The sequence below is a fragment of the Lolium rigidum genome, chromosome 6, assembly GCF_022539505.1.
Source record: "Lolium rigidum isolate FL_2022 chromosome 6, APGP_CSIRO_Lrig_0.1, whole genome shotgun sequence".
Lineage (NCBI taxonomy): Eukaryota > Viridiplantae > Streptophyta > Magnoliopsida > Poales > Poaceae > Lolium > Lolium rigidum.
In genome coordinates this window covers 69,781,097-69,853,185 of record NC_061513.1, presented here as the reverse complement: position 1 = coordinate 69,853,185, position 72,089 = coordinate 69,781,097, and the positions used below count along the sequence as shown (strand labels likewise).

The 72,089-nt window shown below is 46.8% G+C and overlaps 1 protein-coding gene, 2 long non-coding RNA genes and 1 pseudogene across 4 annotated transcripts; 3 read left to right on the top strand and 1 right to left on the bottom strand.

The window, feature by feature from the left end:
- Positions 1–23,028: 23,028 nt before the first annotated feature.
- On the top strand, positions 23,029–23,838 carry LOC124668226. Its single transcript, XM_047205403.1, has one exon. The coding sequence runs from the start codon at positions 23,164–23,166 to the stop codon at positions 23,587–23,589; it is 426 nt and encodes a 141-aa protein (XP_047061359.1). The 5' UTR covers positions 23,029–23,163; the 3' UTR covers positions 23,590–23,838.
- Positions 23,839–25,881: 2,043 nt separating this feature from the next.
- Positions 25,882–26,798, top strand: LOC124659827. The gene is made up of 2 exons (XR_006989716.1): positions 25,882–26,039; positions 26,582–26,798. It is a non-coding gene; the product is annotated as an uncharacterized LOC124659827 (long non-coding RNA).
- A 7,097-nt stretch (positions 26,799–33,895) lies between these two features.
- On the top strand, positions 33,896–38,352 carry LOC124667040. Of its 2 annotated transcripts, none has more exons than XR_006991136.1 (6): positions 33,896–34,360; positions 34,467–34,848; positions 35,224–35,333; positions 35,467–35,747; positions 35,886–35,992; positions 36,985–38,352. It is a non-coding gene; the product is annotated as an uncharacterized LOC124667040 (long non-coding RNA). The 2 variants fall into 2 exon arrangements; XR_006991137.1 differs by having other exon boundaries at positions 35,467–35,793.
- Positions 38,353–41,301: 2,949 nt separating this feature from the next.
- On the bottom strand, positions 41,302–41,972 carry LOC124662769 (annotated as a pseudogene).
- Positions 41,973–72,089: the final 30,117 nt, after the last annotated feature.

Genomic DNA, 72,089 nt, shown 5'->3' with positions numbered 1-72,089 from the left:
GGGCATTAAGGTGGGATGCACCTAAAAATTAAATGAAAACATATTTTTTAATATTAATTATTTTAATTAATAGAAAGATACATATTATTTAATTCCCGCGATCTGAAACACATTTCGAATCACTCTGAACATCCTTCAAATCCGCACAGAATTTTTCGCTTCTCTCTGCTCTATTCTTCGATGTTTCCGATGATTCCAAACCTATCTATAATGCATCATCGAACCCTTAAGGATGTTACCCTATCATTCGGGAATACTTGATACGCGTAAAGCACACGCCCGTTGGGAACCCCAAGTGGAAGGTGTGATGCGTAAAGCAGCAAGTTTCCCTCAGTAAGAAACCAAGGTTTATCGAACCAGTAGGAGTCAAGGATCACGTGAAGGTCGTTGGTGACGGAGTGTAGTGCGGCGCAACACCAGGGATTCCGGCGCCAACGTGGAACCTGCACAACACAATCAAAGTACTTTGCCCCAACGTAACAGATGAGGTTGTCAATCTCACCGGCTTGTCTGTAAACAAATGATTAGATGTATAGTGTGGATGATGATATTTGTTTGCGAAGAACGAGTAAAGAACAATTGCAGTAGATTGTATTTCAGATGTAAAGAATGGACCGGGGTCCACAGTTCACTAGTGGTGTCTCTCCCATAAGATAAATAGCATGTTGGGTGAACAAATTACAGTTGGGCAATTGACAAATAAAGAAGGCATAACAATGCACATACATATATTATGATGAGTACTATGAGATTTAATCAGGGCATTACGACAAAGTACATAGACCGCTATCCAGCATGCATCTATGCCTAAAAAGTCCACCTTCGGGTTAGCATCTGCACCCCTTCCAGTATTAAGTTGCAAACAACGGACAATTGCATTAAGTATCGTGCGTAATGTAAACAATACAAATATCCTTAGACAAAGCATTGATGTTTTATCCCTAGTGGCAACAGAGACATCCATAACCTTAGAACTTTCGTCACTTGTCACAGCATTCAATGGAGGCATGAACCCACTATCGAGCATAAATACTCCCTCTTGGAGTTACAAGTATCAACTTGGCCGAGCCTCTACTAGCAACGGAGAGCATGCAAGATCATAAACAACACATATATGATAGATCGATAATCAACTTGACATAGTATTCCATATTCATTGGATCCCAACAAACACAACATATAGCATTACAAATAGATGATCTTGATCATGATAGGCAGCTCACAAGATCTAACATGATAGCACAATGACGAGAAGACAACCATCTAGCTACTGCTATGGACCCATAGTCCAGGGGTGAACTACTCACACATCGATCCGGAGGCGATCATGGTAATGAAGAGACCTCCGGGGATGATTCCCCTCTCCGGCGAGGGTGCCGGAGGTGATCTCCTGAATCCCCCGAGATGGGATTGGCGGTGGCGGCGTCTCTGGAAGGTTTTCTGTATCGTGGCTCTCGGTACTGGGGGTTTCGCGACGAAGGCTTTAAGTAGGCGGAAGGGCGTAGTCGGAGGCGTCACGAGGGGCCCACACACTAGGGCGGCGCGGGCCCCCCTTGGCCGCGCCACCTTATGGTGTCGGCGCCCCGTGGCCCCACTTCATTTCTCCCTCGGTCTTCTGGAAGCTTCGTGGAAAAATAAGACCCTGGGCGTTGATTTCATCCAATTCCGAGAATATTTCCTTTGTAGGATTTCTGAAACAAAAAACAGCAGAAAACAGCAACTGGCTCTTCGGCATCTCGTCAATAGTTTAGTGCCGGAAAATGCATAATAATGACATATAATGTGTATAAAACATGTGAGTATCATCATAAAAGTAGCATGGAACATAAGAAATTATAGATACGTTTGAGACGTATCAATACTGCAGACATGATTGAGACGTCTCTTCAACCAATGATCATCAGCGGGACCTGGATGCCACTAATGATCATGAGTGTGTTACCCTATCATTCGGGAACAGTGCAGATATGCTCTGTAGGTTCTATCTTGCATGCTCTTGTCGAGTCTAGAAGAACCGAGTGAGTACTTACAACTGACTAGAAGAATAATGTGTGTCGGGTGATCGCCGTTTTACAAAAGTGGTCTTGACAAGATGTGGCAGCCTTGGCAGACTTCATTTGTGGCGGTGCTCCTTGAGCTCCGTAGCTCAATTTTCGGGGTGGGGATCGTAGGTGTGGCCTTAGTTTGTTCTTTCTAGCAATGATGGCACTCTAGTCATTTTCTTGTTGAATACATTATCTGCAGATTCGACCTTCTTCAAGGTGAAAACCTAGGATCTGACCATCCAGACGACGATAGTGTTTGTGCACAGTTACCTTCATGTTGGCATCGTTTTGGAGAAGCTTGTTCGGAATTGAGGTTTTTACATAACCGGTGGCGCTCATACTATTGCAAGTCTCGGAGTGCATCGACGAGGCCTTTTTTTTTGCTATATGCATTGTTAATGTTTAGTCTCACTCTAATCATTATGGGTGTGGTTGGTTCCTCGCACCTTTTTTATGCATTTGGGGAGATCTTCTCCCTGGATCCATGAACCAGCCAAGCCCAAAGTCATGTTGTGCATCTAGTTTTCTTGTCAACAATTCATTTTCCGCTCATTTGTGAACATTTTTGGCTACCAATAAAGATGGATTTTTTTTGTAGGGGTCGAAATTCAGCTTGTTTGGTTGCATACGGTTTACTGTTGTGGTTACAACTTCACGCAAATAGTGATATTACCTCACACTACTATGAACTAACAGGTAACATATGGAATTAACAGTTAGAATATTGAACCATAGGAAGCACTAAATTATCATCACTTAGTCTTGGCTACTATTAGATAGCACTTCGTTGTGATGTTACACGCCAACATGGGAAAATCTTCTTCTTCTTCTTCATTTCTTCCTATTGGGATCCTTGTTTGGCCTCTGTTAGCCCACGTAGGGTCAGCCCACTTCTACCTCTTGTTCCCATAGGCATCATTATCAGTGGCATCAGCGCCATGGCCACCATTAATGTCGTCAGGCGTCACATCATTCTCATCTAGGAAGAACTCATCAAGACCCCACCCTTAATGTGCAGAACTAGTTTAACTTCGATGGGGAAAGCACAGAATGGCTTTTGATCAAGAATCGTAAATCTGTTCTTGAGAACAACAAGGCTTGAGTGTCATAGATTGAAATTTTTTAGGTAGAACCTTGCAGAGAACTCATTGAGATGGTACCTTGTTGATCTGGAGCATATCTAGCATAAGCTAAGTAGAACTTACCATAGGGGATTTTGGGATCATCAGGTCTGTTCAAGCTGTCAGTAAAAAGCGTTGCATCGTCGGTCGATCCTTCCCATCCATGTAACACATATGTGAACTTCAAATCAAAATCAAATCCGACAAGCACATTTTAGTTGGTGTAGTGCTTTCTGCCCGTGTATGCCTGAGACTGTCTTTTAGGCACTACCTGTGACATGAGTACCATCAATCACTCCAACACAATTCTAACATGAACATGAACAAATTATTAGGCCTCGGTGCAATACAATTGTGTTTTCTCACCTTGAAATATGGAAGCCATCAGTAGCTTTCTTTGATCTTTGGGGGAGTGAGAGCAGATGGCGCCTTGACCATCTCTCCTCTGAGATCTCCAACAACATACATGACTTGTTTGAAGTAACGAGATATCGTTTCAGTCAACCTCCGCTGCCCGCGAGGAAAAGTGAGGATGGAATTTGTTCTACACCGCTGGTGACCGACTAAGCGGGCGGTGAGGCTAGTTTTGCGTCTAAATGTGGAGCCAATTTTCCGGCTCCCGCCATCTCCATGTCTTCTGCCCCGCACACACCTTTTCCTCTATTTGCACCTGCCAATGCGTGTCCTAGCGACTAGATCAATACGATTTTTCTTCTCAGGGCATGCCCGATGGTGGTTTAAGGTTCGTGCTAACCAACAACGTGGAACCCGGTAATCAACCAAACTGCGAATTTTTGCATCCGTAGATTCAAGAAACGTGCTTGCAAGGAACTAATCACACCCCTATGTTGTTGCGTCATCTTGGTATAAAAATATTCCATTTATCAAAAAGAAGCTAAAAAACGGCTGAGACTGGGAGTAAAATCTTCGTCCAAGATCCTCTCAGGATACTGTACTCCGTGAAAATGATGTGAAACTTGTAACCACGGAGTCGATCTGCAACTCTCTGCAGAAATTAAACGACACCCGATGCATCCATGCACTGCCTCCTGCATGCACACATAATTCGCAGCACTTGAGATTCTTGCAGCGGTGCATGCAGATGCAGATGCAGTTTGTCGAGTCAAGTTAGCAGATATCTTCCTCCCGCCGCCTGACCCTGCCCTTTCTTGTTCGAGCGTATCTGCAACGAAAGCTGTGCTCATGATGCCAATTCGAGCTGTAGCGCAGCACACCTCCAACATAAAACCCCGTCGCTGTAGCCTCTGCCGGAGTATCTCCATGGCCGGAGACATGTTTGTAGCAGGAGCGTAAATGTGAGGAGAGGAAGAGAAAGGAGATCTCCAACACGATCTACGGCATTGATGTACGCGGCCGGGTGCGCATCTATCGATCGATCGATCGATCTCACGAGACTGTGTGCGCGCCTCGAGGGAAATTATGTGTCTTAGAACTGCACGCTGTAATAGTGCATGCAGGAGTGCGTGCTGCCCTAGCTTAGCTTGTCTAGCTAGCTATACATAGTACGCCCCTGGTAGCTAGGGTTGTTCCGGAAATGTGTGTACGCACGCGCCACCTCGCATTCATCCCTACACAGTGCGGTGGCCGGTGAAGTCACCTTTTTATTCCTCCTTTCCATGGCCGAGAAAGACGAAGCTGTGCTAGGTGCGCGAAGCAACCTTGGACAGTGCATCCAGCGATCTCAAATTCGCAGTCACACACCGCAGTGATCTCGGGCTGTTCGCTCCACCGCTTTCCTTCATGTGCGGTTCCGCTGAAAAGAATAAAACGGGATGAAACGAAGAGATACACACACACGTAGCAATGCTAGCATAATCACGGCCACATGCGCAGGGGAATCGCTAATCATTCCCAGATCCAGAAGAATTTGACAGCCGATCAACGAATCTGATACTGCCGCTCTGACCCTAATCAAGCCATAACAGCAGCTAGGAGTATTGGATTAACATATCGGGAGTGTGGGATTCGAGAGAAGTCAAAGGCGGAACGGATCGATCTTCCCGCGGAGGAGCTGCAGCTAGCCAGAGCACGGCCGGCCGTCTGAGGCAATGTGCATGCTTGGGAAGGTTCACAGACGGAGTATAAAATCACTCGTACAGAAGGAACAGAATAGGATAATGAGAATGGAAGCCTCCATTTGCCAGTGGTGCGTCGGCGGCCGTGCACGGCGGAGGCTTTGATTAATCGCCACCGGGCTGGTCTGGTTAATGAGCTGTCGGGGCTGCGGAGCTCGATGGCCGTTCAAACCGGGCGGCCGGGGAGCACGTACGGTGCCGGAGCAGCTTGGCATGGGGCTGAGCAAGGACCATCCGCCGATGCGCGTCGTCGTCGTCCTCATGTTGGAGTCTGACATCGATCGATCGATCGCGGGTCGTCAGGTTTAAAGACCCGTCTAGCCGATCCCGATGCAATGGGATGCCCAAACAAACAAAACACGGAATTCAATACTCCCTCTGCCCCTCAACCTTAATTGCCCATTGGGGGTTACTTAATTAAGGCGATCGTAATTAAGTGCTCCTAGTAGTTGATCGGTCCTAGAAGTAGTAGTACTACTACTAGTACCAGTCGTCTATCGAAGCTGAAATGCACTATACATGATTTTGAAATGACAAGTGTGTGTGTGTGTATCCAGCTCGAATCGATCGGCCCTGCGTTGCAGCGTGACCGCATTCAATCTGTGTCTATCTGCCTCTTGTGTGGACTGGAGCTGCTCTCTTCAAAGGCTCCGATGGTTTTGTAGGAGTAGCTTGTTTCCATCCATAGCTAGGCAGGCCAGCTAGCTTAGCAAAGCCATACGTACTGTACATCCAGCCTGAGTCGAGTTAATTTCCTTAATGGCTTCTTACTGGGTGGGTTTGGTAGCTGCGTAAGTAGGTACGCTCTAGTTCATCGGAAAACCTATTTACAACATCTAAACCTGATTGGTTCCTCGCAAGTTTGTTTCTCGTATCTTCTGTGTTAAATATCATGCATTTGGTTGTTCTGCTTGTTTGGATTTTTCGCATCGCATGAGTTTTAATTTTTAAAGCACCTCAAAAGTTGGCCTTGGAAGCATGCTCCATCCTTCCACCAAGCAAACTCTTCAAAGTCGAAAAGGGAAAAAGTTGTGCTACACACATGCCAGCTTAGAGATGGTGTGGGCTCAGCGTGTTCCAAAAAGTCCGCGGGAGAAATTTTGGTTACGTTCCTCCGGTTCGAACCTTTTGTATCACGGCTCGGCTCACCGTCAAAAGACGCGCCACCATTTTTCCCAATTCACCCTCTCCATCCTGGCGAGGAGCTTCACCGACGAGCAGGTAAGCGGCATCATCTACCTAGGTAGTTGTTGGACAACGGCGGCAAGAAGTGTTCCACATCTTCTCTAAGCTTGCCGTTGGCTTCTTCTCATATGGAAATTAGTATTTCAAACCCTAGGTAGCACGGGTCTTTGAGCATGTCGTAGATTTTACTAGAGGATTCGGTAGATGCGTGGCTGAATTGGTCACATTGCTTGTTGCCAGTGCTTGATCTCCTTAATGTAGCGATAGATTGAACATTTTTTTGGTTGCATAACAGTTGTAGCTTTGTTGGTAGCACTAGTTCTTTATAGCTTCGCAAATCTTGCAGACATGTACAATGGTAGTGTGGTAGATTCTTGTAGTGGACCAGGATGACAAGCTTTTTGCTGCCATGCTTTCTAAGCAGAGGGCGATCAAGACAGGTAAATCCCACAACACATGGGGATTGAAAGTGGTGAAGGCCACTATGAAGTGGCCTCCATTCCTTTTCACCTTTGTCAGATGTGTGAGTTCATCAACAGCGGCATGAGGACAGAAAAGAGGTTCAAGGAGGTGCACTTGAACAATGTTGTGAAGAAGGTCTTCGAGTATTGTGGCTCGAAAGTGTTCTGACAATAGGTGTACAACCATATGTGTAAGTGGAGAGCTGTAACATCCTAGATATATAGGACTAGGAAGGGTAGACTATAGAATTGTGCATTTGCGTAACATGCATTTGAAATATGTGGAAACTTTTCAAACTTTTGAATTGAACTTACAAAGGTGATTGAAATTTACCTCTAGTGTTGAATTGAGTTAACTCAACAATAGGAATTGGATTCAAACTTTGACATGACCTTTGTATTTTCAAATATGGGGTACAAATTTTAATCAAACACACCAAGGAGTCAAGAGCTAATATACCAATACACCTCACTATACACGACTTAAAATTTTGAATTCAAAATTGATGTTTGAATTATTCAAACTTGAGTTTAATTTCAAAAATTCATAATAAATAGAATAAAATTCATAAGAATAATATAAAATATGAAAATGCACATAATTGAAGTTCTCATTCATAAGAAAATCAGTACATAGTCATTTACAAGAGAAACCCAGAAATAAAATTACAGGAAGAAAAGAAACCTATATAAACTACAAAAAGGAAAATCCTATCTAGATTTCATATCTACTATCTATCTTCTTATCTTCTCATCTTGGTGTTCCGAAACCTGCAAAACAAACAACAAAGATAAAACCTTTGTTAAGGTTAAAATGTCGAATCTACCTTAAGGTGAATCCATTTGATGTACAACCCAAAGTGAATGTTCCCACGAAGAACTCATGGAAACCTAAGTAAATGACGGTTTAGGCAAATAAAAGTCAAGAGGAATAGAATAGCTTAATGCACAAGAGGAAAGGAATAAAAAACATAAGGGATTTGCATTTGGATCGAGTTCATAAGTGTAGCAGTAGCATTTCCAACTAGGAGGACATCCATTAGACATTGCTATCCAAAAGTAGAGAGAGAGAGAGGAAGAGAGAGCACACAAGAGAGATAGAGAGTACGATGCATGTTCAGTTCAAATGAACCAATTAGTGAGGTTTTTGGCCCACTAGTTTGTCACGTGGGACCGAGGTACATGGCATATTTTACTAATTCTACTAATAAAATTCCACTAACAAAAGGTAAATCAAACTAAGTCAAAAAACCTACAATATAGAAAAATATAAATAGTTCAAATCTTCTTTTAGGAATATTTTAATCTATTTAAAGTAGATAAAAATGGAAAGTGGAATTAATAAGTAAGGAAAATCATAAAAGGTATTTGAAATACCTTATAATCCTACGAAATAAAAAATGTAGAGTAAAAGGAATAATTATTTTCAATTTCATATTATTATTGTCTAAAATCACTTAAAAGTGCTACGAACATAATAATATGGATTTTAAATGAGTGAAATTCACATGGAACCCAGAAGGGGCAAAATGGTAATTCCACCTACGATAAGAAGAAATCCACATATAAGGGGTTAGTTGAAAAATCAACACATTCATCTCATTTATGCATAATATCATCAATTGGTTCTTTAAACATTGACCAGGGGTCAAGGGTCAAGTAGAACCTTCGGACTCTATTATCTCGCGGTTTCGAGGCAAGTTTAATCTTGCATGTCCTATTGATTATTTATTATCAAACTAGTTTTGCAAACTATTATAATACCATTGCATGAAAAAAATTTGATTTACAGAGTTGAGGCTTCGTGGTGGAGGTTATATTTTACCGGTGAAGGACACTTAGGATTAAATAACAACTATGGTAAGCCATTCTAAGCGTCGTATAGACAGTGTTGACCATAGAGTTTTTTATGGGGCGAGCGAGTTGGAAGTACCTTCATCATTTCCTATTTCCTTGGATATTTGGATTGTATTATGTGGTGGAATCAACGGGTGGGAGCCCATAACGTCCCCATCATGTGATGCAGGATGACAACTTCAGTATATTTGAAGGAAGGGCATTTGAGCATAGTTATTAAACCGAACCTCGCTACAACGGGTGGAATACGGGGTTGCGGAGGAGGACCTGGCATGACTTGGTTAAACTTAGTGTGTGCCTCATACTTAAGGAAGTGTGAAAAGAGCAACAAGGTCAAGGATGTTTGTGGGAAAAGTAGCGCACATCTACAAAGTATATGGAAATGAACTACGATCATGGAGGGAAAGTATCTCCATGAAGATCTCATGACCTTTAAAGACTAACGAACATAGTTTTTTTGATTAATACTTACCTTTTTCAAGAAACTGTTTCGAAAACTTGCATAAGTCTAGGATCATAGATCCATTACTATATAGTGCATCAAACACCCACATATATATAACTTGCTGAGTACACTTGTACTCAACCGTACCTTCTTAAGCCTTGCTTAGATTATAAGAAGACACAATGGAGGCTTCTGAAGGACTTGAAGACAGATGAAACAAACTACATGGAGATACTATACTAGTATAGGACCGACGAAATGGAAGACTAGTAGATAGAAATAAGTTAGATAGGCTATACTTGTGGACGAGCCTATATGGTACTATATTTCTCCAAGTACCACGACTCTTAGAGTTAGGACATTTGTATTTGGATTTATTTGCAAATCCTTTAAGACCAAAGCGGATCTTGGATCTTTGTACACTTCTGTAATGTAACAAGGAATGAAAGAGTTTAGATCCGCAGTATTTCTGGTGTACCACTCCGAGAGATGTAAATATTTACGAATGGTGTTCGGTGAGTGTTATGTCAATGACATGAACACTACAACATGCAGTGGTGTGCCGGGTCACCGAGCTGGTATCATATAAACTTCTTTGACCTTAGATTTGAAACCTAATAACTATATGAAACCTATAGGAGTCAGTAAAAAATATTAAAAAGTTCTTTAATCTTATGATAGGTATTCAAATGAGAATACTCTGGTCATTTTATTATTGTGACATTTCGAACTAGTTACTAATTTCGTTTATTTTCTGAATAGTCGGGAATGAAGAGTTCAAATATCAATAGAATTGTTAGAGCATAGGAAACAACTACCGATGAATATCATGGGAAATGGATGATGATTATGCACCAAATGTTAGTGGATATTGGTTGTCAGGCTAGAATCCCTGTTAAAGTCTTTGCATATCATGATGGAAACATTGCTTTCCAAGCCAACTACCATTTATGTTAGGAATGAGTTCCACGACGTCATATGGTATAAATGATATGGAGTTAAAGGTAATAAATAAAAATTATGATTATTGCCTCTAGGGCATAACTTCTTCAGACCTCGTCATCCTCATGCCAACTCTCCTCCTCTGATGACTCGAAGTCATCGAATTAATCATGGACAAGCAAGTCGATCCACCCAATTAAACACAAGGGATGAAGAAACACTTGCACCGATTTATAATTTACAAACATACAATATCGGGAGAAAATGAATTCTCGCCTTTGGGGAAATTTTCAAGCACTTGATCTGCACCGGGCACAACTGTAGCTGGCAGAGGGCAGGACAGTGAAACATGATCATGACAAGACATCGATGCAGGAGCTCAGCATAGGAGCTCGACGTGGCACAAGTTAGAGTCAATGAGCTCCATGGAAACAATGATATGTAAAGATAAATGCATGCGAGGGAAGGTGATGGGAGGCTTGGATGGCGGGGGGGGGGGGATGGTGGTCACAACCCGCAACACCCCTGTAGCCCTAGTTTCATAATACAATCTCAATGACTTTTGCCCTTGATCATATTTTTATCGGCTACCTAGTTTTGGCTGACCGGTCTTTGAATTCACTAGCGCTCTCCTTTCCTGAAAACCCAAGTCCATCATCAGTGGGCATTGATATGGTTACCCCTGTCAATAGTAATAGTTACATATGTAAGCTAATGGAGCTACTTTTTTAGTCACTAAGGCAGTTTTAGGTATTAGTAATTGCTAAAAGTAAGCTACTGGTGATTCTCTTAGTCTAGCGATATGTCCTCAATACACTATTGGTACTGAGAGTGTGGGTGTATCTTTTGGTCCCCATTTAATCACAACAATGGTTTTAAGAAATCGGCCTACCAATTTACTGTTGGGCTCCGTCTATATGTGTTTCTCCCCAAGACATTTGGGTTGGGCCAAGATGAAAACTAGCCCACACTAAACTAACATTGAGGGTGTTCCTATATGAAGTTCTTACTTCTTAGAGGCAAGATCGGATGAAGAATGTTCTATATGGGACCAGATTCTGTGCGTCTCACGACAAAAAATATTTTTATAGTATAATTTATTAAAATTTAGCGAATCATTGTAATAAAAAATGCATCGTAAGAATATAATTTTCCATGTGCACCTAAGTAAATATTCACACATATGTACAAAATGTTCATATTTTCTAAAACATGTGGTTCCTTTCATAATTAAACAAATCAAAAAAAGTTCTTCATGGTTTTAGAAGCTATTCATACATATCAACATCAATATTATATATCGCGTGTCTTTGTACCATTTTTATGTATTAAAAAATCAAGAAATATACCATAAAATATATCCAAACTGATAAAATAAAATTGACATTGTTCTTAAGTAAAGAGGAACATAAAAATAAACCTAAAAGTAGAAGAAAAAATGGAAAGGGTGAACAACAATGGAAAAAAGGAAAACACCCTAATGGGCCCAACCAAGAAGCTGTAGTGGCGGGAAGCTTATTTGCCGCTATAGACCTATAGTGCTACATAAAAGATATATTAACATTAACAATCACTGTACAAGATTACAAAACTCAGTAAAGAGCAAGATGTAGCAGCTATTCTAGATGAGCATGATTTGTATAGGAGATACCAAAGATTACAAATTGGAGTTAAACAGCGGTCTTTCGACAGCTCAGGCTTGAACTTGCTGCAATTGCAATATTCAAATGCCTCATTTGTGCTCCATACCAGTTGATTCCCCGGTTTAACTCTCCCAACTGTCGGTTTGTGAGCATTGAGTTGTAGATTTTGAATACCCTTCAACAAGTTCAAACACAAAGAGTCCTATGTGAAGTCTGAGGATCAACAACTAAGGTGTTGATCAATTATCGTCCACCTCCTGTGGCATAGCCCGAACAGCCAGGGGACGATATCTTCAATATGAGTGCCATCAATCAATAGTAATCTTGTGCAGCAATAACTTGTAAAATAAACTTGATCAATTAGACATGTTGGGCTGCCATTGATTGAGTATTGCTATGTGTAAACATAATAATGATGCAGACATGTGAAATCATACTAACTTTTCTCCACTGGTTCACATAACTCATATGATTCCAGTTGAAATATTTCGACCAGGAAGCATGTCCAATAGACCATAAGACAGACTCAATGATCTCCATATAAATCTAACATAAGACTAAGTCATACCCACACATGGAGATCATATTCAGCTTGGGGGTGTCATTAGGGAAATGATGCAGATGGGTCAATACAAGAAACTAATCCATCTCATGAATCTCGAGCAAAGACCATACCCGCGCGAACAAGGAAGATCAGCCTCATTCTCTTGCTGCCTAGTCATTGGTGTGTAAACCCAAGAAACAAGGAGGCCTAGGTGTCTTAAATGTTGAGTTGCAGAACAAGGCTTTGTTATTGAAGCAATTACACAAATTTTATGACAAGGCAGATGTGCCCTGGGTGAAGCTAGTGTGGTCATTATATGGAGATAGTGTGCCGCATGCCCAAACTAATAGAGGATCGTTTTTGTGGCGGGATATTTTGAGCTTGTCCGAGGAATACCGAGTGTCACAAAATGTAAAATTGGTGATGGGTTGTTGCGGTCAGAAACCCACCGGCGGGCAGCGACGGGCAACACCGTAGAGCCGGGAATCTCCCAGGACTGCGGCTGGCCCTGGTCCCTCCGAGCGACGGCCCGCAAAGCCTTCTGCGCACACGTCCGATGCTGATGCAAGGGCGTGCCACCTGACCTATACCCGGTCGGGAAGGTGTTGGATGATGCCTCGCTTAGTTTCTGCATGGCATACACGTAAACGTTAAATACGAGCCTCGATCGGCTCTCGAGTTATCCCGTGAATCGGCTCAAAGAGCCGATCCACCCATGATTTGTACAAGGTGTACGAATATATGGTGGTCCTGCTTGATCAAGATAAAGCTAAAGCGATCTACGACGATTTAGGGTTTTCACCGCATAATCAGATCATCCTACTCACGATTGGGCCTCGCGGCCACGCACGGTGATCGTGAGCCGGTCCTAGATAAGGCCTAAAAACCAACACGAGGTTGATCCCCGGAACATCCTGTCTAGGACTAGCAAACGACACCCTGCGCGCCGCTGGATCCTCCAACCCTTTGTAAGGCCTAACTATTGCAGATATTAAACTAATCCTTGAAGAACAAGGAGCAACCGTAACGGATCGGATCTACTAAACGATGATCAAGTGGGGTGCCGCCCTTACACCCGTGACAGGCGTAAGGGCGGCTAGATGCCTAAGGGTTGCACGACGATAGCATATGATACGAAGAACAATGCTAACCCTAAAACACCTATGATAACTACGTTGCTCGCCATCAAAAAGGCTTCAGTACGAGCAACGCATGGAGGACGAATAAACGTGCGCTGCCTAGATCGCAAGATGCGATCTAGGCAGCATGGTGCTTACCCGGAAGAAACCCTCGAGACGGGGGAGTTGGCGATGCGCCGAGATTGGTTGTGGTGAACGTTGGTTGTTTATTTCATAAACCCTAGATACATATTTATAGTCCGGGGGACTTTCTAATTCAGGCGTGCACCTAACCGTGCACGGGTAAAACTCTAACTTCTAAACGACACGTATCCTACTATGGTACAGATACACGGGCAATTTAGCCCAAACTTGGTACACAAGGCCGATTCATGTATTTCTTCTATATATATTCTTCAAGCCCATCTCCAATCGCGGCCCACCTCTCGATCCGGTCAAATTCCGGTGATAACACATGCCCTCCGGTTTTGGAAATGACATTTCCAAAATCATTATGCTTATCCCTCATCGGGTCATGTCATGGCGTCTTGCCTCCTTGACTTTATCACCAATCTAAAAAATCCATCTTAAAATGAAGGAATGTCTTCTCTTAACTTTGCCGATAGCCAGAGTCAAGCACTCCCCAAAAGAGCCGATGGTACCACATCAGCCTCTATGATAAAACAGGCGTAAAGCCAACCTAACTGCCCCTCCAAACGGTAACCTGCGCCCTCCGTCTGAGAAACTCAGATCCCCAAATCGCCGCCCCGGCAGCTCCACGAATCTCGGATCTCAACCGCGCCGTCCCGATTCCTCGCCGCATCCAATGGCGGAATCATCCAACGCCAACGCCATGGTCTCCGGTCCGAAGGTAATCCTCAACAGCCCCCTTGTCATGTGCATCAATGTTAGGAGTAAACAAGCAAACACCTGAATTAATGTTCCATTCCATTATCAATTTTAGGTTTCGGACATCCCGTCGCCACATCCTTCTCTCGCAAATTCTATGTGCCTCGGTCCTCGTTCTTCCGAGAGTCCCGCCCTCTTAATTTCATGCGAAGCCAACGGAATCCCCTTCGTGAATCGGAACTTAGATCCGACCTCCCGGGCCGACCGCTTGCGAGCCCGGCCTAATCCTCCCGAGGGTTGGGTGGCATGGTACAATAGAGTATCCAAAACCCATTATGCCGCCCGGGAAGCCATAGGGATAGCCGATGCCCTGTCATTATCATTGTCTCCTCTTGAGAAGAATGAAAATATTCTGAAAACCATCGGCTACTTCTGATCTGACGCACTGAACTGCTTCATGTTTTGCCATGGCCCTATGACACCAACTCTGCTGGATGTGGCCATGATCACAAGCCTAGACATTGCATCCCCAAGCCCTTCTGCATTCAAACTTCCAAGAGTCCCTTTCACCCTTTCTTCTAAAAAAGAGTGTACCAGCTGGGGTGCCTACCTCAAACGTTATATGAAGACCAAAGGCCCTGTGACAGAGAGAGAACACACAGCCTTCCTGAACTTCTGGTTGGAGCACTTCATATTCTGTGGCCCATCACTTGCCCCTACCAAGAATTACCTTTCCCTAGCCTATGAACTGGCCAAAGGCACCCAACTTGGCCTAGGCAAACTGTTTCTTGGAGAGGTCTATCGATCTCTTCAACTGATGTCTGTCAAACTGTTCTCTCAAAAGACGATTAAAATCGGCGGCCCCCGGTGGTTCATTCGGTTATGGGCGCAGCTATACTTTCGAACCGGATCCCAGACTTCCCACCTTTGACCACCTGCACCTTTCCAGATGTTAATGGAAAGGATATCCGATGCACCAGCTATGGCCAAGCTTTGTATGGTCTTCCAGGCAGCAGGCTGATCCCTAAGGAAGCAGTAGGGTGGTTTAAGACCTTCTTCCAAGGTTTGGACAACCCCCTGTTCTTTCCTTATACTGAACCGGAGAACTTTGAAAACCCAGTCTCCTTTCGATTGGATAACTTTGCCGATGACGCTAGCACCCAGCACCTGTATTCCATCATGATTCGTCCTTGCTTCCTCCCCGTTGGCATGAGTACCTCGAACCGGATCATCAAGCCTGGTTATGAGTGTTACCAACCGGTAGTGGTAGCCCGACAGCTTGGTCTTGGGCAGGTGCCTCCACACTTCTTCTTACACCACCTGACCGTAAGCGTAGCTGAACCGCCCGACATCCTTATCGGCCAAAGATGTTATACCTTCTTTGATGCTTTGGCCATTCCAATTCCCCACGACCTCCGTTTCTCCTTCACTACCGATGGTTTCGAGACTTGGTGGTCCATGTGGAAGACCCATGTCTTCAGAAGGGCTTTAGGACCGCTGCTGAGACAACTTGATGCCGAGTATGACGTCCCTGCAGACCAGGTACCATTACTCAATCACTTCTTGTAACCGCTTATGGTGATTGTCCGTGACCTGACTCTATCTCCTGGCAGCAACAAGATGGCCCAGCTCCCACGCAAGCCGATGGCTCCCCCTTCGTATTCCTTCCTCCGGCCCCAGTGGTTCTCTTCTGCCAGAGCTCGCCACCTCTGAAGAAAGTCATAATGCAGAGTCAGCCGATTTCACCGAAATCGGCTCCCAAAAGTAAAGCATCTTCGGGGCCAGTTGCCCCCCGAGCCTCGACTCGGGCGAGGACGGCAGTGAGGAAGATGGCTGCCAGGAAGACCCTGAAGCGCAAAGCCCCTACCCAAGGAAGCTTGCACGTAAGTTGATTCGTGTCTCGACCGAACACATTTGCCTTCCCAACCTTTGTAACATGGTTGTACCTCTTCTTTCAGACTTCCACTGAAGAGAACTCCAGTGAGGGAGCACAGTCCAGTCCAAGGGACTCCTCCCCGAGCGATACGGAGAGATCCACCACACGAGCCAGACGGACTCGCCAACGTCGGCTTCTAGGAAAAGGTCGACTCCTGAGCCTGCTGACCTTCAGGCCCCGATCAAAACGGGGTCACGCATGAAGCGTCGATGCGTCAAAAGGGCCCGCAAAGACCCACGAGTTTCCTCGACCAGCCAGGAAGTTTCTAATGTAATTACCTCAACTGCTCATATTCCACACCGTCCTGTTGCTAAATGGATTGGCTCACCATTTCCTTTGCAGACTAATGGGACCTCTAGCGGGGACGTTGAAGAGGTACCGATGCCATCTGCTACACTTGGCCTATCCAACTCGCCGAGCGTGGCTGACCAAGTGGCTAACCTGGGCCCGAGCCTACCGCAAAGCCGATCGTCACAACATCGGCTGCCCTTCCTTTCTTGGGGGAGGTACGCTCCACTCTCTCGGGCCTACCCTTTTCCTTTGTTGTATGCTCATACTGCTCTTGTTCGTCTATCAGGGTTGTGATCCCTCAAGCTTGCTGACGTTCGATCCCGACTCCATCGAGCCGGTTACTTCCAAAGTAGGTGAAGAGCCGAACCCTAGCGCAGTTCATGGCCCGCTCCAGCGTCTCAAGGTTTTGCTCTCCTCCTCGGTCGAAACCCTGGTCGATAACCCCGAGGCAATCAAGGGCATCCTCGAAAACATCCAGCCCCGTCTCCCGGTGACGCTGCAGGTTAAGCTTTGGCCGGCCGTGACTTTGTCAGCTTTCAGGTCAAGGGTGCAATCGGCTCGTCAAAGAATCACCCTTCGCCGCGCCCAGCTCCCGTTGAGGGCCGATATTGCAGACAAATGTCAACGGCTCAACGAGAAGAAGGCGGCTTTAGACGCCAAAACTGACACTTCTACCGATAGGGTCGAACTCGAGACCTTGCGCAAGGAACTGGAAGGCCTTGAAAAGAGGGTCAGGGAGACCAAACAGCTTATCCAAGACAAGGAAACCATCATTGCTCGCTCTGAAGAGGAAGCAAAAGGCCTCACAGCCGATCTGAAGACCGATCTGGCTGAAATTCGCGCCCTGGGCAGTCAGCTGGTGATGGGGAGAGACGAGGACGACGAGGCTGAGATCGCCGAGGTGGATCGAATCCGTGCCGATGCTCTTCATTCCCTTAACGCTTTTCTTCAGTAGGCCTCTTTGTGTAAATTGATGCATGTTTTGCTGAACTTGTCTAAAGTCGATGGTCGTGCATCGGCTTTCTTTTAACATTCTGAAGTCAATGTCTGTGCATCGGCTCTAGTTGTATGCACCGATTCTTCTTTTTTTTTTTTAAATGGCCGATTTCTCTATCGGCCCCCAATATTTCTCCGCACATGTATCGGTGTCGCGCATGTTCCTCTGACTAGGTGCCCCCCGAGCCGATTCTGCCAGGTATCTGCTGGTATCGGCTCTGTTAAGATCTCGGAAATCGATGGCCACACGCCACCGGCCGTCTTTCTTTTCTACAGGAACGATACTGGAGATCCATTCAGCATACCTGCATGGCCTGATGAACCCAGCGGCCAACATCTTCTCGATCTCTTTCTTGACCTCTTCTAGGATTTCGGCCTTCATCTGACGTGCTCGTTGTTGGAACGGCCGAAACCCTTTCTTAAGGGGAAGCCGATGTTCAATGATGCTCCCGTCCAACCCAGGCATCTCTGTGTAATCCCATGCAAAGCAATCTGGGTATTCTTTTAGCGAGCTATCATCCGACCCCTAAGATGTGGATCTAACTTCTTGCCGATAAAGGTTGGTCGCGGCTTATCCCCAGACCGATGTCGACTTCCTCCAGTTCGTCGGCCCGATGTAAACCCATATCCTAGCTTTCCGTCCCCTGCGAGGTCGACGCCAAATACAGGGAGAGCGTGTGGTACGGGTAATGCGGGCCGAACGCTGGAATCGGCCTTCATCTTGATTGTAACCAGGATTTTTTGGAGGCGTCGGGGCCGCTCGCGTGGAATAGCTTTCTCCTGGTCTTCGCTGTGAGAGCAGCTGCCCTCGTCTCTGTCCTTACCAGGGTGGTGCCCGAACCCTATCATGTTGATGTCGAACGAGGATCTCGGCTGGCACCCTCCAGGGTAAGTGTGCTCCACCATGTTAACGGCGGATGCCGGTGAAATCGGCACTTCTGATGCTACCAACGCGAACGGCAGCGGCGGACGGGACTGGAGTGGCATCTCTCCTTGGTAAGTCCCCAGAGCCGGTCCTGACGGAGAGTACTGATGGCTCATGATTTCCTGGATCACACGAAGAGCGACACGCTCCAAAGTGTTCACCGAGCTCTCGGAATGGCGGTGCAGCGAATGAGCCACCATGAAGTTGATCTCCTCGACGCAGCGACCTGGTGCGTTCTTCTGACGGGGTGGACAGGTCCACTCCATCGAGCGCGCCTTCAGGTGAGAAACCCTTCCACCCGATGCCATGTGAGCGGGTTCTGTGAAAAGAGCCGATGAGGTCGGCTTCGAGGACTGCCTTGATCTCGTCATGCTTCTTCTTGAGCTCGTCAGTCAGATCCTCGTACTTGACCGGAGTGCCTTCCGCCATCTCGGATGTAGATGGCGATGCGGTGGATGTCGAAGATTGTCCCACCGGGCGTGCTGCGAATGTGTTGCGGTCGGAAACCCACCGGCGGGCAGCGACGGGCAACACCGTAGAGCCGGGAATCTCCCGAGATCGCGGCTGGCCCCGGTCCCTCCGAGCGACGGCCCGCAAAGCCTTCTGCGCACACGTCCGATGCTGATGCAAGGGCGTGCCACCCGACCTATACCTGGTCGGGAAGGTGTTGGATGATGCCTCGCTTAGTTTCCTCGCATGGCATACACGTAAACGTTAAATACGAGCCTCGATCGGCTCTCGGAGTTATCCCGTGAATCGGCTCAAAGAGCCGATCCACCCATGATTCGTACAAGGTGTACGAATATATGGTGGTCCTGCTTGATCAAGATAAAGCTAAAGCGATCTACGACGATTTAGGGTTTTCACCGCATAATCGGATCATCCTACTCACGATTGGGCCTCGCGGCCACGCACGGTGATCGTGAGCCGGTCCTAGACAAGGCCTAAAAACCAACACGAGGTTGATCCCCGGAACATCCCGTCTAGGACTAGCAAACGACACCCCGCGCGCCGCCGGATCCTCCAACCCTTTGTAAGGCCTAACTATTGCGGATATTAAACTAATCCTTGAAGAACAAGGAGCAACCGTAACGGATCGGATCTACTAAACGATGATCAAGCGGGTGCCGCCCTTACACCCGTGACAGGCGTAAGGGCGGCTAGATGCCTAAGGGTTGCACGACGATAGCATATGATACGAAGAACAATGCTAACCCTAAAACACCTATGATAACTACGTTGCCCGCCATCAAAAAGGCTTCAATACGAGCAACGCATGGAGGACGAATAAGCGTGCGCTGCCTAGATCGCAAGATGCGATCTAGGCAGCATGGTGCTTACCCGGAAGAAACCCTCGAGACGGGGGAGTTGGCGATGCGCCGAGATTGGTTGTGGTGAACGTTGGTTGTTTATTTCATAAACCCTAGATACATATTTATAGTCCGGGGACTTTCTAATTCAGGCGTGCACCTAACCGTGCACGGGTAAAACTCTAACTTCTAAACGACACGTATCCTACTATGGTACAGATACACGGGCAATTTAGCCCAAACTTGGTACACAAGGCCGATTCATGTATTTCTTCTATATATATTCTTCAAGCCCATCTCCAATCGCGGCCCACCTCTGATCCGGTCAAATTCTGGTGATAACATGGGTCTACCGTGCTATTCTGGAAGGATTTTTGGACTAATGGGACTCTTCTATGTGACCAGTTTCCTCGGTTATATTCGTTTGTTATTGATGACGATATATCAGTGGCAGCTTTTCAGTAGAAGCATCACATGAGCTCCATGCCATCTCTCAGCTGCTAGTTGATTCCCCAGTGATAGACAATGCTAATGATCAGAGGATCTTCCCTTGGGGGAGCTCGGGCTATGCCGCATCAAAATATTGCAACTTCCTCTTTGCTCCGTCTAGTCCTGCTCTTAAGGCTATGTGGAAATCTAAGCTACTCCCTAAGCTAAAATTGTTCACTTGGTTACTTTTTCACGACTGTCTGAACACACGTGACATGATGGCTAGAAAAAATTGGCATCTAGGTTCTGGAGAAGAGTGTGTGTTGTGCAACTTGCATCACACCGAAACCAGGGCATTTGTTTTTTGAATGCCAGTTTGCCAAGTTCTATTGGGAGACTATCGGTATTAACTGGGATATGACTGAACATATGTCTTTACGTATTATGATGGCAAAGCTAGGCTTTGGTGGTCCATGTATTATTGAGGCTATGGCTTGTGCAGCATGGAATATATGGAAGGCGAGAAATGATATAGTTTTCCAAGGAAAGCCTTTTTTTCAAGACGATGGATGATAGGCTTCAAAAGTGACCTGTTGCTTCACCAATTCAAAGTTAATGCAGCTCTGGTTCAACCCCTCATTGGTTGGATGCTTGACACCTTTACATAGTGCTTCCTCATGTTGTTTTTCCATTTCTCCCCCCTCCCCCCACTAATGTAGTTCTTTCCTTTGAGCTTTGAGCTTAATATATAAAATTACACCGTAGGGGTGTTCCCCTATGGTAAAGTTGTAAAAAAGGAAGAGAAGCCTCAAATTGAGTTGAAAAAAAAACCCAAATAGGGTCAGCCACCCCATCACGCATAAGAGAACTCGAGATCGGATTCCATCCCGTCGGGTGTTGCACAAGTTCCACAGGGCCGCCCCCATCAGCACCCTCGTAAGTGTCCAGGGTTGGCCTCCACTGTCAAGTCCCAAGATAGGTGCTAGTGCCACCCCAAGCATTCTAACAGTGAGCATCACCGGCTCCAACATAGAAGGCAAACGAGATCTCAGATGCAATGATTGTTGCTAGCCCTTTGCTGATGCACATCTTCTTGTCATGGCACAAGCATGGGCCCAACTCAAGGTGCCCAAGCCCATCCGAGCTTGCCATCTGAACGCGCCCACCACCAAATCTCTCCACGACGTAAGGTTCACGCCATCCAGAGAGATCTAGCTCGTGTACGCAGAGAACGATGAGATGAGGAGGGCACACCAGAAACCTAGATCTACGTTATTTGGTGGAGAAAGAAACCTAAAGAAACTACCTGAACTACTACAGACCTCCCTCCCTCCCATCGTCGGCCACCATGGCCTTGGGGGGGAGGCTAGTGACGGAAACAGGGCGTGAGATCAGATACGGGGCGCCATTAGGGACAGTAGCCATGGGGGCATGCAAAGTCCGGAAAACATGCGGCTATAGACCTATAGTGCGCCCCCCAAAAAAGATACTCCCATTGATTTAAGTCATTACCAAGAATTGGGTAATATTAGTTGCATACGCAAGCTGGTGGAGCTATTTCTTAGTAATTGTGGTAGTTTGTATTAGTAATTGCTATAGGTAAGTTTTTTAGGGATGCTCTTACATTACTCCAGAAAAATATCGTCAATTCAATACTGGTGGCAGTATCATGTGTTTTTGGCCCCCATTTAACCACAATATTTTCTTTAAGAAACCGGGCGATGTAGAACTTTGTTGGGCTCTATCTATGTGTCTTTCTAATAAATACATTTGGGTTGGCCTAACATGAAAAGTGGCCCGCCACTAACTAATACTTACCCTTCTTAGGGACATACAACCTGAAGAATTTCTTATGTGGGGTGAGATTCCACGCGGCCCATTAACATGTATATTTTTCTTATTTTTTATAATAGAAACCTAATATTTTAATTTAAATTTAAGAAATATTTTTAATAACTAAAATGTATGTATCATAATGGTATAATTGTCCATATGCATCTAAATAAATATCCACACATATATGAATAAATGTTCACATACATGTACAAAAATCTTCAAGTGTTCTAAAAAAATATGGTTCCATACATAACAAAAAATGTTTATGTAAATAAAAAATTGGTCCTGTGTTTAAAAGTTATTCATTATATAAATCTGAATGTTTTTATGTGTCTTCATGGGTTTAGAAGCTGTGCGAGAATTCCACTCTATGATGGCAAAATGTTTTCATGTATTTATATAAATGTGAATGTACTATAAAATATTATCAAAGCAAATAAAAATTATGTTAAGAAAAAAGAGACAGAAAAAATAAACGTAAAAGTACAAGAAAAAACAGTAAAGAAAAGCAAGGAAGAATCTGAAAAAATGTAAAACACCCTAATGGGCCTGGCCCAGAAGCCTCTGCAGTGGCGGGAAGGTTTATTTGCCGCTATATTCACCCTCAAAACAAATTGCCGCTATATTGCGCCCTTGATTTAAACATAAGTCCTGATTTTGTGCGGTAGTGGTAAGTGCCGCCGCTTGATGGCAACGGATCACACGAACAGAGGTGTAGAATAAGAATTGTCCTACAAAACAACAAGAACGCACGAATCAGTTGCTCCTGTCCGTATATAATGTGAAGTATAAGAATATCTGAAACTTTTCTTTGTGTGTGACAAAAAGATCGCAAGCACTGTAGTATAGACATCAGTCACCTCAAGACACCTTTCGACGTTGACCACAACTCGAGTCTCCGGAGATACATGAACAATTCAACAAAGCTGCCGCTTTCAGTATCGCTGGCAACTCTGGAGCAGAAAGACCGGCAAATACTTGGTCCCTGGCGCGTCTCAAGCCTGAACATTTTGCCATCGTAGAGTGGAATTCTCGCACAAACTCTGTTACTTCGTTGCGCTCCCGGTCTCTTTCGAATAGTCGCAAGCGAGAGAGGCGATACAAAGGTCCGTTCTGCGAACTGAGGGTGCAGAAATGGCCGACGACACCGGCTTGGTGCTCGCCGCCGCGCTAACAGGCGCGCTCTTCATGGTGCTGCTCGTCCTGCTCGCCGTCGTTCTTGTCCGGCGGCGGTGGCGTGACCGGGACGCCGTCGCGTCTGGCGGCCGTTTCGTCCTGTTCGGCGTCTGTTTCCAGGACGACGTCGAGCGCAGGATGTCCTTGAACAGGAGCCGGCGAAGGGCGGCCCGCGGCGGCGAGGAGGCGGAGGATCAGGAGCCAGACGAGGGCGAGCTCGAGAGGTGGAAGAAGATGTTCGGGGGGCCCAATAGGTGCCTGTCCACGATAGAGGAGGGCACGGAGAAGGGCACACCGGCGGCAACGCCGGCGTTCTGCACGCCACCAGCGTCGCCGGAGCGAAGAGACGCCAGGTCTGTGCAGGAGGCGTCTAGTGCGTGCTGAAAGCTGAGGCTTGCTTATCTTGCTCTCGTTAGCTACGATTTGTTTATGAGTACCACAAAATGTGTTGGAAGTAGCGAGACATATGCAGACTGCTATTAGTGAAGCGAGGAGTACATATTATTATATCATCTTATCAATTCTGATCAGAGTTATGACACAAATTTGTGTATCTTGAGCCTATGTAACGCCAACACTGTAGACTGTAGTGCACTTTGTGGCGCAGCGCGGAACAATTCTGTCTTGGCACCAGTATTTTGGTCCATTTTGCTTCTAAAATACGTCTGGAAAAACACAACGTAAAGAATTCGTTAGGTGCATGGCCTTATGAGGAGGCGCCGGAAGAACAAGTTTTGGCGCCTAGCCGCAACCGCAAATAAATTCAAGCATAATTCAAGTAGATCGACGATCACATAGTTTTGACGCCTACAAATCGATTAAATGGGCTCGATGATTACGTCATCGCAAATCGCTGCAAATCAATGTCTAAAAAACAAAAAAAAAAGGCGCACGCCGGCCGGCATTACATCGCTGTGGAAATCAAAGGGCGACATCATCCACCGGAGTAGAAGAGACCTCCTCCGGTGTCGCCGGTGGGTTCTCTGTCGGTGGTGTCGAGGTCACCGGTGGTGCAGCTGGCGGCTGCTGGGCTGGGGTGCCAGTGGAGCTCTCCTCTTGGCCAGGATCATGGCACGCTGATCCGCGCACCACACCTTGACGTTGTTGTCCATGCCTCTTGTGTTGGCCAGAAATATCGCCAGGTCCTTACTTCTGTTTTTCGCCACCACGCTCGCCCTGATCAGGTCGAGCTTGATGTCCTGCCTCTAGATGACCGACGTCTACCTAGCCGCCGCGACGACGTCCATCTGCGCAGCCTGCTTTGCCCACATGGCGGTGTGCGTCGCAGCGTCAGCCATGCACGCCATGATGGACGAGTGTAGCTTCTCGATGGCCGGCGCCGCGTCCCTCAATGACTTGGCCTTCTTGTTGCCAATGGAACGGCTGTCAGAGGCAAGTGTTGGTTTTCTCAAAAAAAAAAAAAAAAAGAGGCAAGTGTTGGTGTCGTTGCAGGGTCGAATGCGGCGTTGGCCTTGGCGAGAGCAGTCCGTGTCGCCGTCCACTTTCGCACATCTCAACCTGGGCGAAGACATGTATGACCTTGAATTCCACGTCGTCCTTGTCCTCGCTGTAGGCGGCGATCATGGCGCGCATCTGCAATGGCCGACGAATGCAACATCAGACAAGCGCCTGCAAAATGTGACCGGCAATGCACAATGAAGCCGAATTTGCTTACTAGGTCGTCGAAGTTGGTTCCACTAACATGGACACGGCGAACCTCCTCCACGATGACGTGCCATTTGTTGCAGGCGTGTTGGATCATGTGCCAACGGTACGATATGGCCGGGTCACTGCGATCATGGTGCAAGGTCTTAAAGTATGGATCCAAAAGATGTCGCTCGTCGAACACCGCCTTCACCCTCTTCCAATAGCAATCCAAGTTTTGGTTAGCGCCGTGAAAGGGTCGATGCTCACCATTTTCCATGCTTCAGCCAGGCACTCGTCCTCCCTCGAAATCCAGTTGAGTCCGCGGCCACGAGGTAGAAAGAGAGCGGAGAAACCTTATTCCAACACGTCATCGCCGCCTCCGTCGGTGCTGAAGATGGATCCCCAACTGTCAAGGTCAACTGTACTTGTGCCTGCAACTCCTGCTACTTCTCCCAGTGGCGCCAAGGACCGTGCTACTTCACTATATCACTCCTTTCTGGATCAGCGGCTGGGCCAAACCAGGGAAGAAGGACCTGAGGCAGGCGGAGGAGACCAAGACTGGGCGCTTGAACATCTGCGAGCAACTCAGAGCTCATGCAGAGCGATTCTTGTCTCCGTTCTGTCAACAGTCGCATAGGGTGCATCTTCCCCGAGCCCTCAGGCGTCGTTGGCTTGATCCGTGCAGAACGTCGCACGGCAATGAACTATTCAAAGGCGTCTGGATCATGACTGCCGAGGTGAGTACTGAGTACATACGCCCGCCGCATCACATATAACAGCGGGCAGAGGAACCACCAGCGCGACAGACGACGCATGCATCTCTGCGGCGGTCCTCCACCGCCGTCCGCCGGACAGAACTGACGCCGAGCACGCATTCTTCCCATAGAACAACGGGCTGGGTCGGGCCGGCATGAAGGGTGCCGAAGCGGCCTGAAGGGCCTGTGTTATGTTAGCCCAGCAGTTACATCATAAATATCGGGAACTCTAACATTTTATCCTCTTTCCTAGGTTTTTGCTTCGTGCTCCCAGGCTCCCAGCAGCCACGACGAGAAATTGGCGGCGCGCGCCCTACTTAAGGCGAGGGAGGCAGAAAGATAGAGATGAAATCCCATACGAGGAAGGATGGTCCTGTCAACTGGAACTCCAACTACAGCTATCGAATGGTTTTTCTGACCAACTTCATCACTGTAAGTTCGAGGAGTCTCTTTTCATTATTCGTAAGGTTCTGATTGACCGCCTCAGATCTCCCATTGATTTGATAGCATATGCAAACGTGCTTTATATTCCGTATGCCACTGGTTAATATCTCCGCTAATAACACAGATACATAGGTTGATCAATATCCGGCCGTAGCGAACACTGATTTTGGTTACACTATCTTTCATGAATTAAACTGCAAATTTGTGTTACTCCAGATGCCATTTTAGATATTTCGCGTCCTGTGCCGACCTTGTACGTACGTCTGGTAGGACGGATTTACACAATCTCGATTTGACTTTTGGTTATTCAAAGAACTCAGACTAAAGAATGTTTCCGTCATTTTCATGTTTCTCATTGCCAAATGCTATTTTGGGCATCTCATAAAAGATAGGAACCGGCTTAATTTCAAACGCTAGCAGTTCTTTGCTTAGAATTTGTTGTATTCCCATCCAGTTGATAAGTGAGTTATCAAACCTCTGCATGATTTCTGTTTTTTTTAACAAAATTCTTGCTGCTTCTTGTTTTGCAGTGCTTAAGCTGCATGATCGTGCTGGCTGTGTATTTTTACGTTGTCACTTCCGCCTTTGGCGAGTATGGTCTATCTTGGAATTTCATCTTCTCGAGTGCCCTCCCATGTCCTCTTGTTACAGGGACGATATATGGCATGTACATCATGAGGGACATTTACATGCAGTACTTTGGCATGATGGGACCAGCCCCTCTGAAGGGGCGATAATTATTTGGTACATACGTCCACACACCCATTTGCTGGGTGTGTATATAAATGAAGCACGCCGGCGAAATTGAACATAATTTTTCGGTGATGGTTACATCCACACACACCCATTTGTCGTGTGTATCATGCTTTAAGTCGGCATCCTTTGGTGTGTGTTTTCGTGTACCATCCCTCGTACCGAGGATACACGAAAATGTGTTCTTGTTTGAACATAATTTTTGGAAAGTCCACTCAGGACGTGATGATTGCAAGTGCATAGGTTTGTTGAAGCACAATTTCGTGCAAGTATCCTTCTGGCTGCATATCTTTCAAAGAAAGAGCTTTGGCGAATGCTTTTATGCAGTGGCAGAACCACATTTAGGATGGTCAATTGACCACACCGATTTTTGGTAAATCCTTCATATATGTTGGTATAAATCATGCAAAAAAAAAAAAAAACAACATGTATTTGACAAATGACAACATAGGATTCAAGTGTTGGCTCCACCACTGCTTTTATGAATGTTTCTTTGGCACCCAAGGTGCCACCATTTTAAGTGAATTGACTAAAAGAATTGCAATGAAACTTTTGTAGAAGCACATTGTACGTTGGAAGAGTGATTGAGCAAAAGCTGCAAATAATATCATGAAAGTAAATGCTAAAATTAAATGGTTGTTGTCTATAACAGAAATGTTAGACGTGGAGAGATTCGGCTCATGGTAAAAGTGAATGTGTCTGGTGGAAGAAATATGTAATCATTATTCTTCATATTAAATGGCTTTTGGAGATCATCCGTGTATAGCCAATCTCCCCATGTCGGAATTGTTTGACACATCGATATTAAGGTTGTGAGAGCATCTCCAGTCTCGTCCACCAAATCGTGTCGGATTGAGCGTTTGGGGGACGTGTTTCGTTCGTGCCGTGTTTGGGAGATGTCGCTCCCCAGCCGCGTCCCCCTAACGCCGCTCCCAAACATTAAAATACTCTTTTTTTCATTTTTTGCATTTTTATTACAATAAAGAGAAGTAATATTCCACAAACTAATATATAATTGGGAACGTGGTTTACATGAAGACATAATTTGGAACATGGTTTTCCACAAACTAATACATAGTTTGAACCATGGTGGACACAAATATAAAATATTGCAAAAAAAACTAAACCTAACTAGGTCGTGCATCGAAGGTTTCGTGTGTTCGCTGCCAAGAAAGAACACTCGAAGGCACACCCAGTCACCCAAACTGAAAAATCCAGCCGATGACGGTGCCCCTGTTGGTTCTTTCGAGGAAGAACAACCAGAGACCTCCGTGCACGTATTCGCCGCGAAGAAACAACACTCTTCATCAGTCGTCCTCCTCGTCGGTGCTGTCACCGTGGTAGTCCCGGCGGCGGCGCGTCTCGTCGAAGACATTGACGCTCATGTCCCTGTCGCCAAAGTAGGAGAACAGGAGGACGAAGTCGGCTTCAAGGCTGTGGTGGCGCGCGAACTTCTCCCAGCCGATGTGGAGGTACATCTTGCCGCGCGCGTCGTAGATCACGTCGACGATCCACCGGTAGTAGCCGCACGCAGCCTCCCGCAGATGCAGCGTGCCCGGGCGGTCGTCGCCGGCGACGTAGGCGGCGAAGGAGTCAGGCAGCCTCTGGATGTCGCGTGGGTCACCCTTGAGGACGAGGACGAACTCGAACAGCACGGGCCCCTCCACGTCCATCTCCGACGATGAAGCCGACGACGTGGCAGGCGACGGCGAGCGTGCAGCTCTGCCGCGGCCACGACCACGATCGCGAACTCGGCCTCCGCCTCTCCCAGCCATGGTATTGACTCTTGTTGAGATGGTGGCGGCTAGGGTTGGGGAGAGAGGCGCTAGGGTTTGTGTGTGAGAGGGACGATGAGAGGCGGCCCTTTTTATAGGCCGAAGGGAGGCGGGGGAGCGGTGGCGCTCATTAACGCCGGCACGTAGAGCTAGGCGCGACGAGACGCGTCGATGCGCCTCCGCGGGAACTGCACCGTCGCTGCGCCTCTGCGGGAACTGCACCGTCGCGAGGTAGGCGACGGTTAGGTTAAAATTTATTGTGCCGCTGACGGGTCGGGCCCGCGTCGCTTCGCCTCGCTTTTCGTTGTGTCCGGCGTCCCCGGTGCGTCCCCTGTGGGGCGGAGAGGAGCTCCAAGCGCCGGACAAAAAAGGGTTTGGGGGACGCGGCTGGAAGCGTTTTTTTATCCGGCGCGCCCCAAAAAGCTTTGGGGGACGCGACTGGAGATGCTCTGAAACTAGACCAATAGTTTTCATCTAGTGGTCTTCGCTTGGTCGCAGGTTTGCTAAACAGTAAGTGTTTATCCAAGTAAGTTTGTGGATCATGTCGCAGAGGTCGTTAAATTAGACAACACGCATTATGCAAACCATAAATATTCAATCATATAACCAAAATTTCGAAAAAAACACATAAATAGGGTACGCATAAACACTTCTCCGCAATTTTTTACATATCCCACGCCCGAGAGATTTACTTGCACACAATAAGAGAATAAAGCATATACTCAGTGATCAAATGAATACGGTTCATCTCAGTATTACCGTAGAAGCCATGATAGACGAAACATTAACCGAATAAATCTTTTAAACAAGAATGAATAGAATTTACAATCCTAATCTTACAACACTATATCTTCCTCTATCTCTATGTGATGATGGTGCCAACCGGAATAAATCCTTGTCTTTTATTTGGAACCATGCAGGAGAGCTGTTTGTAATGAGCAGCCCTAGCTAGCGCTCACCCGCAAGGGAGAGAAGGAGCGGTCAGTTTTCGGCTAATTTTTCTTTCCATTTTAGGAAAATTTTGGACTGTAGTGCAAGCTATTGAGGGAAAGTTCTGTATACATGCAGAAACAGACGAATTTGCTGATGTTAGCAAGAATCTTTCCCTATTTCGTATATTCAAAACGTTTATCTCCTAAATGACATCTTATATTTAAGATCCATTTTCACCAATAAATCATTTTCGGCGAGATCTACAAAACTAGCATACATGTTGTTATGTTTCGAGAAATTTTTTTCGGGCTAAAAGTTATCAACCCTCTCTATTTGAAATTTTGAATAATCAACCCTCCTTACTTGAGTGATCAACGGTAAATGTATAAAATTATCAAACCAAAGTTAATTTCATTTGAAACATTTTGAGGGATTTTTTAGCTTAATGTTATTAGCCGATATTTCCTTATCTAGTAATTGTTTGACGAAAATTTAATATTTATGAAATATGTTGCATGCATTCACTACGAGACAAAAAAGAATTATATCAGCGAGAATCTTACTTAATTCTAAAATTCAAAATGTTTTATCTCCCAAATGATAACTTCAATTTAAGATACGTTTTCACTAATGAATTCGTCTCGACGAGATCTTCCAAACTAGCACCCATGTTAATATGTTTCGACAAAAAAAATTCGGGGTAAAAAATATCAACTCTGAAATACGTCATTTATCAACCATAAGTCTAAAAAATTACCAACCCAAAAAAACTAATTTTATTTTTAATATTTTAGCGACTATTTTTTAGTTTACAAGCTATCTACCTGGTGCCTCGTTATTTATCAACGGTAAATATAAATAACTAACAACCTTAAAAATCTTATTTTATTTAAAATATTTTATCGATTTTTTTTAGTTTACAAGCTATCAACCCAGTTACCCATTATTTATCAAAGGTAAAATATAAATAACTACCAACCCTAAAAAAATTAATTATATTTAAAATATTTTAGCGGCTCTTTTTAGTTTACAAGCTATCAACGCGATGGTTTCTCCTTTATTTATCAACGGTAAAAATAAATACCTAGCAAACCTAAAAAAGCTAATTTCATTTATAATATTTTAGGAACTCTTTTTTAGTTTACAAGCTATCTACCCGATGCCCCATTATTTATCAACGGAAATTATATAACTATCAACCCTAAAGTTAATTTCACTTAGAATATTTTAGCGACCATTTTTTTTAGTTTACAAAGCTATCAACCCGGCGGCCCGTTATTTATCAGCGGTAAAAATAAATAACTACCAACCCAAAAAAAAGTATTTCATTTAGAATATTTTAGCGACTCTTTTTTAGTTTACAAGCTATCAACCTGATGACCTATTATTTATCAATGGTAAATATAAATAACTATCAACTCTAAAAAGTTAATTTCATTTAGAATATTTTAGGGACTCTTTTTTTGTTTACAAGTTATCAACCCGGTCCTCCAGTATTTATCAATGGTAAATACAAATACCTAGCAACCCTAAAAAAATAATTTCATTTAGAATATTTTAGCAACTTTTTTTAGCTTACAAATTAAAATGGTACTTAATTTAACTAGCAAGTGGTAGTTCATTTAAGTTGCATGTAAATCTCTCACCCGTTATTCCCCCCCCTAAAAACCACTAGCTCAAAAAAAGATAATTATAAAAGTTAATCCAAAAAAGCAAGAATTAGCGTAATAAATAACAACCAAAAGGGAATTGTTAGAAGAGAATTTTCAAAAGGAAATTGAGAAAAGGGAATTGATAAAAAAAATCGAAAATAATGCAAATGCCATTCTAGGCTGTGCTGCGCGCGAGAGAAAAAAAAAGCAGCCAACGGCCAGCCCAAACGTCCGGTGAAAAAGAAGTTGTGCGCGAGAAGCAAACGACGGAGCAGCGCATGCCACACGTGAAAAAGAAAGCCAAGCCAGCAAAAAGGGAAAGCAGGATTGATTAGCTCAGCTAGATGGATTAGCGGAAATGAGCCGTGCGGACGTCGCGCGCCCAAAATCAGACCGCTCCCGCGATCGATCGCGTACAAGGGAATCTGGTTTATAATTGTACTAAGAAGAAGAGGAAGGCTCTTAAGGCAAAGTACACTATTAGTTAAAGCCAGACCGAACACAAACTACACCGATTCTTAGAGCATCCCCACTCGTTTGGGCTCCCCACGCCCAAATCCGGTGAAATTTTCGTCCGGATTGGAGGAAGATTTGGCGTGGGGAGGCCCATTTTCCCAGCCGCGAGCCCAGGATGGATGCAACCTAATACGACGAATTCAGACAAAATAGGCGAATTCGTTCAAACATAAGCGAAATTTAATGATATTTAACATATAGAGGCGAGTTCGTACATAAATAGGCCGAATTCGTACATATATTTGAATTCGGCGATTGGCAAACTAATACTAAAACTAAAAGCGGCCTCCTACATGCCGAAATGGCGGTAGAAGGTCGTGTAGTCGCCGTCGTCGTCGTCGTCGTCGCCGGAGCTGGCGTCGTCCCGGGCGGCGGCGCGCTCGTACCGGCGGCTCGTGCCCCGGCCGGCGTCGCCGGCGCGTGGAGGCGACGGCCGGTAGATGTCGTCGTCGCCGCTCTCCTCGAGCTTGATCACCTCCCTGGGCGCGGCGTTCCGCGAGGACGACGGTGCGGCGGCGCGCGGCGGCGAGTTGTCGCGCGGCGGCCGGATCCAACATCCGCCGCCGCTGCTCCGCCTCCCGGCGCTCCCGGGCCGCGCTCGGACCACTCCAGCCGCGGCGTCGATGGGGAGGCTGTTGTCGGCGGGCACCAGTGTCCTTCGGCCGACCCGGCGATCGCCTCCGCCACCGCGGCGTCCCTCCGCGCGCTTCGCCTCCTCCTCGGCGAGCCGGTTGGCGGCGGCCGCGGCGGCCTCATTCTTCGCCGTCTTCCTCTTCCGCCGCGTTGCGGCGAGGAGGGCTGGTCGCGGATGACGAGCGCGCCGGCTGCTGCGCCCTCCGGTCGGCGGTGGAGACGCCGGCTCCTTCTTCACGGTGGTCGGAGACGGCCACTCCTTCTTGACGGTGGCCGGCGTTGACCCGCCGGACCTAGACGCCGATCTCGAGCCCGACGACGAAGAGGACGGCGCCATCCTCCTCGGTATCCAGGAACCACCGTGCCGGCGCGACATCGTAGCCGCCACCGGCGGCGGCATCCCCAGGACAGGGGAGTTCCCGTCCTCGATGTGCGCGAGCACATTCTCGAGGGTGCGGTTGGGCGCGCTCCACCATCGGCGGCGGCCGGCGGCGTTGTTCCTTGCCGAGGAGGAGGAGGGCCGTCGTAAGCGGCGAGTTCGCGTTCGTACCTTCGCCGGAAGAACGCGATCCACGCTTCGTGGTTGTCGGGGAAGAAGCGAGGATCCGCGCGCTGCTCGTCACTGAGAGTGACGAGCACCTCGACGATCGCCGCTTCGAGTGCGCCGCCACCCGTTGGCGGCGGCGGGATCGGCACGCCGCTGCGCTCGGCCTCCGGCCTCTCGGCGCGCGGAAGTCCGGCGGCGCGGGGTAGCCCGGCTGCGTGCGGGAGTCGCCCCTCCCATTGGTGGAGAGAGCGGCGGCCGAAGCCATTGTTGGCCGCACCGTCGTTCGCCATTGCTGGTTCCTTCGAGTTCGGGGATGATTTGGGGAAGACGAGCGAGGAGGTGAATGCGGGGCAGCCGGGGTAGTTCGGCGATAAATAGCGGTAGGCGCGCATGAAACCGAGGCGACGGCATTAACTCGCCGCGTGGAAGCTACGCGTCCGGCGAATGCCGACCGGCGGCGAGCTTTTACGGCGCACGGAAGACGATGCGATGAGGACGACGATCGGTGTCTCTCGCCGACAAGTTGGGGCCACCAGACGCGCGGGAACGTTTCGCGCGCTTTCGTTTCGTCCGGAGTCCCCGAGCGCTCCCCGGGGGGCCGGGGATGGCGTGGGCTCGCCGGATGGATGAAGGGCCAAATCCGGACGAAAACGAGGAACCGGGGGCGCGGCTGGACCGAATTACGCCGTCCGGATGGAAAAAAACGCTCGCCGGGGACCTCGACGGGGGCACGAGTGGAGATGCTCTTACAAACTGATAGAAAGAGACACCGAAGCGAGAAGGAGGACAACAAACCTTAAACTTAGACCTGCCCACACGACCCTGCTTACCGTACTAAATACTTTCCTTCAGGTAGCAGAACAAAGCGACCACCAATTGCTTTGAACCATCGGATATCATTGAGAACAAGCAAGTGCGTACCCCTTTGCCCCATTCCAGAGCTCTCCACGATAGCCGAGTGGGGCGCTCGGGTTGGCCAGCACGATCGATGGGAAAAGGTGGTTTGCGGTTGCGGCCGAGGAAAAAAATGGATGAAAGGCGCTCTTGCAAACTACCCGATGCCAGGAACCCTGAAGGTGCCCCTTTCCTCCTTCCCCTCCTCGTCGCCTCTCCTTGCTCCGCCGCCATCAGATCTCCTCTTCCCCAATTCTCCCCCTGTTTCGGCTCGTTGTCCAGACGATGGGGGCTCAAATCCCATGCCATGGGCCGACTGAGGAAGGTGGAGAGGAGGCGACATCGTCCAACGCGATGGTAACGACGTTCGAGCGGCCATCCTCCTATCCCCTACCCAGCAGCGCTGGTGGTGTGGACCGAGGCTGCGGTAGGAGGAGGAGCACTCACACCTGGAAATAGCTACCTCGTGGTGGCTTGCTCACGGGGGCGCGGCGGGTCCAGTGCTAGGTGGAGGATGAGGAGGAGTGTGGCCTCGCCTAGAGTTGATGAGTAGGAGCACCCGTCTTGGAGGTTGTCTCCGACGCACGCGTGCAGGTATTCGTGCAGGTATGCCCATTCTCCCCAGCTCTATTCCCCTCTTTCCTCTCCTGTACATTGTTGTTTCTTATTATATGCTGAGAATGCCCGAGGTGTGATTGTTCGGTCTCCACAGGAGAAGGAGAGCATGGTTGCAGATGTCAGTGCATCGAGAGCCATAGCCAATGGTGGCGAGGCGGAGCATGGAAGTGGCACATTCATGGCAGTTGAGCCCTCTCTCTCTCTCGGGTGCTCTCGCATGCGCTGCCCTTCCATTGCCGATGTAGTCCGGACCAAGAATCAGGGCAAGGGCGTGGACAGGCGGCGGTTCTCTTACCAGCGGCGTGTGGTGGTGGACGCAGGCTTAGGGATGAACGGGTGTAGCGCTGCGATGGACGGAGCGACACCGGCCACACCGAGCTAGACGACACGGGCCGAGCTAGACGGCACGAGGCGACATCGACACCTGACATCCATGTTGCCCTGCATCGTCTCATTGGATCCCAGATGGCGGTGTGGTATGTGTTGCCGCCATCCCCCCTACGCTCTTATTCTTCTTTTCTCTCGACCTGGTTCAACTGGTCTAATGTCTTAATTTTAATCCTCGGTGCTTAGTTTCTACTTGCCATGGTGTGCAAGACTGACTGAAAGAAGAGTCTCTTCTTTTCGTTTCATATTTCCTAACAGGGTATTCATTCTTGAAATTGTTAACTCATGGTTATTTTCTATTAGGTCATCGAAATTGCATAGCACTGGAACTGAATAAAGCAGACAAGCCCATTTTAAACTTCCGAATGGAATTTAAAATAATACCTGCGTTCTCCTTGTGTATATATTGATTTGAGAAGTTGCTACCTTTTGTTGCTTACTTATGTATGCTGCTTCTCTGACAGGTTTTGAAAAGTCTTGTCTCGCTTGATATGCTTGGAAGTTTTTAATTGTTATGGAAAACCTATTGATAATGGTCCCCCAATTTTGCCAGAGGCCTACATGGACATCACTGGTCAGTGCTTTCTCAGTTCAGTCACACTGTTAACCTTATGACTAATTGTACGTTCATCATGATAGGACATGTACAGTATTATTATAACTATGTACTATGCTATGTGGTTATTGGTGTCTTCTCTTTTCTGCAGGCTAAAAAGACCTTGGCTAACTAATTGCTCTTTCAGTCTGGAAATTCATATATGATGCTCACAAATTGTAGATTTCGTCAAGGCTGCTCACATATTCAGTATGCAATTACCACCGATGCGTGAACTGGAATTCAAAATACTATTCAAAACTGGTAGCTGTGAACCGGAATTCCAGGCCATTACCTGGTACCTCAGCCTGTGGCATGAAACGAGGGATGAATAAATTTTGCAAGAGTGCATGGACCAGAGTCCTACCGGAAGCACCCACTAATGCATCCATGGTTAGTTATCACCCAATCTCGATTATCCAGAAATCTAATATGACAGGTGACATGTTAATAAGTTTCTGGAATTTGCATTAACTTCATGTCTTCATCATTCTAATTATATGCTTGTTATGATAAATATATGTGTTGCAGATGTGTAGCCTCTTTCTGATATGGAGCTAGGAAGTAGGCAATGGCTAATTTTTGTTCGCATTTCGTGGGCGTGGTTGATGATGCATACGGATTTAGTGGTTCTACGAGTAAGTGTCCTTTGGCTTAGAATAGTGCTCAAATGCACATTGTTAGCTATCCATTTTCTTATGTCCAGTTTGATCTCTTTGGGTAGAACTGAGCTTTTTAATATGAATAGTTTCATATTTTAAGTAGTGCCCAATAATTTTACTTGTTAAAGGTAAAATTCAGATCTAGACATGCTTTGTGGACCTTGGCTAAATTTATCACGTTATTCATGTTGACGTGATATGTCTAAGAAATTGGTAGCTGTGAATTTTGTTGGGGCAATGAATGGGGAAATTTAGATGGTTCGTGGCTTGATACCGAGTCTGTACAGGATGGATAATGCAATAATCAATCTCTATTAATCTCTTTAATGAGCTGCTGGTATCTGCTTCAATGAATAATAATTAAGTGGAATGGTAGATTAATAGCTTGCTAGATTTATCCATTGTGGGGTTAAACTTAGGATAGAAAAGCTAGGCAGTATGTGATTTGTTGAATCCATGAGGAATAATAATGCAAAAATGGGGAGGTTTGGAATTATTTCATTGGGGTATACTGTGCACATCAGTTTGTATTATATGTCTCGGCATCTCCTGTTAGCATGTCATCTTAGTTGTGTGTTGCTAATACATCATCAATTATTTATTTTAGATATAGGAATAACCTTTCAAAACAAGTTTGAGGAATAAGACAGGTTATTCTGCTTTTCTATAGCTTTGCAGCACATGTATTTCCTATAAAACGCACCATAATGATTCAGGATTCTCAGTCCTCCAATAACCTAACTACAGTGAGGCGGGCGTTGTGGTTTCTCTTAATTTCTTGTAGAGGTATATGGAATCTTAATTTGGAGTGCAATATTTATATCTACAAGTCGTGCCTTGTGCAAGTAGGGACTCCTGGGGCTCTAGAACTTTTTGTAGTCACGCTCCCTCTCAATCTGAGTCTCCCTCTCAATCTGAGTCGTGCACCTCCTTTTAATAATGCAAAAAAATAATTATTTGTTTCACAGGTTGTGGCTAGCTGTGTCCGGTCAAGGTATCAGCGGAGTCAGTGGGTGGAAAAGACTGCGATGAAGTGTGAGGCAGCAGCAGTGTTGGTGGTAACTTGGTCTTGCAGAACGCACATACTCTTCCGTGATCCGCTGCAACTTGAAGTGCGGTGTAGTCATGCTAGACCACAATGCTGCAATTATATCTCTGATTTAAGCACCACCAAGGTCAGCTCCAACAAGCTTAATGTTCATTTTATCTTGGCAACAGTGAATCACAAAGGTGATGTCATAACCCATGCCATCAGCACCACCAGCCGCATTGTGCTGCCAAAATAAAGTAATTTGGCAGCACCTCTTTTTGCAAAGAACATGTTTTCACTTGTCTCTTTGGTACCATCCCTTTATTGCTATTAGAACTAGCTTTGTTGCTATGTTTTTTATTTTAGATGTTTAATAGGGATGATTTAATATTGTGATGCTCGACAAATTATGAGTTTTACATTACAGAAGTGTTGCGGCTCTTAAAAGTAGAGTATGTCAGTAGTACAACTGTATCCATCACAGTAGGAACTTTGAGAGGTATATATTAGCAATAACATGAGCTCTTATAGGTTTTTGTTGCTTCTGATCAGATGAATGGTATAATAACCAACTTAGTTCGAATCAAGGTTGCTATCTTGCTTATCTCTTACCAGATTAGCTACCAGTGCTTTTTTATTTCTATTTTTAAGTCGCTTGGCATGTGCAAGATGATTGCTATGATTAATTCTTAGTCCCATGCTTATAGAAATGTATGTCATTTCAACATAACATCGTGATGGTGTCATATCTACCATATTTTTGCCCTAGGTTAGCTGTGTTTCTACATTCAAATAAAAGAACAGCTGAAACCTGAAGGAAATAAATAATGCTTATAGAAATTTATGTCATTTCAACATAACATCGAGATTGTGTCATATCTAACATATTTTTTTCCCTGGATTAGCTGTGTTTCTACATTCAAATAAAAGAACAGCTGAAACCTAAGGAAATAAATAATAGATTGAACCTCATTGTCCTAGGTTAGTTGTATGGTTGGTGCCATGGTTGTCCAAGAACCGGGTATTTACTTAGTTTCCTCCTAATATTTGACCCTCATTTGTGGATATTATATTCTCTATCTGGCAATGTAATTGGACTTTATGTATCAGTTTTTATGACTTGTGTACATCACCTCTGTTGTTCCAGCTTTCTTGATTCTTTCAGGCCCAGCTGCCGACCTTGTTTTCTGTGTGGGCACCTTTTGTCATTGTACACCAGAAGCGCCATTAGCTCGATCTATGCTTATTAGTTCAAGCATCGTTTCAACCTTGTATGTAAAGTGAACTTGTGTAACCATTGTTACTGTATCAGCCACCTTTTGTATTTTCATCAAGAAAAATTAAATGTACACGTTTTCAATCAGAAACCAAGCGCAACCTCAATCTCAGTTGTTGGTGAGGGAGGAAAAACACATTGAGATTGTTGTGTCCAAGATGACTTGAGTTGATGGAAAGTTTTAGTTCGTTTATTGGACTGCACCTGACCGGTGAGGAGGCGCCCCATGGGGCGCCCCAACCACTAGTCAGTATTAGTATTGGTCTGAGTGACAATCTCCTGAAGATGTTTGTATTAGTTCATGAAGACACGGCCATTTCATTTTCGCTAAATTGCCCATACTATCAGCATGACAAGAGTGTTGAGCTTCTTTGCAGCCTCCTGAAATCTCTCTCTCCCTTGCTACCACCATAACCTAAGGACCTCAAAATAAAAAGAATTAACCATGCAGGAGAAACTTTCTAAACGTCCATTTGCACAAAACGTCCACCGGTAGCAACAGCCCAGTAGCCCACTGTCTAGCTACATCTTTGATTTCTCCAATAAGCCGAGTGCCTAACATAATCTCCCTTCTCCTTCGAGCGTTCTTGACTGGAAATGAATCGGTACATGCATATATGTTACCAAGTATTTGATACTATGCCACCCATAGTTGACATCGGAACGTACTAGAGCACTCTGCACATGGATTGTCTTACTCTTCTACTTCTACATCTACGACTGATGTGGTAGAGCATCTCCAGCCGCGTCCCCACAAAACAACTTTCAAAGGGTTTTTTTTGGGGTGCCCTTGATATTTTTTCGTTCCCAGTCGTGCGTCTCAAAGGCTCCTTCCGTCCAGTGCGGCTCAATACGGTATCCGGCGCCCCGAGCCCTTCCCCGGTTCACAGGAAACGCTCCGGACACATCGAGAAGCGAGGCGGGCTCCCACCTGTCGGCGACCACATTCAGAACAGGTGGTTCCCGCCTTTTATTTCTCATTGCGCCTCCCACCCGTTCGCCGCCGATCGATTTTCTGGCCGTCTCGACGGCAAATCTCTTCTGAGTCGGGCACCATCGTGGCGGCTCGCTTCCTCGCCGGCCTTTTCGCCACCGCTGCTTCGCCAACGCATCCCAGAATGCGCCGGCAAATCCGCCCCACCTCCACGTACAGAAGGTGTTCGAGGCCTTGTTAGGTAGGCACGATAGGTCGTTGTTCGTTGCCTCGTCTGCCGCGGCTGATTTTTAACAATTTATTTTGCTTCAGACATGGATAGCGACGACGAGATGATTGTCCGACTATTGGAGGAAGAGCAAGCCTTTGACGACGACATTTGGGAGCATTTGTCGATCATCGCATCCTTCCAGAACATGCTTGACGTCGAGACGGAGAAGCGGAAGAGGCCGCGCCGCAGAGGTTCAAGGGCACGAAGAAAGAAGTCGAAGCCCCCACAGAGGACGGAGGGGCATACCATGCTGCACAACGACTACTTCGTAGATGACGCAACACAAGCCGACAATTTTCGGTGCCGGTATAGGATGAGCAAGGGTTTGTTAACGAATATCCTCCATGGTGTTCGAGGATCTGACCCCTACTTCAAGCTGAACCACGACATTGTATATATTATTGGGTTCTCGTCTATTAATAAGTGCACCACCGCCATGAGGATGCTTGCATACGAAGCACCTATCGACACACACGATGACTACCTTCGCATGAGTGAGTCTACTGTCATTGAGTGCATGTACAAGTTTTGTCGAGATGTGGTGGGAAAGTTTTGCAAATACTACTTGAGAGGGTCAACTGAAGAAGAGACTGCAGGAATCATTGCACAAAATGATGCGAGAGGATTCCCTGGGATGCTTGAAATCATCGATTGCATGCACTAGTCATGGAAGAACTGTATGTTTTCTTGGCAAGGTATATGCAAAGGGCGTCATGGATATTGTAGTGTGGTGCTCGAAGCTCAGGTAGATTATGACTTGTGGATTTAGCATTTTTTTTCTTTGGCATGGCAGGATCACACAATAACATCAACGTGTTGCAGGGGTCTCCGGTGTCCAACAAACTAGTGAAAGGTCATGATCTACCATGCAACTATGAGATCAATGGCCACCAATATACGAAAGGCTATTATCTAGTCGATGATATATATATCCAAAATGAGCGACTTTTGTCAAAACAATCATGGCTACATCAGGTCAGAAGAATTTCCACTTTGCTTCGCGGCAGGTGCCTTGCAGGAAAGATGTCGAGCGGACATTTGGTGTACTTCAAGCTCAATTTGCTATTGTCCGGTACCCTGCTCTAAGCTGGTCTTACGACCAAATGTGAGAGGTGATGCAGTCTTGTGTGATAATGCACTACATGATCATCCAGAATGACCGCAAGAATCAGGTTAGGAGACATGTTGGTCCCTATGAGTGTGAGGGCCCTTTTGCGGAGATTGATTATGAGGTGCCTGCAGATTTGCTGATTTTCTCATCATGCATGCAGAGATCCGTGATAACAATGTTCACGAGCAACTTCAAAATGATCTCATTGAGCATATGTGGAAGGTCAAAGGATTATCAGCAAATGCCGCGGCACCTTAATCTAGCCCCATTTATTATATTTGTTTAGTTATTTTATTGTTTGTTGTATTTTAATTTGAAAATAATTTTGGCAAATATATTTATTTATATGCTATGTTTAATAAAATGATTGTGTTTACGAAAACCCTATCAAAAAAATGTTTAGGCCCGCGTCTGGGGGACGTGGCTGGAGAGCGACGTCCTCCAAACGCGGCTCGAAGAAAACGCGTCCCCCAAACGCGGCACGAAGAAAATGCGTCCCTCAAATGCTAAATCCGGCGTTGTTTGGAGATCGTTTTGGGAACACGCTTGGAGATGCTCTTAGTATCGTCCATACAATTTCCCCATAGTACAGTACGTATAAACCAAGATCTTGTAACAGAACAGCAAAAAATAATCATCTCCATCTAAGTTTTCGTTTTTCAATCACGAGAAGTCGTCGACATTCACCGCCGTCGAGTTGCCTGGGTCGGGAACACTGACATAACAATCCACGTCCGGACTGTACACGACGCTATTCACGATGGCCACATTCAGGCGCACCCTCGTGTAGAGCCTGACGTTAATGTTGAAGAAACCCTCTCCTTTCTCCCGTCCGAACGCCGCCGACGGCGCCGCAGCGACGGGGCTCTGATCGTCGAAGCTCGGCCGTATCTCCGTCCTGTTCTTCTGCTCCTGCCACATCTGCGGATAGCTGATGTACTCGAAGCGCTCTCCTGCGTAGAGCACCACGGCCTCCAGGCTTCGGTACACCACGGCGCGCTTCGGGTTCGGGTACTCAAGGCCACGGTGAGGTTGTACTGCACCTCAGCGGTGGTGCCGTTGCCGCCGGTTCCGAGGTCGAAGCGGGTGAACATCGAGGAGTCGACGTAAGCCTTGAGGTTCAGGAGCTGGAAGACGAGCGAGAGCACCAGGGCGACGACGCCGACGGCGATGAGCACAAAGGTTAGCGCGCGGAAGGCCGTGCAGAGGAGGGCGTATGGGTTGGCGACGGCGACGCACGGGAGGCGTCGCGGGGTGGGGGGATCTTTGTGAGGGATGATCGGGCCGTTGTAGCCTTGGTCGAGGTGGTCGATCTTGTGCTCTTGAGACGCCATTTCGATCGCCGAGGCACGGACTACGGGTGTTTATGGAGTCCTGGTCGAGTGCATATATGTGCTTTTGAGCCGGAAAATGCTTCACACACGACAATTTTCGTCCGATGTGTGTACGATACTCCTTCCACCAGTGCCAGTTAATTCCCCAGTTGCTAAGTCCAGCCCAAACTCAACAATACTGCCAAGCGGTTCCTGAATCTCGATCAAAAGCAATTTAGTTTATTCTTGCCACGATTGCCGATTGATCAGTTCGCCATGGAGGAAGAGAAAAATGCTACAGAGCGCTACAATGAGAATCTTAGGCATCTCCAACGGGGCGATGCAAACGGTCGCTCAAGTCCGTTTGTGTCCGACCCAGATCGAAAATGAATGCGTCTGGAACACGCTCCAGCGGGGCGACACATAGTGACTAGGTCGTCCGCAGCGAAGCAAACCCGGCGCATATTTGCGTCTGGAATTCGCGGACGCCCCAAGTGACCGCTCGCTTCTCTACCGGGCCGACCTGGCAGCGAGCCAGTATCGAGGGTATCGCTTTCGCGGTCAGCGCTTCCGCGTCTGCGCCGCAGCCTTCGCACTCAATGTCGTGGCTGCCTCTTCTGCGCGCGCACTGGCGAGCGGCGCCTGGGCTTCTGCGCCGCCTTCAATGTCATCGTTTTCCGCGTGCGGCTGCCTCTTCTACGCGCGCACTGGCGGGCGACGGCTAAGCTTTTGCGCCACCTTCAATGGCATCATTTCCCGCGCGCGACCGGCCTTAAAAGTCGACTGGCATCGTTCCTGCTATCGCCCACACCTCCACTCCACCACCACATGCCTGGCGGCTGGCGGCCGAGCTACCTCCGAGTGCTCGTCCCGCCCGTACCTACGCGCGAGCCATATAGGAGCGTCGAGATCCGGCGCATGCGGCGGGATCGATGCGGAGGTCGCGGTACCTGCCACCGGACCTCCGCTTTGATCCCGCCTACGTCGTGTGCATTTTCCAAGAATGGCAGTTGGCCATGGCGAAGGGCCGGAAGTTCGAGTACTCCGACAACATGACGCACGACGTTATCGTGAGGCTCGACGTCCTCGTCTCGGAGGTGGACCGACCGGTGCAGCCGCCGCTGCCCCGGTACGCCATCGGCATCATGCCGCCGAGCCTCACAGAGGAAGAAGCCCTACGACTGGCGCTTCAGGACTCGGCCATGCCACAGGTTCAACCGCCTCCACCTCCGCCGTACAACCCGTGGGGGCCTCCACCTCCAGCACCGGTGTGGGCTGCTCCACCTCCACCACCGGTCTGGGCTCCTCCACCTCCACCACCGCCGGCGGCACCGGCGTATGTTCCGCCGCTTCCCAACTGGCCGTGGGTGGTATCGGAGCTCGTTGTTATCGACAGCGACGATGAGAACCAGTAGGCACAGACCTTCTTAGGGTTTTTATTTTCCTTTCTTTTACTATGTAAATTATAAATTATTTTTTCATGTTATAAAAATGCAAAATTGAAAAAATACGTCGTGCTGCTAGAGCCACACCGACGCAAACGGACGCACGGTCGATTTCACGCTCTGGATGAGCCAGATATCAGAGGAGGAAGAAAGTTAGAGCTTATTTGAGATTTTTTTTAATCTTCATGGGAGAATAGACTTGGTATTTTTCTTCCATCCCCAGTAGTAGTGCGCCCAAAGCCAAATCGCTAGTCGCCCTGCCTGTGGTAAGTCCGACCGTACAGGAATCGGACGAAATTTATCGTACGTATAGCAGGACTCTTTTGAGCCTTAGCTGATTATAAGCTAGTGGAATGGTTAAAGATGCTGATGGATTTATACTTGTAGTATGGGGTTTTGATGCTGCAGGCGTTCTTGACTGATCACCAGGGACTCTGTGTTTACCGAGGCTAGGAAGGTGCGAGCAGGCAACCAACGGGGCAGTGAATCAACGGTGTCTCTTGTTGGAAAGCGCACCGGAGAAGCATAGGCAGGCCGGCGGCTCATATTGACTGGTTTTACTAGGTGACGATTTGTTTTGAGCGGTAAAGAAGGGAACTCGTTTTTGGAGAACTCATTTAGCCTCAGTTTTTTTTAGACGAAGGACAGTGAGTGAGAACATATTTGGTTCACCCGATCATCTCCTGATTTTTGAAACAATTAAAAATTGTATTTTTGTGTTTCAAGATCATAAAATGTATTAAATGAAAACGTACACATGTCCTTAATACTCGTGCGAAGTTTCGAATTTGTGATGTATTTCGAGCTATAAAAAAAAACAAGATTGTGGCTATATACATAGGGATAGAAAACTGAAATTTGTTCTTTTTGGGTTATAGTTAAAGCAACCAGTAGAAAACCGAAATAACGACTCCCTCTGGTCCATATTAATGAACTCCACTTTATCTAGATTCGTATATATCTAGTTAAGCTTTTAGACTAGATGGGTGTGTATCTAGATAAAGTTGAGTCCATTAATATGAACCGGAGGGAGTAGTTAAAGTAAGCATGAAAGGGTTAAATTCCTTTTTTTTTTTTACTACATATGTTGGTAAAGCACTTACCTAAGTTATGGAAAATTCATCAGTTATTTTAGATAATACTAAAAAAAGATAAAGTGAGATATGGAAGTGTAAAAGAAAGTAAATTCATCAGATGATACACGAGTCCCTAATTCCGAATCAAGAGATTGTTATAGAATTTTTCAATTTGAGTAAGAATCCCGTTGAAAAATGGAATTCGATTTTCAGGTGAACTTTGGAATAATATTAGGCTTAAAATATAACATATCCCCTTCCTCCCTCCCCTGAAATTTCTACAGTACCTTTGGAATGTGTATATGTATGCGCATATGTAATTTCAAATATTTTTGGAGTCCCACGAATATGTTTTCAAATCCTAGGAGCATTGGTGCTCATGTGCCAAAGGTATTTTCCGAAGTGCCGTATACAATATAAGACAACTTTATAAATAAAGCCAACATATGGTCGAGTAGGCTATACAACAATGCAGATGCAAGTTAAACAACATGCCAACAGAGACCGAACAGGTTCGGTACAAAGACAGAACAAAAATGTAACAAACTAGGCGACTAAAGACAATTTTGTCACGTGCAGGGACCTCCCGTGTATGTTTCTGTTGTGGGTATATTTCATTGGTGTACCATCGACAGTGCCTAGATCCGGCAAGCCCGGATGGCCCACAGATGGTGGTGAGGCATGTGGCCCATCGGGCGGCCCAGTTGCTGTTGATCTTAACGCAAGATGTCCGGCCCAGGAGCAGGGAGACGGATCCAACCGACATTGAGGAGGAACCCGGATCCACGGAGGCCCATTAAGGGACCCGGATCCGGTACGACGTAGATGGAAGGGCGGATCCTTGGCGTACACGGCAAGACATCGTACCATAGTTAGGAAACCTGTGTCCGGGTAGGACTCTCCATGTAAACCCTAGATCCGTGCGCCTTTATAAGCCGGATCCCGGGAGCCCTAGAGGCAGGATCTCAACTCATTGTAACATCGCGAAAGCGCCCAGATAATTCCAGACAAGCAGCAAGTAGGCCCCGTCATCGTGCGTGTGTTCCGAAGCTGGGTAAATCGCGTACCACCGTCCCGTGTGCACTCCGTCCTATGGCCCCTACTTCATCTCCCCCCGTGAGGATCCCTCCTCCGGGTACCGTCGATTAGGCAACGACGGCTGGCGCCCACCGTGGGGCTCGTGGCGTCCGGAGGCCGGAACCGGGAGGGTTCCGCCATGGGAAGCTACGACGACACCATCGCTGTGGGGTGCGTCCTCTACGCCGGAAATCTGCCGATCGTCCCTCCGGATGAGTGTTGGATTCCGGCTAGGACAAACCCCGTCAAGCTCTCCATCGTCCCAGTTGGCGGCATACACATCTTCATCGGGGAAACCGTCGATTCCGACGGAAACCCACCGGTAAGTAACGCAGACGCGACCGCCGCGAGCTGGACGCCGTCGCGAAGATCCGATCTCGAGATGCAGGAGCTTCCCAAGGAAGATTCCGCCTCGGATCTGGAATTTTCAAAGCCCACCCAATCCGCCCCTGAGCAGGAAACAACGGTGGAAGACCAATGCAAATCCGCTTGGGTCTCCCAGGTGTTAGAAAAGCAGAGGTGCCACTTCGTACACTTCTTGGCCCATACCGCCGGAACCGCCCCTCAAGAAGACAGAGCTGGTCCTGAGCAGGTAGAGGCACCGGAAAACGACGCGGATCCGGATCAGGCTGAGCCTGTCGGAGAAAGCGAAACTCCGGTTGAAGAATCGATCTTGGGCAATCTGAGCCCAATTTCGGGAGATACCCCCTCCATGGATACTGAAGAGTTCGATCGCAAGATAAGGGAATACGGATACGGTGATCAGCCTGAAGTTGAATCCGCCCAGCCTAAGCAGGTTCTCGCAACCGTAGCAGCAGCTGGGACAACCTCGGATCGAAGAGGCAACCAACCAATCCGACCCTCAGCCATCCCGCCAAGGATCTCCAATGTCACGGGAGCGACCCCGCAGGATTCTTCCTCGGAGGAACTCCCGTCACCCGAAGAGATGGTTGCACGAGCAGTTCTTAACAAACCTATAACCTCGGGCGACGCCGCAGATCCGGAGGCTCTAGAGGCCACGAGAAAGGAAATGCCGGCCACGACCAAGAAGCTCGCCAATACCGCAGCCGCAATAAGGGATGAAAGGGCAGAAGCTGCAAACTTGATGGACCACTTCGAAAGACAAGATCGCGAAATTGCTGACACACTCGAGCATGTCAAGAGCATGAGGCAAGAGTGGGAAGTAAAGATGACCTATGCGCTGGCGGAGGCCGATCGAATCGTTAGAGAAGCAATTCCGCCCGCGTAATCAATTTCGCCACGCCCGCAGAAGCAGCAACCGCTGGAAACCCCAAAGGACAACATGCTAAAAGCTGCGGAGCTATTGAAAAAGAAAGACGAAGAAGTTGATATCAACTACCTCCGCAAACTTGTCGCTTCAAAGAATGCAGCAGCAAAGCAAGGCGGATACCTCGCGCAGGTTAGAATCCAATCCGGATAACTGTGTATCTACTGCGCAGAAGGACGCTCGCGCCAATCGACATCCCGACGATGAATCACACACCGGATCCTCGGAGTGCAGAAGAAAAGCCAGGGAACACCCAAATCCTATCCCCGTGCCGTCAAAGACGCCTTCGTCAGATCCAAGAAAGGGAAAGGATGCAATGTACTCTGGACGAGACAAGTACCGCAACCCCTCTCCTCCGCCTAATGGTTACCCGCGACCCCCTCGCCGCCGTAGTCCAGCCGGAAACACCAGGCCCCCAGGGCATGGTGGGATTGTTATCCGCGACAACGTGCTGCCAAGAAACGAAACAGGGAGCGCTTGCCGGAACCTCGCCGGAACCGGAACAACGATCGTGAGCCCGAGCCCGGGAGGAGTCGGAATGAGGAGCGCGACCCGGAGCCTCGCCGGAGCCGCGACCCGGAGCCTCGCCGGAGCCGGAACGACCAGGGCAGCCAGCGCCATGGCGAAGGCAGCCACAGGAGCCGGAGCCAGCACCGGGAAGGCCGAGGAGAATCGGAAGGCGGAAGCAAGAAGTCGGATCGACCACCTCGCAGGTCTCCTCACCACCACCTAGCGGTGGCGGCGGAGGTGGAGGCGGAGGCGACGGCCGGAGATCTCGCTCTCGCTCACAATCTCCTCGCCACGGCCGCGCGACGCGCGGGAACTCCTTAACGAATACGTAACCGACTACATTGGTCCGAAGTGCTTTGGCAGGATGATTCGAGAGGAACCAAAGCCAAGGATGAACCTCAAGCTACCCGGAAACCCGAAGCATTATGATGGCACCGAAAGGCCGGATACCTGGATTGAGGATTACTATAATGCAAGAACCTTTGCCGGAGGAACCCCTAACATCGCCTGCCGCATGCTCCAGCTTGTACCTTGTAGGTCCAGCCCGGATCTGGCTCAGTGACCTCGAGAAGAACGCCATCTTTTGCTGGTTCGACCTGAAGACCGCTTTCGAGAAACACTTCAGAGGCACCTACAAAAGACCCGCCACGGCAAGCGACTCTGCAAGCCCGCATCCAGAAGAAGGGAGAAACCTCAAGACACTACCTCACACGATGGTTGGCATGCAGGAACGAGTGCGAAAACGTCGACCACACCACCGCCATGTACGCTTTCATTGGTGGACTGCAGAGGGGAGGATTGCTGAGGCATACGCTCACTCGTTTGGCTAACTCAAACAAACCGACTTTGGATAAAATGATCTCCATTGCCAGTGATCATACTACCGCCGATGATGACGCAGGCGGTGATCTCGCAGCTACAGCAATCCCCCTACATCAACAAAAGAAGAACCGTGATAACGGCAACATGCAGCAGCCCATAAGCGCAAGAACCCCGATGACCGAAGAGTGGCGGATCCGAGATGGTCGCCATGGCGTTTCAACGCGGAGGTTCAGGAGGCGGAAGAGGACACGGCCGTGGAGGCGGAGCCGGCAGGGGTCGCGCAGCATGCCACCGAGGTCACAGCTCGGCGGATCCCGCGCCCCGCAAACCTACGAGGAGTACAGAGACATGCCCTCGCCCGGCCCACTTGGACCCGGTTACGGGGAAGTCCACTCACACCAACCGCAACCGCAAGTGGGTCAATGATCTAAAGAACGACCCGGAGGCAGGATACAAGCGAGCCCGGAAGCACCGCCCACGCGGCAAGGGAGGCAAGGGCAAGAACAAGGATAAAGAGGAAGATAGTTCCGAGGCGATGGATGAGGATGATAACTCGCCGGATCCCAAGGCAGGGTCCGCAGGTAAATCCAACCCATTCGAGAAAAAGAGCGTGGGGGCTTACCACACTTTCCTCGGAACCCCAACAGTCCGCGCTGCCAAGTCAGCGACCCGGATCCTGAACGCCATAGTTCCGGCTGTGCCGCAGTATGTCAGGTGGTCGGAAGTCCCGTGCACATTTGATAGGGAGGATCACCCTGCCATTGTGCCAAAAGAATACTACGCCTTGGTTGTAAGTCCCCGCATAGACGGGTATGACTTCTCCAAGTGCCTCATGGATGGTGGAGCCAGCCTTGAACATCATGTACCTAGAGACTCTAGAGCGGATGAACCTCACCAAGGAACAGCTCAAACACAAAGAACACCTGAGTTTCATGGCGTGGTTCCGGGTAAGAAGGCGAATTCCTCGGCAGCATCACACTTCCCGTGGCTTTTGGCGATGTTCACAATTTCCGCGAAGAGAAGATCACGTTTGAAGTTGTGCCCTTCAAGAGCTCCTACCACGTCATCTTCGGCAGGCCCACCTACCACAAGTTCCACGCAAGAGCGTGCTACATCTACAACAAGCTCAAGATTCCGGGTCCTAAGAGTATGATTACCGTATCCGGAGACTACAAAAAGGCTCATGAGTGCGAGTTAGGCGAAGCCGCCTTCGCAGAGTCTGTAATATCTGGAGAAGAGCTGAAAGGCTACAGAGCCGCGGTGGATCCGACTGAAATGCAGACCACCAAGAAGCAGATCTCCGAGCACAAAAACTCCTTCAAGGCCGCGATAGAGACCAAGAAAGTCAACTTCAAGGAAGACGACGATTCTAAGCAGGTCTCAGTCGGAGCCAACATGGACCCCAAATAGGAAGACGCGCTCGTCGAGTTCCTCCGCGCTAACATGGATATCTTCGCATGGCAACCCTCTGACATGTCCGGAGTACCAAGGGAACTCGCCGAGCACTACCTCAACATAAACCCGGGGGCTAAACCGGTGAAGCAAGCTATGCGACGCTTTGGAGACAAGAAGCGCCGCGCCATAGGAATGGAGTTAGCAAAGTTACTGGAGGCAGGTTTTGTAATAGAAGTTATCCACACCGATTGGATCGCAAATCCCGTCCTTGTACCCAAAAAGAACACCGAAATACTAAGAATGTGCATCGATTACTCCGGCTTGAACAAGCATTGCCCGAAAGATCCGTTTCCCCGCCGCGCATTGACCAAGTCATTGATTCGACGGCTAGGGGCGGAACTTCGTGTTTTCTTGATGCGTATTCCGGTATCATCGGATCCGGATGAAGGAGTCCGACCAAAAGGCGACTTCATTCATTACCCCGTTTGGTACTTACTCGCTATGTTACTATGCCTTTTGGCTTGAAAAACGCAGTGCCACCTACCAACGTACGATGCAAGGCGGTGCTTGAAGGACCAAATAGGCCGGAACGTACACGCTTACGTCGACGACATCGCGGTCATGACCCGGAAAGGATCCGACTTGATCAGCGATCTCACAGAAACCTTTGAGAACCTCCGTCGGTACAAGATGATGTTGAATCCGCTGAAATGCGTCTTTGGCGTACCAGCTGGAAAACTCCTTGGCTTCATTGTCTCTAACAGGGGCATCGAAGTTAACCCGGAAAAAATCAAGGCAATTTTGTGCATAAAAAGGCCAACTTGTCTCAAAGACGTGCAACGGCTCACTGGTTGTGTCGCAAGCAATCGGCAGGTTTGTTAGCCGTCTTGGCGAGAAGGCACTTCCCTGTACAAGCTATTGAAGAAGACGGACAAGTTTGTCTGGGACGAGGCAGCGGATGCAGCTCTTCAAGGGTTGAAGGACATACTCACCTCCCCACCTATCCTAGCAGCTCCAGGAGAGTCAGAGCCTATGCTTCTTTACCTGGCAGCTACCAACAGGGTCATCAGCCTCGTCATCGTGGTGGAGCGACAGGAAGAAGGTCACGAGTACGGAGTCCAAAGGCCAGTCTATTATATTAGCGAAGTCCTTACGGAGTCCAAACAGCGCTACCCTCACTTTCAGAAGTTGGTGTACGGAGTATTCCTAGGCAGCAGGAAGTTGAGACACTACTTCCAGGAGCATCCAGTAACAGTCGTGAGCAAGGCTCCGCTGTCAACAATTCTCAACAACGCTGACGCAACAGGACGCACAGCAAAATGGGGCATTGAGTTATCCGCCTTCGACATCAACTACAAAGCCAGGACCGCGGTCAAATCCCAGGTCTTGGCAGATTTCGTTGCAGATTGGACAGAAGCTCCGGATACAAACCTGGAGCCGGAACCTGAGACATGGGTCATGCACTTCGATGGATCCAAGCAGCATCAAGGCTCGGGAGCCGCAGTCACCCCGAAGTCCCCCACCGGAGAAGAACCGCAAGATGTTCTGCAGATACACTTCGAAGCTACGAACAATATGGCGGAATACGAGGCTCTACTACACGGATTGCACATCGCCAAGGAGATAGGGATCAAGCACATTATATGTTGCGGAGATTCAGACCTGGTGGCACAGCAAGTAGCCGGAACCTGGAACGCCAGAAACTCCGTCATGGCGGCCTACAGAGACGAAGTTGACGAGATCGCAAAACATTTCCTCGGATACGAAGTCAAGTACGTCAGGCGGGATGACAACACAGCGGCAGATATGCTATCCAAGCTCGGATCCGGCAGGAAGCCAATTCCGCCTGGAATTTTCCTGGAGCATCTCCGGATACCCTCGGTGAAGGGCGCTAACCCGGAAAACCCATATGTGGCAGTATCTCCGGCTAGGGAAGTCATGGCTATCATTCCGGCTTGGACACAGCCTTTCCTGAACTACCTCATTGACCAGAAGTTGCCAGAGGACGAGGTCCTCGCGCGACAGATCATCAGACGAGCAAGATCCTACACAATTGTTGATGGACAGCTCTACAAACGAAGTGCAACAGGGGTATTTCTCAAATGCGTCTCCAATCAAGATGGCATTGAAATCCTCAGAGAGATCCATGCAAGGGACTGCGGGCATCATGCCGCCCCCAGGTCACTCATTGCAAAAGCTTTTCGGCTAGGTTTTTACCGGCTCACGACTAAAGAAGATGCCGACAAAATAGTCAAGACCCGCCGAGGTTGTCGATACTACGCTACTCAACCAAACGCTCCAGCCCAAGAGCTGAAGACCATACCTATCACCCGGCCATTTGCGGTCCGGGGGCTCGATATGGTTGGTAAGTTAAAAAGATCATCTCCCGGCGGTTTTGAATACCTTCCGGTCGCCGTTGACAAATTCAGCAAGTGGATCGAGGCAAAGCCGGTGAGGAAAGCCGATGGTGCTACGGCACTAAAATTTGTCTCGCGAGCCTCGTGATGCGATTCGGCATCCCACACAAGATAATCACGGACAATGGCACAAACTTCGAACGGGGAGAATTGAAGGATTACCGTGGAGACAAGTAGGGATTCGATCGGATCTTGCATCCGTGGCTCATCCACAATCAAATGGTCGAGGTTGAAAGGGCTAACGGCCTAATATTATCGGAATTAAACCGCGCTTGAAGAACCGCTGCGACGAGCACTGGAGCTTGGGCCGACGAGTTGGAAGCCGTTTTGTGGAGTTTACGAACTACCCCTACCGCATCAACAGTGGTTTACCCCATTTTTCCTGGTATACGGATCCGAAGCCGTGCTTCCTCCGACATCATCCACGATTCACCGCGAGTTTCCGCCTACAATGAAGAAACAAGCTGACGAGGCCGGACAGCCTATCTCGTAGACCCGATCGAGGAAGCTCGAAACTTAGCCGACCGAGCCGCTCCGCCATCTACCAGCAGAAGCTCCGACGCTATCACGGCCGTCGAGTTCGGAATCGCTCCTTCATGGCAGGAGACCCGGTCCTCCGCCTTCGACAGTGAAAGACCATAAGCTGCAATCTCCATGGGAAGGACCCTTCGTCGTTAGCAAAGTGCTTCATAACGGGTCGTACTACCTTGTTGATTTCCGTGAGCTGAAGGATAGACCTGCTAATTGGCACCGGAAACGCAAGCGTGAAGATCCGGATGACATCTACGACGAGACAGATCGCCCTTGGAACATCGCACAACTACGTCCTTTCTACACTTAGCATATTTTTTCTGAGTTACAAACTTTGTAATAGTTATACATGATCAATGAAATAAAGCTTATGGTTCACTCTCTGAGTCTTTTACCTCCTTTACTTGTTCATTTTTAGATCATGTATGTTTTCCGACTAAAACCGCAGAGCTGGATTTTTTCCGCCTAGGCGTGTATGAAAGTTGTGATTTTCAAAAAATCGTCCTTTAGGATGTAAGCTTAAGTTTTCTGATTAAGTTGTTATCTGTTGCGAACTCGTGGATTCCTAGTAGCGATTTTCGGCACCTATGCCTGGGGGCTTGTTTCCGCGGTTATGGACGGATTGCCATTGGGCTTCGTCGCCGCTGGCGAGTGTTTCCGGCTAAGGTCCTCCGGCTCGCGGAAGGTCAAGCGGGCAAGCCGGAAAAATAATAAAATCAGCACTTGCTTTCCAGCATAAAATGAAATATGCGCATAATATTAACGGATAGCAGGATAAGTGTTTCCGCCCCATGCATAGTCGTTTCGTTTCCTAGCTACTTAAGAATTTAAAGTCTTATTACAAACCCACTCTGGGGCCAAAATGATGCAACTTGTTTCATTGTCTAAACAAGTAACTCTACTCGGAGTCCTCTTCTTCGCATTCCCGGTAGGCGGAGTCGTCGCCGTCGTCGTCACTCGCATCCGGCTTCGGAGTCTTCACCGCAGCCTTCTCCGGAATGCTCGACGCTTGACCCGAGCCTTCGCCATAATACTCGGCTCACCCTCCTCCTCCTCCTCTGCATCGGAAAATCCCTTGGGCAGATCGTATTTGTTATACCAGAACGAGTGATTCACTCGCCTGACAAACAACTGCTCATAGCCCTGGGTTTCCGCAAGGATGGCACCTATGTCGGAACCTTTGGGGGCTCCGCGTGCAACATTCGCAAAGTTGAGCGAGGGGAAGTGAGCCTTGCAGGTGGCTAAGACCAGAGAGGCGACTCCGCGTGCGGAAGATTTTTGCCAGTCCTTGATGAAGTCCGGCACTTGTTCCATGAGATTGGTCATCGTATCGATGATTGTAGTTTTGGCCTTCTTCAGAGATAGAGTCTTGGCGATTCCGCGACAGGATTCAAATAACGCGTCAATGGAAATCCGCGCTTCATCGTATGCCTCCGTCCTCTTCAGGTTCGACTCTTTTGACCACTCGAAGCCAAGGCTCGCTGTGGAAGAAGGTCCAGTTTCGTTAGAGAGAGAGCATATGAGGTAGTCGGAGCAATGACACGGAAAAACGCTTACGGGAGATAAGTTTGTCGATGGCCTCCGCCTCCGCTTCTAGAACTCTGTTCTTGGCTATCACGGAAAGCACGCGGCCCTGGCTCTTCTCCGCTTTTCGTTCAGCTCCACCAGGTCGCGGGCATGCTTCTCGGAGAGCTCCTTCCTCGCCTCAGTCTACTTATTAGAGGATTCTTGGATGAAGGTTTTGAGGGACTCGTTCTCCGCCTCAAGCACCTTGACCTTGGCGGAAAGCTCATCAAACGAGGAGTGCTTGGCAGTTTCTTCTGAAGGCGGAAAGTTGCACATATCAAGCATCATGAACAGTTATATTAGTATACGAAATCAACTCGGATCTCATACTACGGAGGCGGGTCTCAAGAACCTGGATAGCATTCTTGCTGTTCTCCGCGATCTGACGCAGCCCTTCGATCTCTGTGATTTGCTCCAACACATGGATGCGGAGATCCTCGTGCAATTTCCGCGTCGTCTGAGAAGCAGAGAGGAGTTAGCCGGATATTTCAAATCTGGGGGGCTGGCGAAGAATCCAAATTCTTGAATGAATAAAAATTTTAAATCTCCGCCTAAGGTACATCTTGAGAAAGCATCGGCTAACACATGTTACACGGAAATGTCTGGCCCAATGCTTGGGGGCTAGTATTACCTCGCCGCACTTCTTTGTGCTTGGCGAAAAACTCTTTCGGATCGTTCTCCAGGACGGTGAGCTCTTGCATCTCCTCATCCGACTTCCCCGGACCTTATTCAGCATGGCGGAAACTTCGGTGTGGCGCTCGGCGAGTGTAAGTTTTTGAAGAGACTGGGTCGATCGAGGATCCACCCGGATCGCATTGGAGGCTTGAACGAGCTTCACCTTCTCCTCATATTCTTCCTCGGTGGGCCCCGCGAAAGCGGCGCTTGGTTGATCTTGAGGAGGGGCAGACGAGGAGGCACCCTTGGCGGAATCTCCAAGGTCTGCGGGATCTTCCGGAAGATTTTCAAGGTCGATGATGTCCTTGGGATCCAGCTTTGAAGCAGATGAAGCTTTGGGTGGGATCTCCACTTCTGGAGTAACAGGAACTGAAGCCGGAGACGGCTTGACCTTCTTCTTCAAGATCTTTGGAGCCTTGGGGGGCTGGCTTCCGGAGCTTCAGTAAAAGGAAAAAAGCATAAACAACTAAGGAATTACTCGTGAAACTAGAACTTGGATCCGTGTTGCCCGTGGTGGGAACCCGGAGAAGAGTTCCGAGTTCACTTTCTTCGAGCGCCTCAAGCTAATGCAGTGTTGAAAACTTAGACAAAAAGTTTGAATGCGAAGAAAAGCAATGGACTAAAAAGTCGAGACGACGTACCGCGGTTCCGGAACCATTCGTGTGAATGTCCTTGTTGCACACGTGAACATGAAGTTCACGCGGAACCTTGATGAGGAGTCGGATCCTCTTGTCGATGGCGTCGGCGGAAAGATTGTATTTTGTGGCGCGCATGGGGTCGTCGCGCCCGGAGTACTGGAACATCAGCCGGTCCCTGTGTTGGAGCGGCTGGATCCGCTTGGTGAACCAGGAAAGGGTCAAGTCCTTCCCTGACAGCCCCTCCTCCGTGAGCTTGCAGATCCGCCTGACGGTGCGAGTGAGCTGGGGCGACTCGGAGAGGTGGGGGCAGTGCGTCCATGTCGGAAGCTCGGTGGCGAGGCAGTTCTTGAACGGCGGCAGCCTCCTTGTGCTCGCCGGGTCGGAAACGTCCTTCAGATAGAAGAAGCCTCCGGACCAGTACCGCGCGGATTCGTGGCGGTCGGTGTGGGGGTAGACGCGGCCCGGGCGAATCATGAAGGTGATGGATCTGCATGTTGCGAGCTCGACGGAGTTCCGGATTCTCTCCTTCTTGACGGTGAAGTAGTATTGAAACAGAGGAAGCTCGGGAGTTACCCGGAGATGGCCCTCGCACAGGGTGACGTGATTGCTGATCGCAAGCACGCTGTTTGGAGAGATGTTGTGGGGTCGGAGCCCGTAGACCTTCGTGGATCTCCGGGAAGAAGTCCGAAGGCGGAAACGAAAACCCCGCTCCACCAGTGCCTACGTCAGCACCATCTCATTGTCCTCCGGAGCTGGGGCTAGTTCATTAGGGACTGACCTCCAGCTTCCGGGTTGCAGGAAGCCCTCCGTCTCGAGGTTCGTCAGCTCCATCTGGGTGGTGGTGCAAGGCCACCATTTTCCCCTGGCTTCAGCATCTCGTTGGCGAGCCTTTGATTTTTTGGCAGCGGCCTCTTCCGCCTTGTGCTCCGCCTGATTCTCCCTCGGAGGCCTTTTCCGGGTTAGCGGAAGTCCCTTCGGTTTCCTTGCCGGAATTCTTTGAAGGACCCAGCTTAACTCGGAGCGAAAGGTGGAGGGGCGGAGGAGATTGGGGTGGCCATGATCGGTTCGGAGGCTCGGAGGCGTAGTCGTTGAAGACATCCGAAGAAAAGATGAATGGCGGAAAACGTTCTTTAGTCGGATCCAACGTCGTCTTCCCTAAGTTCATCCCTACCAACTACGGCGCGAGAGCAAAGCTCGAAGACTTACCGTAATGGCGTTTGCGGCGGTCGGAGTCGCCGGCGACGAGGTTTCCGCGCGGTGGCTCGCTGATGTTAAGAACAGGATGAACACGACGCGGCGGCGAAGTAACTCCGGTGATGTTCCGGTGAGATTCCGGCACGGCGGAGAGGGAGCTCGCGGCGGCGCTCGGTAGAGAGGTGAGAAGGGGGGTGATGACGCGTAAAGCACACGCTCGTTGGGAACCCCAAGTGGAAGGTGTGATGCGTACGGCGGCAAGTTTCCCTCGGTAAGAAACCAAGGTTTATCGAACCAGTAGGAGTCAAGAAGCACGTTGAAGGTTGATGGCGGCGGGATGTAGTGCGGCGCAACACCAGGGATTCCGGCGCCAACTTGGAACCTGCACAACACAACCAAAGTACTTTGCCCCAATGAAACAGAGTGAGGTTGTCAATCTCACCGGCTTGTCTGTAACAAAGGATTAACCGTATTGTGTGGAAGATGATTGTTTGCGAGAAAACAAGTAGAACAAGTATTGCAGAGATTGTATTTCAGGAAAGAGAATTGGACCGGGGTCCACAGCTCACTAGAGGTGTCTCTCCCATAAGACAAACAAGCATGTTGGGTGAACAAATTATAGTTGGGCAATTGACAAATAAAGAGAGCATGACCATGCACATACATATCATGATGAGTATAGTGAGATTTAATTGGGCATTACGACAAAGTACATAGACCGCCATCCAACATGCATCTATGCCTAAAAAGTCCACCTTCAGTGTTATCATCCGAACCCCTCCGGTATTAAGTTGCTAACAACGAGACAATTGCATTAAGTATTGCGCGTAATGTAACTAGTGACTACATCCTTGAACATAGCACCAATGTTTTATCCCTAGTGGCAACAAGCACATCCGTAACCTTAGTGGTTCTTGTCACTCCTCCTGTATTCACTGGAGACATGAACCCACTATCGAGCATAAATACTCCCTCTTGGAGTTACTAGCATCAACTTGGCCAGAGCATCTACTAATAACGGAGAGCATGCAAGATCATAAACAACACATAGACATAACTTTGATAATCAACATAACAAGTATTCTCTATTCATCGGATCCCAACAAACGCAACATATAGAATTACAGATAGATGATCTTGATCATGTTAGGCAGCTCACAAGATCCGACAATGATAGCACAATGGGGAGAAGACAACCATCTATCTACTGCTATGGACCCATAGTCCAGGGGTAGACTACTCACACATCACTCCGGAGGCGACCATGGCGGCGTAGAGTCCTCCGGGAGATGATTCCCCTCTCCGGCAGGGTGCCGGAGGCGATCTCCTGGATCCCCCGTGATGGGATCGGCGTTGGCGGTGTCTCTGGAAGGTTTTTCGTATCGTGGCTCTCGCGATCGGGGGTTTCGTCACGGAGGCTTTAAGTAGGCGGAAGGGTAGGTCAAGAGGCGGCGCGAGGGGCCCAGACCATAGGGCCGCGCGGCCAGTAGCAGGGGCCGCGCCGCCCTATGCTCTGGCTGCCTCGTGGCCCCTCTTCGTTTCGTCTTCGGACTTTTGGAAGCTTCGTGGAAAAATAGGCCCCGGGCGTTGATTTCGTCCAATTCCGAGAATATTTCCTTACTAGGATTTCTGAAACCAAAAACAGCAGAAAACAAGAATCGGCACTTCGGCATCTTGTTAATAGGTTAGTTCCGTAAAATGCACGAATATGACATAAAGTGTGCATAAAACATGTAGATAACATCAATAATGTGGCATGGAACATAAGAAATTATCGATACGTCGGAGACGTATCAGCATCCCCAAGCTTAGTTCTGCTCGTCCCGAGCAGGTAAAACGATAACACGGATAATTTCCGGAGTGACATGCCATCATAATCTTGATCATACTATTTGTAAAGCATATGTAGTGAATGCAGCGATCAAAACAATGTATATGACATGAGTAAACAAGTGAATCATAAAGCAAAGACTTTTCATGAATATCACTTCAAGACAAGCATCAATAAGTCTTGCATAAGAGTTAACTCATAAAGCAATAATTCAAAGTAAAGGCATTGAAGCAACACAAAGGAAGATTAAGTTTCAGCGGTTGCTTTCAACTTGTAACATGTATATCTCATGGATATTGTCAACATAGAGTAATATAATAAGTGCAATAAGCAAGTATGTAGGAATCAATGCACAGCTCACACAAGTGTTTGCTTCTTGAGGTGGAGAGAAATAGGTGAACCGACTCAACATTGAAAGTAAAAGAATGGTCCTCCATAGAGGAAAAGCATCGATTGCTATATTTGTGCTAGAGCTTTGATTTTGAAAACATGAAACAATTTTGTCAACGGTAGTAATAAAGCATATGCATCATGTAAATTATATCTTATAAGTTGCAAGCCTCATGCATAGTGTACTAATAGTGCCCGCACCTTGTCCTAATTAGCTTGGACTACCTGGATTATCACCGCAATACATATGCTTTAACCAAGTATCACAAAGGGGTACCTCTATGCCGCCTGTACAAAGGTCTAAGGAGAAAGCTCGCATTTGGATTTCTCGCTTTTGATTATTCTCAACTTAGACATCCATACCGGGACAACATAGACAACAAATAATGGACTCCTCTTTTAATGCTTTAAGCATTCAACAATAATTAATTCTTTTCTCATTAGAGATTTGAGGATGTTTGTCCAAAACTGAAACTTCCACCATGGATCATGGCTTTAGTTAGCGGCCCAATGTTCTTCTCTAACAATATGCATGCTCAAACCATTCAACTCAGTGTAGATCGCCCTTACTTCGTACAAGACGAACATGCATAGCAACTCACATGAAATTCAACAATGAAAAGTTGATGGCGTCCCCAAGTAAACATGGTTATCGCACAACAAGCAACTTAATAAGAGATAAAGTGCATAATTACATATTCAATACCACAAAAGTTTTTAAGCTATTTGTCCCATGAGCTATATATTGCAAAGGTGAATGATGGAATTTTAAAGGTAGCACTCAAGCAATTTACTTTGGAATGGCGGAAAATACCATGTAGTAGGTAGGTATGGTGGACACAAATGGCATAGTGGTTGGCTCAAGTATTTTGGATGCATGAGAAGTATTCCCTCTCGATACAAGGTTTAGGCTAGCAAGGCTTATTTGAAACAAACACAAGGATGAACCGGTGCAGCAAAACTCACATAAAAGACATATTGAAAACATTATAAGACTCTACACCGTCTTCCTTGTTGTTCAAACTCAATACTAGAAATTATCTAGACCTTAGAGAAACCAAATATGCAAACCAAATTTTAGCATGCTCTATGTATTTCTTCATTAATGGGTGCAAAGCATATGATGCAAGAGCTTAATCATGAGCACAACAATTGCCAAGTATCATATTACCCAAGACATTAATAGCAATTACTACATGTATCATTTTCCAATTCCAACCATATAACAATTTAACGAAGGAGAAACTTCGCCATGAATACTATGAGTAGAAACCAAGGACATACTTGTCCATATGCTACAGCGGAGCGTGTCTCTCTCCCATAAAGTGAATGCTAGGATCCATTTTATTCAAACAAAACAAAAACAAAAACAAACCGACGCTCCAAGAAAAAGCACATAAGATGTGATGGAATAAAAATATAGTTTCGGGGAGCAACTCTGATAATGTTGTCGATGAAGAAGGGGATGCCTTGGGCATCCCCAAGCTTAGACGCTTGAGTCTTCTTAATATATGCAGGGGTGAACCACCGGGGCATCCCCAAGCTTAGAGTTTTCACTCTCCTTGATCATGTTGCATCATACTCCTCTCTTGATCATTGAAAACTTCCTCCACACCAAACTCGAAACAACTCATTAGAGGGTTAGTGCACAATAAAAATTAACATATTCAGAGGTGACACAATCATTCTTAACACTTCTGGACATTGCATAATGCTACTGGACATTAGTGGATCAAAGAAATTCATCCAACATAGCAAAAGAGGCAATGCGAAATAAAAGGCAGAATCTGTCAAAACAGAACAGTTCGTATTGACGAATTTTAAAATGGCACCAGACTTGCTCAAATGAAAATGCTCAAATTGAATGAAAGTTGCGTACATATCTGAGGATCATGCACGTAAATTGGCTTAATTTTCTGAGCTACCTACAGGGAGGTGGACCCAGATTCGTGACAGCAAAGAAATCTGGAACTGCGCAGTAATCCAAATCTAGTACTTACTTTTCTATCAACGGCTTAACTTGGCACAACAAAACACAAAACTAAGATAAGGAGAGGTTGCTACAGTAGTAAACAACTTCCAAGACACAAAATAAAAACAAAGTACTGTAGGTAAAAACATGGGTTGTCTCCCATAAGCGCTTTTCTTTAACGCCTTTCAGCTAGGCGCAGAAAGTGTGTATCAAGTATTATCAAGAGATGAAGTGTCAACATCATAATTTGTTCTCATAATAGAATCAAAAGGTACCTTCATTCTCTTTCTAGGGAAGTGTTCCATACCTTTCTTGAGAGGAAATTGATATTTTATACTACCTTCCTTCATATCAATAATAGCACCAACAGTTCAAGAAAAGGTCTTCCCAATATAATGGGACAAGATGCATTGCATTCAATATCCAAGACAACAAAATCAACGGGAACAAGGTTATTGTTAACGGTAATGCGAACATTATCAACCTTACCCAAAGGTTTCTTTGTAGAATGATCAGCAAGATTAACATCCAAATAACAATTTTTCAGCGGTGGCAAGTCAAGCATATTATAAATTTTCTTAGGCATAACAGAAATACTTGCACCAAGATCACATAAAGCATTACAATCAAAATCTTTAACCTTCATCTTAATGATGGGCTCCCAACCATCCTCTAACTTTTTAGGAATAGAAGCTTCGCGCTCTAGTTTCTCTTCTCTAGCTTTTATGAGAGCATTTGTAATATGATGTGTAAAGGCCAAATTTATAGCACTAGCATTAGGACTTTTAGCAAGTTTTTGCAAGAACTTTATAACTTCAGAGATGTGGCAATCATCAAAATTCAAACCATTATAATCTAAAGCAATGGGATCATCATCCCCAATGTTGGAAAAAATTTCAGCAGCCTTTATCACGAGCAGTTTGCTAGCTTTAGCAGCTTCAGTGCAGTTTTCGCGCTTTGCATTAGAAGTGGAAACATTGCTAACACCAATTCTTTTATTAGTATTAGTAGGAGGTGCAGCAACATGTGTAGCATTAGCATTACTAGTGGTGGTAATAGTCCAAACTTTAGCTACATTCTTCTCTTTAGCTAGTTTTTCATTTTCTTCTCTATCCCACCTAGCACGCAGTTCAGCCATTAATCTTATATTCTCATTAATTCTAACTTGGATGGCATTTGCTGTAGTAACAATTTTATTATGATGATTTTCATTAGGCATAACTTTCGATTTCAAAAGATCAACATCAAGCAGCAAGACTATCGACTTTAGAAGCAAGTATATCAATTTTCCCAAGCTTTTCTTCAACGCATTTGTTAAAAGCAGTTTGTGTACTAATAAATTCTTTAAGCATGGCTTCAAGTCCAGGGGTGAACTCCTATTATTGTTGTAAGAATTCCCATAAGAATTACCATAGCCGTTGCCATTATTATAAGGATATGGCCTATAGTTGTTACTAGAATTGTTCCGTAAGCATTGTTGTTGAAATTATTATTTTTAATGAAGTTTACATCAACATGTTCTTCTTGTGCAACCAATGAAGCTAATGGAACATTATTAGGATCAATATTAGTCCTATCATTTACAAGCATAGACATAATAGCATCAATCTTATCACTCAAGGAAGAGGTTTCTTCGACAGAATTTACCTTCTTACCTTGTGGAGCTCTTTCCGTGTGCCATTCAGAGTAGTTGATCATCATATTATCAAGAAGCTTTGTTGCTTCACCAAGAGTGATGGACATAAAGGTACCTCCAAGCAGCTGAATCCAATAAATTCCGCGAAGAAAAATTTAGTCCTGCATAGAAGGTTTGGATGATCATCCAAGTAGTCAGTCCATAGGTTGGGCAATTTTTAACCAGAGATTTCATTCTTTCCCAAGCTTGAGCAACATGTTCAGTATCTAATTATTTAAAATTCATTATGCTACTCCTCAAAGATATAATTTTAGCAGGGGGATAATATCTACCAATAAAAGCATCCTTGCATTTAGTCCATGAATTAATACTATTCTTAGGCAGAGATAGCAACCAATCTTTAGCTCTTCCTCTTAATGAGAAAGGGAACAATTTTAATTTAATAATATCACCATCTACATCTTTATATTTTTGCATTTCACATAGTTCAACAAAATTATTAAGATGGGCAGCAAGCATCATCGTAACTAACACTGTAAAATTGCTCTCGCATAACAAGATTCAAGTAAAGCAGTGTTTAATTTCAAAGAATTCTGCTGTAGTAGCAGGTGGAGCAATAGGTGTGCATAAGAAATCATTATTATTTGTGGTTGTGGAGTCACACAACTTAGTATTTTCAGCGTTGGCCATTTTAGCAACAAGTAAATAAAACAAACTAGATAAAGTAAATGCAAGTAAACTAATTTTTTTGTGTTTTCGATATAGCAAACAAGATAGCAAATAAAGTAAAACTAGCAACTAATTTTTTTGTATTTTGATTTAGTGCAGCAAACAAAGTAGTAAATAAAACTAAGCAAGACAAAAACAAAGTAAAGAGATTGAGAAGTGGAGACTCCCCTTGTAGCGTGTCTTGATCTCCCGGCAACGGCGCCGGAAATTTAGCTTGATGACGCGTAAAGCACACGCTCGTTGGGAACCCCAAGTGGAAGGTGTGATGCGTACAGCAGCAAGTTTCCTCGTAAGAAACCAAGGTTTATCGAACCAAGTAGGAGTCAAGAAGCACGTTGAAGGTTGATGGCGGCGGGATGTAGTGCGGCGCAACACCGGGATTCCGGCGCCAACTTGGAACTTGCACAACACAACCAAAGTACTTTGCCCCAACGAAACAAGTGAGGTTGTCAATCTCACCGGCTTGCTGTAACAAAGGATTAACCGTATTGTGTGGAAGATGATTGTTTGCGAGAAAACAAGTAGAACAAGTATTGCAGTAGATTGTATTTCAAGTAAAGAGAATTGGACCGGGGTCCACAGCTCACTAGAGGTGTCTCTCCCATAAGACAAACAAGCATGTTGGGTGAACAAATTACAGTTGGGCAATTGACAAATAAAGAGAGCATGACCATGCACATACATATCATGATGAGTATAGTGAGATTTAATTGGGCATTACGACAAAGTACATAGACCGCCATCCAACATGCATCTATGCCTAAAAAGTCCACTTTCAGTGTTATCATCCGAACCCCTCCAAGTATTAAGTTGCTAACAACAGACAATTACATTAAGTATTGCGCGTAATGTAACTAGTGACTACATCCTTGAACATAGCACCAATGTTTTATCCCTAGTGGCAACAAGACATCCGTAACCTTAGTGGTTCTTGTCACTCCTCCAGATTCACGGAGACATGAACCCACTATCGAGCATAAATACTCCCTCTTGGAGTTACTAGCATCAACTTGGCCGTAGCATCTACTAATAACGGAGAGCATGCAAGATCATAAACAACACATAGACATAACTTTGATAATCAACATAACAAGTATTCTCTATTCATCGGATCCCAACAAACGCAACATATAGAATTACGGATAGATGATCTTGATCATGTTAGGCAGCTCACAAGATCCGACAATGATAGCACAATGGGGAGAAGACAACCATCTAGCTACCGCTATGGACCCATAGTCCAGGGGTAGACTACTCACACATCACTCCGGAGGCGACCATGGCGGCGTAGAGTCCTCCGGGAGATGATTCCCTCTCCGGCAGGGTGCCGGAGGCGATCTCCTGGATCCCCGAGATGGGATCGGCGTTGGCGGCGTCTCTGGAAGGTTTTCCGTATCGTGGCTCTCGGTACTGGGGGTTTCGCCACGGAGGCTTTAAGTAGGCGGAAGGGTAGGTCAAGAGGCGGTGCGAGGGGCCCGGACCATAGGGCCGCGCGGCCAGGCAGGGGCCGCGCCGCCCTATGCTCCGGCTGCCTCGTGGCCCCTCTTCGTTTCGTCTTCCGACTTCCGGAAGCTTCGTGGAAAAATAGGCCCCCGGGCGTTGATTTCGTCCAATTCCGAGAATATTTCCTTACTAGGATTTCTGAAACCAAAAACAGCAGAAAACAAAGAATCGGCACTTCTGAGCATCTTGTTAATAGGTTAGTTCCGGAAAATGCACGAATATGACATAAAGTGTGCATAAAACATGTAGATAACATCAATAATGTGGCATGGAACATAAGAAATTATCGATACGTCGGAGACGTATCAGGGGGTGAATGAGGGTTAAGGCGTCAACGGCGGATATTTATAGGCCGGCGGGACGAGATTCGTGCTCCGCATCCTGTGGTCGGAACGCAAGCGTCGCACCGTTGGATGCGTGACACGTGTCCTAAACCCTAAACGGTAAAAATGGCTAGAGATAAGTTACCGCGCAAATCGCGCGAAAATGGCGCCAGACTTGGCGGAACCGTTTGAGTCTTTTAAGATTCCGGGTAATTGCGTGAGGATAAGTTGGCTCTCATTCGCGAGTAGGGAGTAACCCGGAAATGTTCTTTGGAACGTCGATGGATGAAGTCCCGCAGGATGGGAGCATTTTTCGGCTATAAGTTGGAAAAAGGAGAAAATGTGAAGTTGGAGTTCTTCAAATTCCTCCGCGTTACCAACATTTGCCGGAGATCATGATGGACCAGCAAGGCGGAAACAACGAGTGAAACTCGGAGAACTCGGGGGCTATTGTTGTGGGTATACTTCATGGGTGTACCATCGACAGTGCCTAGATCCGGCAAGCCCGGGTGGCCCACAGATGGTGGTGAGGCATGTGGCCCATCGGGCGGCCCAGTTGCTGTTGATCTTAACGGAAGATGTCCGGCCCAGGAGCAGGGAGCCGGATCCAACCGACATTGAGGAGGAACCCGGATCCACGGAGGCCCATTAAGGGACCCGGATCCGGTACGACGTAGATGGAAGGGCGGATCCTTGGCGTACACGGCAAGACATTGTACCGTAGTTAGGAAACCTGTGTCCGGGTAGGACTCTCCATGTAAACCCTAGATCCGTGCGCCTTTATAAGCCGGATCCCGGGAGCCCTAGAGGCAGGATCTCAACTCATTGTAACATCGCGAAAGCGCCCAGATAATTCCAGACAAGCAGCAGTAGGCCCTGTCATCGTGCAGGTGTTCCGAAGCTGGGTAAATCGCGTACCACCGTCCCGTGTGCACTCCGCCCAATGGCCCCTACTTCATCTCCCCCCCGTGAGGATCCCTCCTCCGGGGTACCGTCGATTAGGCAACGACAGTTTCTACCAACGGACAAATCCAGTTTTATACTTCGAGATCCATGTTGGTAGGCAGTATTCAGTTTCATCAAGTTTCAAGAATCTCAAACAATTTTTCATACAATGAAACTGAATGATTTCGTGCACTCAAGGTCGCATGCACGGACCAAACGCCGCTTTCCCCTGACTGAGGCTAAGGATGGTGCGGGATGGAACTAGAACTCAATCCGGAGCACAAAGAAACGAAATTATAGAGTAATATGCGAAAAACGGCTTCCATTGTCGAAGAAATGTCAACATTAAGAAACACAACCAACTAGATGATTGCAGATAGTGTCCTAGATGGGATAAAATTCTTGCTAGTCCTCAAAAATCCATTATGACTGCTCCAGAAAACCATCCATCAAAACAAGGAAACAAGGGACGGTATGAACGTCCAGTGGACGCTAAGCCACGAGCACACATAACTCCACACGAAACGAGCTAAGACCCACACCTAAAGAAGATGTATCAGAATCTTTTATGCTCCCACAAAGAGAGCAAAATCCAGATCATGTGCTATATATTGCGCTTTTGATTTGGTCAGCCAATGGTAAGCGTACCCAAAAAAACTGCCACATAAGAATATTTATAAAGGATCCATTTGAGGCGTGTTTGGTTACAAAAGCCGTTTTCTCAGCCCCATGCAACATGGCCATGGGGTACTACCCACGTTAGGCACATTGTTTGGATGCATGCAGACCATTGGTTGTTTGCAAAATTCATTTTCTTGATTCTATTGTTAGTTCATTGTATGTGATTCAATATCATTAGTTTATATTCTGATGACTCTGTAAGTTTCTCCAGCTGCGAAGAAGTCTTCCTTTTCTGCCCACATGTCATCTACTCACAAGTACGAGTAACATAGAGGTAACGATATTGATTTTGCATTGTACATGTTAATAATTTATTCAAAAAAATTGGTCAAATTTACATAGTTTGAATTTTCAAAATAAAAAAAACTCGTATTCATTGAAACGGAGGTAGTATATCTCTGGGGAATAACTACGACCCTAGACAACCATCTAGGTGATCTCGTGTCTAGTCTTCCAGATTTGGATGGACTATTTTTGTTACCGACCGGCTCATGGGTACCCTGAGCTCAGAGACTTCAATGAATAATGGGCTGGTCAATTGAAAAGGGAGAAGTTTTGAGTTATCGGGGAAAGCTCACCGCCTGGGAAGAGCAGAATATCTAGCTATCTTTACTATTATATTCGAGTTGGTACATCGTCAAAAATGTTTGATGTCAAAGATTGGAGACATCTTGACCATTCAATCTTACTAAACGTCTCCCGCTTGCCATCTAACCATCCGCCATGACAGTTGTTTCCTTTCCAAAATATGATGACTAGAGCGATCACGGGATAAATATATGGAAACCAATCACGAAAATGAAGCAATCTATGCATGGGATCCCATCAACAATTAGTATGGTATCACACAAAGGACGCTACATGGAAAATCTCTACTTACTTAAGAAGCAGGAAGAGGTTCCGTGTCAACAACTTCCACGGTACGTCAAAACCTTCGTCCGCCTTCCTTCTTCGTACCGACGTACATCACGCCTTTGTTTTTTCATTTTTTCCCATTTTATATCCCTTCCATACACCACGCCTCTACCAGTCGGAAACTGGCCGACGTTTTTTTTTTCAAGGAACAGAGGCTCGGTCGTCCTCATCTTGGTCGAAGCTCCACAACTCTAACTCCAAGGCTACGGAGCGATGAGATTCGTCGATGGAATGTGCCTGGAGGCCCGATGAATGGGAGCGCACCTAGAGGTCTCGACGTCGCCGGACGTCTCAGCTTCGGATGCTTCTTCTTCCAAGCTTGAGTTCACACAGGGGAGACATACGGAAGGAAAGAGAAGCAATTGGTACACCGGGTAGATGGATACGGAGTTACCGACAGGGGTGGACTAACGAGCTGCTCGGATCGTTAAGGCTCGGCTCGTTAAGCTCGTGATCGTTAAGGCTCGAATCGTTAAGCTCGTTAAGAATAATGAGCTGAAATCATTGTTCGGCTCGACTCGTTATGTTCTTGCGAGCGCTCGCGAGCAGCTCGTTAAGGATCGTTAAGGAGGCAATGAAAAACAAACATGTGTGCATTGCCTGGTGAGGAAGAGAGGAAGCATAGGTTTTTAGATCCTAATGTAGGAGTTTCAAGCATGGTTAAAGAACACTATTTTGTTTGGCCCCTTCCTGCCAAATATTTGAGATAACTAAAGTGACTCGCAGTCAAAACTGGTGAAGCCTAACTTGTTACCGATCTTAACGAGTAGCTCACGAACATAGTCGGCTCGATTATTTAGCTCGTTAACCTTAACGAGCAAAAACTGATGCTCAACTCGGCTCGTTAACAAAACGAGCCGAGCTCAAATGAGTTGAGCAAACGAGTACTCATTTAACTCGCCGAGCTTCGAGCTTTTTCTCCAACCCTAGTTACCGACGGTTCCGTATCTCTGGAATTTTTCTTTTCTCGTGACGGAAAGCTGGAGATAAAGAGGTGCGGGCACTGGATGCCGTTCGTGCCTCGCGTCGCACGGATGGTCGCACGGACACGGCACAGGCAAGCCTCGTCCATTCTATCCCATACACAACGCCTCCGCCTCCGCTCCCCTCTCCCCGAGCCGGAGCACGCGGACAAGACCCGAGCGTGCAACGTCCAGATGATTCACGGGAACGCAGCGACCGCCGAAAACTCCGGTGTGGTGTTCCACGCCCCAGCACCACCTCCTCCTCCAACGCTGGCACATCAATAATGCTGGACTTACGGACAGGGCAAGCTACGGAGGTTCTACGGACTGCCGTGTAGTATGTTGGTTGGTTGAGTTTGTTATCCTTCCTGAAAAACCGGCTGCATTCTGATTTCTACAACTGGGTTGGTTGAGTCCGTAAGAATTTTTTGTAAGATTCATCCGTAGGTGTAGCATTACTGCACCTGGCACATAGGTCAACGAGGATGGCTCCGAATCCAATGATGCGCCCTTGAGCCTGCGTTCCCACACCACTTCCTCCTCTAGCTCCGTCACGGAGATTGGCGAGGAGGGGATCGGCTGCTACGCCATCGAAGCCCTCCGACAACGACGACAACAATTTGGCCCTGCTGGCGGTCACGGGGCCATGAGTCCATGACATCAATGGATCCGAAAAGGCATCACTGAGCTTGGCGCGGGGACGTTCTGGCGGTTGTTGGTGGAGACGTCCTTGGCGGCGACGTCCCATCCAGTGGCGAGGCTCCCGTTGGTAATCTCCATTCACTTATGTTTGATGCAGCATCCCAGTAGGTAGTCATCTCTCAAGTGCACCTGATCTCATTTATCTACATTTTCATAATCTTGGTTTAACTGTGCTCTTGTAATGAAAGGAACCAGCATCGCCTACAAATTGTAAAAGGCCACATTTTTTAATCTCTTGAAATACTGAATGAGAAACTATAGAAATCTTCTTGCAGGTTAGTACCGTCAGGTGGTAATCCTGTGTTTAATTCTTAAACAGCGATGCAAAGTCTTCACATTTTATTATAGAATATACTGGGAATTAATTAACCCTTCACTTGGCTGCCCCTCTCTGCCAACGCATCATCGGTCGTCGCCTACCGCCGTTTTTCCTGATCCTTTACATTGCTGAGACTTTTCTTCATGTTGTCCTCAACAACTGTTTTGTGGACGCTGGAGTCTGTTCTAAAAATTATTGTATTTTTCCTGGGTTAGTTTAATGGACCTAGCCTTTGCATCAGGTCATATCATTCCATATTGCTTGATTGCTTGTTGGTTCCTTCTTGCATCATCAAGGTTCTCTTGTTTCCATGTAGGAGTTGTTTGTAGGGCTTCAAATATGATGACTTGCACAATAGCTACTCGGTGGAATGCCCATGGGTGAAACTGAACTCTCTGTCTCAGATTCTCTGAATTCCTGTAATAAAGATTCATTTGCTTCAGTCAATATGTCAAGTATGGTGCTGGAAAATAATAAATGGAAGAAGTTATGATGTCTGGTGGCTCAGCAACATTACAAGATACATTGGTGACTCTCTCAGGTTATCTGATTTTTTTTGGGGCAGAAATAGTCTTTTGGTTCGTCTAATGTGTTAAGTATGGTGCGCGGAAATAATAAATGGCACGCAAGACATGATTTGCTTAATCACTGGATTTCAATTGCTGCACCTGATTGCTTTTCATGTAGCTTTTGTTGCATGGTTGAAAGAATAGAATGTTGTTTCATTTCATGCCGAATTGCTACAACGGGTTGGGAATTGTTAAAAAGTTTGTTTCACATTAACATGCAACACATAAATATCTAATACTGACAAAGAATTTTGGTGTTTCCTTTTCCACCACTCCGTCATGCTTTTCGTCCGTTGGGCACATTTTATATTTTGAGATGTGGGTGCTTGAGACACACCAAGCAATCAAGCATGTCAGATAATGTCCATACAGATCAGTGAATGTAGGCTCTAGGAAGCAAAATAGCAAAATGGTACATTGTGCTCTCAATTTTTTTTACTCTGAAATTCATGTCATCTGTAAAGGCAGTATATAGTGGTTAATTCTTTCATCATGATGCATATCGGAACATCCTTTCTTTCAATTCTTGAATCCATTTTGTTGTTCCTTTGTATATATCTTCCATAAATCCATGATGTATATTGCAATGTTAAGTTGATATGATTTTGCAGGGTAGATAGCTTCATATTTGTTATGTAAGGAACAAAATGAGATCAACAAGAGGAGGACAGTAACAGTCTCAATCTCAAATGGTTCCATTAAAACTGTAGGTAAGCCTATTTGAGCATTCATTTTTTAAGGTTGGGCCGTTGTTTGATTTACTGTTGTTGGCCCTGTATGGGCCATGAATATTTGATTCTCCCAATTCAGATTATGATGTTTCTTTTTTCTCTAGATGGAAGATTCTATATTGCGTATATGCTTTATCTCTAATTTCATGGTTGAAGTTATTATGGTAGAGTTATTCGACAAACAGAAAAATTGCAAAAGAAATGGAGAGAAAGCAGATTTCTTGTGTTGCTGCACTATGCTTCCTGTAGTCAGTGAAGCCGTCATCTCCTTATGCAGCTGTCGAAACTCAGAGGCATCAATGCTGCAGTGGTTAAGACTCATGTCTGCATAGCAGTGTACAACATGCAACTTATTTCTTTGCATTCCGGTTCATCTCCATAGCAAATTGTGAAAATAGTAGTTTAACAGAGTAGTCCTTCCTCTACTGAAATCATACTTGACGATAGTGATAATGGTATCAACAAACTTTAGGGTAAAAAATGGTATCGGTAAACTGCATACTTCTTATTCCTGCATTGGTGAATTCCTTTTAGGTGGAAAGAGAATGATGTTTTCTGTTGTTTCCAATATATATAGCTGTTGCAGTTAGCAGTGAGTGATAATGAGGACATGAGCTTTGGTTTTCGATTCAGTCTAAATCATGTTTTATTACTTTTCTATGTATGGCAAAAATATATTCTAAGTAAACCAGAAATATGATTTGGTCGAAAGACTAATAACAAATTATTTTTGGGGCCTTTGAAACAAAGAACCGGACCTATGCTACTCATAACTATGGAGAATATATCCATAGTTAGAGTCATGTAGTGTATACCATCTACTTAATGAGAAGACATCTGGAATTCCAACGCTATCAGCTTACCATTTGTTGGCTTATTCCGTTTTTATTTACATTTGCTGGCTTGGTCTATGTAAAACTATATGGAGCTTTGGTTTTACGTTAGCATAGACTATCCAAGCTTCTATGGTTATTTACCCAATTTACCGTTTTAATCTAGCCCTGAGCAATTTATGCTACGTTTTACTCTTAGGTGATCTGGTTTTAGAATAACATTAGATGCTTTTTGCAGAACTGATTGTACAAAATTACTTGCCTTCAAATAACATGTTTCTCACGAATGAAGAAGTTCAACGTATCAAAGCCTTGAGTTTGACTTAAGTGATGATTTGGAGCTGAAAGCAGATGGTCGGGCCCATTTATGTCCAGTAAATTATAATATGGCACTCGGAGTGCAACGGTGGAGGGGCAGGAAGGTGGTGGTGGAAGGGAGATGGTGGCGGCTAGGTTTCAT

Bases quoted from the DNA above. Each gene is read 5' to 3' on its own strand.
- LOC124668226 (XM_047205403.1), top strand. From the start codon at position 23,164: ATGGCCGACGACACCGGCTTGGTGCTCGCCGCCGCGCTAACAGGCGCG.